The 72089-nt window shown below is 36.7% G+C and overlaps 3 protein-coding genes and 1 long non-coding RNA gene across 5 annotated transcripts; 2 read left to right on the forward strand and 2 right to left on the reverse strand.

Annotated features, from left to right (window-relative positions):
* The first annotated feature begins 203 nt into the window (after nucleotides 1–203).
* ppk9 (pickpocket 9) lies at nucleotides 204–37963 on the forward strand. Its single transcript, XM_070107900.1, has 10 exons — nucleotides 204–997; nucleotides 24985–25182; nucleotides 25256–25540; nucleotides 26113–26349; nucleotides 28522–28601; nucleotides 30354–30428; nucleotides 31672–31737; nucleotides 34586–34677; nucleotides 36152–36257; nucleotides 37694–37963. The coding sequence occupies exons 1-10, from the start codon at nucleotides 204–206 to the stop codon at nucleotides 37801–37803; spliced, it is 2043 nt and encodes a 680-aa protein (XP_069964001.1). The 3' UTR covers nucleotides 37804–37963.
* Nucleotides 37964–50507: 12544 nt separating this feature from the next.
* Nucleotides 50508–54725, forward strand: LOC106614528 (integral membrane protein GPR180). The gene is made up of 6 exons (XM_014230318.3): nucleotides 50508–51391; nucleotides 52148–52556; nucleotides 52621–52764; nucleotides 52836–52906; nucleotides 53872–54161; nucleotides 54227–54725. The coding sequence occupies exons 1-6, from the start codon at nucleotides 50877–50879 to the stop codon at nucleotides 54499–54501; spliced, it is 1704 nt and encodes a 567-aa protein (XP_014085793.2). The 5' UTR covers nucleotides 50508–50876; the 3' UTR covers nucleotides 54502–54725.
* Nucleotides 54726–60646: 5921 nt separating this feature from the next.
* Nucleotides 60647–63887, reverse strand: LOC118682139 (uncharacterized). Of its 2 annotated transcripts, XR_011396023.1 has the most exons (3): nucleotides 61627–63887; nucleotides 61268–61407; nucleotides 60647–61205 (listed from the first exon to the last, which is right to left on the reverse strand). It is a non-coding gene; the product is annotated as an uncharacterized lncRNA (long non-coding RNA). The 2 variants fall into 2 exon arrangements; XR_004977814.2 differs by lacking the exon at nucleotides 61627–63887 and having other exon boundaries at nucleotides 61268–61605.
* A 1905-nt stretch (nucleotides 63888–65792) lies between these two features.
* LOC106614499 (putative gustatory receptor 58a) lies at nucleotides 65793–68146 on the reverse strand. The gene is made up of 2 exons (XM_014230282.3): nucleotides 67082–68146; nucleotides 65793–66219 (listed from the first exon to the last, which is right to left on the reverse strand). Exons 1-2 carry the CDS (start codon nucleotides 68144–68146, stop codon nucleotides 66049–66051), a joined length of 1236 nt encoding a protein of 411 aa, XP_014085757.2. The 3' UTR covers nucleotides 65793–66048.
* Nucleotides 68147–72089: the final 3943 nt, after the last annotated feature.

Below are 72089 nucleotides of genomic sequence, written 5' to 3' on the forward strand. Positions count from 1 at the left end.
AATTTTTACCAGTTTTCTACTTCAAAGCGCTATTATGAAACTATTAACGGAGTAACTGTAAACATCGGTAAATAGAAATTACAATTGATTAAACTTACTTACAATTCTTTTTTCAGACCTTTCGAATTTGGGAACTCTCCAATACCTCAACACGTTCACATTAGGTAAATCAGAGCAAGCACTTTATACCAGCAATTACAGCTATGATTCATTCACGGGGGAGTATACATGCCAGCATTAGTAGAAGGAACAGCAACAATACCAACAGCAACACGAATGATATTCCAAACTATTACGGTAATCTATATGGCAACAACCGCTATGCGAGTTACATGCAATCAGATGAAGATTCTTCCAGCCGGGGCACTAGCACAATCACTAGCTTGCTGACCAACCCAGCAGCTTCACTGCTGACCAATGAACAAGAGCATCTACCACAACAACAGCAATATGTACCAGTTGAACGCGACCCATTTGGATTGCTGAAACCAAAGGCAATGAAAGCGACAGCAGGGCAGGGTGATCGTCAGCCATGGCGGCAATCTATGGACATTGCAAGTGAACAAACGAAGCAGCCTGCATTTGTTACGCCCAACTCAGGTCAAAAGCTGCCACACTATACGAAATTGCAGTATCCTGATGATATACGGTCACAAAAAGCCGTTACGTCCACACAAGTGCCACAAGTGGAGCCAGGCACTTTCTATGCAAGTGATTTGGAAATGGACGTGGAGACACTCCAACAAAAGCAAAAACAACAGCAGCAATTAATACCAACAGCTAAGTCACACTCAACGGCTTTTAGTATACGACGCATACGCCGACCACGTCAATGGGTGGCGCCATTAAAGCGGCTTTCGCGGGCGGAAGAGAAGGCGCAGGCAGCGAAGTTGGGTATTTTTCTTAAAGGACGTGAATTCATTTTTGAATTTCTGCAGGGCTCTTCTATACATGGCTTTATCTATTTGGCTAAAATCGGGCTGAGTATAGTGGAGCGGTAAGTGAACGGGGGGAGGATGGGTAAGTTGTATTGTTTGATTATATGTTTGCAGGATGTCATGCTAGAACTAAACGCATGCTAAATGGGATGGCACTCTTTTGAGTGTTATCGTAATTGATTCAGGTTGTGCTCGTGCCTCATCAAAGTGTTTCGGACATGCACCCTTCCCATGCGCATATGCTACTGAAAGCATATGAAACAGTTAAAAATATTTAAATTATACAAAAAAAAAGGAGTAAAAAAAGTATATAATCTATGTTATTATTATGATAAAATAATATAAAAAAAATTTCGCGGTATATAAAAACAAGAAACACTTCAGTTGCACCGAACCTGAACTTGGACCTGAACTTGAACCGAAAAACTGAGGGACTAGCACGCATGGCTAAATCGATTCAGCTCGTCACGCTGAACATATATATACATATACAGTACCCCACCAATATATATATATTTTATATATATTTACCATGTTTCTAATTAGTTGGCGGGCTACTGTATATGGTTCATACTTTATAGGGTCTCTGACGTTTGCTTTTGGGTGTTACAAACATTGTGGCAAACTTAATATACCCTGTTCAGGGTATAAATATGCACAGAAATCGTAATACACCCAGAAAAAAGGCCTTTTGTATTTTCGGTAGAATCTTGAAAAATATTACAATATATTGCAAATTTATTTATAATACATACAATAACCTTTAAACGCCAAATAATTATATCCGCTGTGGACCAAACCTATACTGCCACACAATAGTTTTCGTGCCTCTCGCTTAGACTTGCCACTTTGCTTTCTGTAAGTTATCCTACTTATGTACATATGTGGATGTATCTAAAGTATCTAATTTCCACAAGCGCTGGACATACATGGGTCTACACAGATATGTGCAATAGGTATACATCTGCTTTGCTAGGTAGGCGGCGTGTTTAATCTCATGCGCTCGCTGTAATCCTGTTTGTCATGTCTTGTCAGTTTTAAGGATTTATTGCCAAACTCGGCACGCACGCAGAAAAAAGGATCAAAGCGAAAAAAAAATCAAAATACTTTTATATACTGACTCTCACATGCGATGTTTGCTTACATTTCGTGTGTATGCAATTTTATGCACGAAATATAGTAGAAATGTTAACTCCACTCAAGGATTGACTGAAGAAGCATACATTTAGGGGGTTAAGCTTTTCTGGCTTGCAATTTACTTACGAAAAATATCGCTGAAGGATAAACATACAGAATGCTATTTAGTATCATCTTACCACTAATAAGATAACTGGTATTTATTTGAGTACACTTAACCAGCTTGGAAGCATAATATACGAGTATGTTGTCACAATTTTGGCCCTTACACATAGAGTTGAGCAAAAGAAGATAGCACTGCTTAAAATTTAAAGTAATGCAAGAGTGCTTTCTTGACGGTGTATGATGATATATACTTTCATACACCGGCAAAATCTTCGGAGAATATTCTTTGTTTATGTTGTTATCATTAAGACATTTTTTCTTAGATCGACTCTAAAACCATCAGATCTTATAGTGTACTGAGGATTTCTGGTTTTTGTTCTCTTCAATATCCTCAACCGAAACATTCTTCCTCACATGGTAGTTAAAAGTCATTCACCGCAAAATATTCTTACTGAAATTTCATTGAACAGAATTGAGATAAACACTGCTATTTTTACGCACGAAACTGTCCATTGCAAAGAATTACTGTAACTTTGTGTGTCCGTAATTTGAGAAATAGTTTAAGTGACGCATTCACCTGTATTTAATAGTTCTATTCGACATTTTGTAATTTAGCTTTTACAAGCATTATCATTAAGGGCCATGCAGTTGCTCGTGGCATATTGTTGATTAATCAAAAAGGGTTAAGTATGTAAATGAAATATTTATTTATACATTTAAAACGTTAAGCTGTTAGGCCAAGCATTCTCTTTAGCACAAAACTTCCAGGTAGGCTTGAGCCATTTACTAAGTACACACGTCATAGAATTTAGAGCTCCACATAAGCTCCTATTATTAAACATACAATCTAAATGTGCCACACTGTCATATATTACATTGCATATGTTTTTACAATAGCACCCGCATATAAATTATTTCCTTGCCACATTGTTTTTCTGCCTCGCTACCCTTTTTCGAATATTTGGCTTATGTTTTAAGGAATTTGTAACCAAAAATTTATAGCATGTAGTATGAGGAATAATCTGACAGAAAATGCGTGTGTAGCACGCGTTGCAAAAAAACGCCTAGCATTTGAGCAAGTAAATATGTAAACAACTCTTCGCTTCGAAATCCTACAAGCTTTATGTGGTAACTACTACTAAAGCCCTTACCACAACGATCACCCATAACTTACCCCTTTATTGCTTCATTGCTACCCATTTGCTGGGATCTGAAGTAAACATATTGTTCTGTACTACATGCATATAATATAATATAACACATGCTAGGAATTTCTCTCATGTAATTAACTAACCTGAAATGGTTGAGTTGTTGGTTTACTCTGTATTGCTCTGAATTAATATGGCTTAATTTTGTAACATGCCAAACTGTTGTTTTTAATTACGTGTCTATAAACTTATTTACAAATATTTAGTTAAAAATATATCTTATTTCATAAATAGTATTCACTTTCCAACTACAAATGCTGCTTGATATCGCTCTCTCCCACACTCTTTTTGAAATAATGTTTTACAACATTGTCATCCTTTTGTTAATTTTATACTCAAAATTTTAATAAAGTCCCTTAACGATCTCAAAATGCTTTAATTCTTTCAAAACTAATTTAATTTACCGAAAAGCTGCAATTGCGGCAATATTCTCTAGCTGAGAGTATTATTCTTAATATCAAGCATATATTTTCTCCAAATCGACATCTCTTCTTTTTGATCGCTCCTAGACTGTCTGCTTTTTCTCCAAATACCATCCTTCCAAAACCGAAACAACCCAGATTTATATCCAACCAATTAATACTCTCATCTCAACAAACCAAACGTAATTATACAACAGAACATCGTGAGATAATTGGAGGTTATATACTTGTACTTGGTTATATCCTTGTATAAACGAAACCAAAAGTGGCTAGTTATAATTTTCTTCATAATTTTAGGTGATTTTTATTAAATTTCTGTTGGTGCTTACTCTAGGGCTTTAGGACTGTGTAGCAAATAGAGCCGATAATAAAAGATTTCTGTACCTTCTGGAGTTTTCGACTTCGTATGGGACCTTCGAGAACATTAATTGAATCTAACAAAGCTTAGGTTTAAAAATTTTAGACGAAATCTTTAATTTATAAGGTCAGTAAATTTAAATTTTTATGTAGGATATATTTGTTAAAGGCAACAAGAATCTCAGCGAAACTTTTATCGGTAAGATTTGGTCAGCTCTTGGAGTGATACGGATTTAAAAGCTCCCTATAATAATTGTCCAAGAACGTTTTTTGCATAAAAAGTAATGTAAAAACGAGTGTTGTATTGATCGTTAAAGTCGAAGCTACTTCGCTAACTGAAACAACCAAAAGCTTTGTTTAGTCATTAGAAAAATTTAAGCTTACTGAAAGCTTGCTATTTCTTAATTACTACAAGATGCATATTACTGTTAGCCAAAAGCTCAAAAAAAACTGCCTCAAAGCTTTCTACTACTTAGTGTTGCAATTCTACAAAAAATTCTGAATATAATGTACGTCTCAGTTTATAAATGTATGTAAATATGTATGTACAAATAATACATTCCATATACATATGTACGAGTATGTTTGAAACTCGGACAATGAAATGCTTAACGCTTTAAGCGTGAATAAAACTTTTCGCAAACTATTTTATTTGTTTGTAATTTCAATTTGCCAACCAAAATGCCAGCGAATTGAGAAAAAATTTTGAGTAGATGACTTTTGAGAGAAACTTTGCTACAACAATTTAGTGCGACTCGAAGAAGAACACAAGCAATCATGTCAAGCAGCAGTAAAATTAAAGTGTCAAGACATTAAAGAGACATTCAGTGTGAGAAAGTGACAGTGACCATGGAAGTTGTCCTACAACTTGAAGCTTTCGGCTGTCGTGCCACAAAACTCCAGCACACTTACACTTATACATATGTATATTATACCATACATTATTTTACAGATCCACCGAGATATATTAACTTGGAAAAAAATATGCAATAAGTAAGAAATAAATAAGAAAGTCTAGAGGACAAGCGAAACAGCAAAATTGTTGCAGAAAATTGTTTTGTTGACAAGGCGTATATTGTATTCAAACTTACCATGTGTACTGTAGAAGTTGCAAAAAGCATCCGTTCACTGCTAGGTATACAGTATGCACATGGTTGTGTGTTAAACAGTCATAGAAATACGTATGGTTATTGACAAATTTTTCTCCTAATAAAATGTTCTTATTTGTTCTTTCTTTGGATTTTCGAAGCACTCGATCTTCTGAGCAAATATCCTTACTATCTGCCTATAGTAAGGATATATGTATGGATAGCAAATGTGATTGTTGGTGTGCCGAGTCATTAGTAAATACATATAAGAATATTACATTAGATTGCATTGTTGTGTTGGTTTGTATGTTTGCACATTGTGAGTTGTTTGCTGAAGGATGTGGTTCCCACAATGCTATAATACCTGATGAACTATTATGAAGTGCAAATTTCATATCAGAAGTGATGTATTTACATTTGTCATATTCTATAGAAAGAAGAGGATTCCGACAAGGCAGAAATGAGAATTTTAAGTTTTTAAGAAAACTTTGTTTCTTTGTTGTTGCTTTAGATAAAATCATTATATTTTATTTAAAAATATTAAACAAAATAAAAAGCGTAAACATTAAAAATTGCTATTGAAAATACCTCAGATGCGATACTCAATTTGTTAAATTTTCGACTTTCCCAACAAGTTGTAAATTTTCAGTTCGTTTTTTTTTATACCCTGGGTATATTAAGTTTGCCACGAAGTTTGTAACACCCAAAAGGAAACGTCGGGGACCCTATAAAATATATACATAAATGATCAGCATGATGAGCTGAGTTGATATAGACTGTCTGTCTGTCCGTCTGTCTGTATATATACAAACTAGGCCCTCAGTTTTTAAGCTATCGATCTAAAATTTTGCACACATCCTTTTCTCACCAGGAAGCTTTTTACATGTCGGAACCGTTGATATCGAACAACTATTGCTGCCATACAAACTGAACGATCGGAATTAAGTACTTACCATATATGGAAAACTTTTTCATTTTTATCTTCATGAAATTTGCCATAAATTATTAACCAAGACATCGCTACAATCTTCTAACCAATTGTTCAGAGCGGACTACTATAGCATATAGCTGCCATATAACTGACCGAACAGGTTAGGAATGGCTACGTTGGGGTGTATCCGAACATTTCGTACTTTTGCAACTTAACAGGATCAAAGCTTGGAAAATACCTTATGCCCAACGATACATTTTTAATAGAAAAACACTTTATAATAATTTCGTATGTATAACTCACATATTGACCGATGCATGCGGTATAAAGTCAGCCGGAAGTTTGAAAGTCTTTCTATTAGGTATAAGAGGGCTAAGGGCATTGATCGCATCTCGAATTTAAAACCCTTTCCATACTTCGATAATCAGTAAATTTACATTTTAGTCTCTTAATTTTCGTCGTAGTTATAGCACTTCAAAGATTTCGATTAACGGCCTTTTGTGGGCGTATCATCTGCATCTTCAATACTAACCTTCTCAAAGGGCGAATGGAGTCTAGCAAGTTTTATTATAATATTTTTACTGAAGATAACGTTTGCACGGACAGACGGATGAGCAGATAGTCATCCAGAACTCAACTCGTCTCGTCATCCTGATCATTTATATACATAGGTATGTTTATAACTCAATATCTTCTTGATAAGTTTTAAGTGTTGCAAGACTATTAATATTTAAAGCAAAAACGGAAATTTTGCTTTCGATTTGCAAAAATGTGCTGTAAAGTTTTGGAAAGTAAATAATGCTCATTTTAAAACCCTAAAGGATTACAAACAAAGAATTTTTAGGGAAAGACTTCCTTGGCACATGGGGTAAATGTAAAAGAATAGAAAAATGAAAAGGGAATTAAGGGAACTTTACTTTGTTTATCAGGATTCATGACAAGTGTAACTAAATCCACTAATTGGGCACAAAAAGAATTACGTTTATAAAATCATACTTTAAAGAAAATAATAAAGTTTAGGCTTATAAAATTTTCAAAGAAATGCCTTTCGAAAATATGTGATATGGTGATTCAGAATTCATTACTAGTAGAGCGTAAATTCTATTCGTTAGTAGTTAGTTAAAGATATTTATATTTGTAAAATTAGTAATTGAAAGTTTTGGGTTAAGGTAAAGGTAGTAAAGGTAATGAACAGATTAACGAAACTGAAAAATTTATCAGTCTCAGTTCTTATTAATAACTGGAGCGGAATTATATTTTATTATTACCCTTATTACTTTAAATTTCAAAATTTCTACCTTTAATTTAAAGCACATATTTTGAAGCTGCTTACACATTAAAGTTAATTATTTCAGTAAGCAGAACTTTCCAACTCTTTAAACAAATTTCATGTGTGTTTTTAAAATCAGCCAGATTTTAAACATATGAATATATGTATGTATGCACCAAGTGGTTACATACTTATATTTGTACATATACACTTTTTTTAATAAATATGTGTGCATGACTTATTTCCATTCGTATTTATTGACCCATTTGTTTATTTATTTACTTAGGCCTACTGGCACAACACTTAATGCATGCACATTCATATTGACAGGCAAATAAATAAATAAATCGTCAAGAGTGACAAAAGCAATGAAATGTGTTGCGGAAAAACAAATAGATATCAATAAATATTGTATGAAACAAATTCAAGTTAGTTTTTATATGAAAACAGATACTAGAAAAATATATCATAAATTATTGAAAAACCCGAATTTTCTCAGTGTTATTCACTTTGCAATAAACAAACTTTCTACCTAAACCAAATGAGTCGAACAACCAGGTATGTTTGTAAATATTTATAATATTCGTCGAAATTTGAATATGTATATAAAGTGTAATAATGTAAAGAAAACACAGAACAATCGTATTGATGTGTGGCTCCATAGTAACCTTTTTTGATCATCACCACCTCACAGTATATATTATTATTATTATTTATTAGGAATAATATACATTATTACATATTAGACCTAATTACATAGAGGAGCACAAGCAACGGTGGCCATCGGCTCCGAATGTTAATATATAAAGAAAAAGCTAAAGTAAAACTTATATTCTATTTTGCAAATTACATTCTACTAGAAAATTATAAATATTTGTAATATTATCATGAGATGGTGTAGTTAATAATTTATGATACTGATCAGTGATAAAGTGATTATTCCTAATACTCTCTAAAGCCAAACAATTGTTGAAAATGTGATCGATGGACAAGTTGTTCCCGCAGAAAGGGCAATTTGGTGGCTGCCTGCCGATGAGAATGTGTTGATGTGTTAACTGAGTATGACCTCACCTTAGGCGTGTGAAGATGGTTGATTGTAGGCGACTGATGCTGATGGGGTAAATGACTTTGTTCCGAGCAGGATTAAAATTTGTGTATCGGTGTTCAAAGCGTCTCCACTCCATAAGACTTTTATTGCGACTATGTTCTTGAAGCATTTTCTTAACATCATTTTGGTCCTGGGGCTCATATTGAAAGGTTGGCGCTGATTCGAAATATTTCGCTGCATTATCGGCTTGCTCATTGCCGGGAATTCCGACGTGGCCAGGTACCCAGAGCAAAGCAACTTTTTGCTTATGTTTAATGCATAGATGTCGGATTTTTCCAATAACGTTTAAGCTGTTACGTATGTTTGTTACTGCGTTCAAGCAGTAGAGGCTATCTGAGCAAATGACGAATTTACCTTTTTGGTGAATTGCGTACTCTAATGCTCTGTAGATAGCAAAAGTTTCGGCCGTAAATACAGACGAGTGAGGCGTAAGAATACCCCCTGTTATAATAGTTTCATTGGATGAGGTGGCTGCAAAGGCAGTATTTGTTGCTTTGGAGCCGTCTGTGTAAATTGGGGTAAAGTTTCTTTGTTTGTAAGTGTCAACTAGTTCCAGAAATCGTTGTGTTACTTGTGTTTGATTTTTTTAAGGTGTGAAGTGATGTATCTATCATGGATTGGCTAATAAGCCAATCAGGTTGCGTATTGGTTTTATTAAAATTCGGTGGTATATTGATTTTCAAAAGTTGACAATATCTGACGCATCGACGAAGAGTCGACTTTAGCCGGAAATTTCTTTTGTGTCTAGAGGCAGCTATTAAAGTCTATGAAGTTAATAGTTAGGAGAATGTAAAACTTTTGGAATGAGTTGAATCGTGGTATCGTATACTCTTTGTCGCAATGCCGGAAACCCAGCCTCTCCTAGGATGCATTTTATAGGAGATGTAGGGAAAGCGTTAATACTGCGGCGAATTGAGGCGTGATAGATGGGTTCAAGTTGCTTGATGTTTCTGTTGGCGCACCAGCCAAAGATAGGTAAGCCATAGTCGATCTTGGAGAGTATTATGGCTTTTGTAATACTGATGAGAGTATTGGAGTGTATGAATGATTTTTTGCTTGATATATACTTAAAAGTTGATGCTTAAAAGTAAACTTATTATCAAACCATATACCTAAAATTTTTAAATTGGATACCGACTGAATAATAGTATTGTCAAAGACTAGTTGTGGAAAATTACATTTAACTTTTTTGCAAATATGAAGAAGTTTGCATTTGGGTATAGAGATGGATGCTCCTGATTTAAGGCCCCATTTTTTAAATTCTGATATTACATTATGGAAGGTCTCATTAACCGCTTGTGGATCTTTTAAGTTAGTATAAACAATGGCATCATCGGCCATTGTGAGTTTGACGCTCTTGATATTTAAACAAATATCAGTGAGTTTGTCAAAAGCAATAATAAAAAGTACTACTGATAAGGGCGAGCCTTGAGATATACCGTTTTTGAGTTGGTGTGTATCTGAAAAGACGTTATTGACGCGTACCCTAAATTGTCGGTGAGCCATGAAAGCTTTTAGACCAATTTTCCAGGACGCGAGTTGGCTTAAAACTGCATGAACACCCACGCGGTCGAAAGCTTTCTCGAAGTCGGTAGCTAAAATTGAGGCATGTTTTTTTGTAGAAAGAGAGTCAGAAATAAAGTGCTGGAGTTGAATAAGTGAGTCCATTGTGCTGTGCTTGTTTTTAAAGGCACCCGCCTGGTTATGTTTGATAAGATTCTTTTTAGTAACAAACCACATCAACCTTTTAGCCAACATTTTTTCAAACGTTTTGGTGAGACAAGACAGTAAAGAAATGGGACAGAATGACGAGGGTAAATTGACAGGCTTACTTGGTTTGGCTATTGGAATCACTGTGGCTGTGCGCCAAATATGCGGATACGTGCTCTTGGAGAAAATAGAGTTATAGAGAGAAAGTATCCTATGTTTGGCTAGTAACGGTAGATTAGAAAGCATAGGATAAGATATCCGATCGATACCAAGAGTTTTGCCTTTTGCATGCTTGAGTGCGGCTTCTAATTCGCAAAAAGTTATTTTGTCTTCTACATATTGCGCAGATCGTGAAAGATTCGTCGGATTATATGGTGTTGAGAGCCAGTGCTGCTTTTCGTAGATGTACTCCGCGGAAAAACTTTTGTCATCTGAAAGGTTAAGCCAAAAATTGGCGAATGTGGCTTCAATGTCTTCGGGGCTCGTCAGTAACGTATTGTTACATTGCATGGCAGTTATAGGTGTTGGAGGGACTCCAGTTAGCCGTTTAACATCCGACCATATTTTTTTGGGAGTGGAAGATGGTGAAATTTTGGAGGTGAAGATTTCGAGGCTTTTCCTTTTGGCTGTTTTAGCCGCTTTTTTGAAAATGGAGTTGGCCCTTTTATAGGCCATAAGATTTTCGTTTGATATATCACGTCGGAAAATTTTCAACCTCTCATTTTTGTGAGTGCGAAGTCTTAGAAGATCTTTGTTCCACCAAATAGGTGAGTAATTGGAAAACTTTGGCTTGCTTTGGGGAATCGACTTATTTGCCGCCGAACGTATTGTTTTCGTAAGAACTGCTGTTTCTTGATGGATATTATTTGCTGATGAATTAGGTAGATTGTTTCTAATTTCTCTTTGGAACAGCTCCCAGTTAGCCAGATCTGTTTTGAACTTAGGAAAATGGTTATATTTTATTGAGTATAGGTTGACTTGAATAGTGATTAAAATAGGGAAGTGGTCACTACCGTGAAGGTCAGAGCTGACTTCCCACTTCATTCTGGGAGAGATTTGTGGAGGCGAAGGAGTTATGTCAACATTTGTTAAAGATGAGTGTGTTCAAATGTGGGTTGGGGAATCATTATTTAATATGGTTAGGTTATGGTTTGAGACAAAGTTTTCAAATAAAAGTCCTCTTCTGTTGGAGTTGCGTGAGCCCCAAAGTCGGCTCCAGGCATTAAAGTCGCCGGTCCACAACAGAGGCTCAGGTAGTTGCAGGAATAAATTAATAAGTTCAGCATCATTAAAATCTTGTGAGGGAGGGATGTATGTATTTGCAACACAGAGTGTAGAATTAAGTTTTACTTTTAAAGCTATTGTAGACAAGGTAGAGTTTATGTGTATCAATTTGTGTGGAATTACCCATTTTATGATTATTCCAACACCTTGTTTGTTTGTTTGTATATTTTGCAAATTAGCAAAATACCCAAGGTATTGTTTGGGATAAACAAAATTGTTGTTGGATGATACAGCTATATAAGTCTCTTGAATGCAGATAACATCTGGATTTTTCTCTTTAATGAGCAATTCAAGCTCATGGTAATTATTAATATAGCCGTTCATGTTCCATTGAACAACTTTAAACGTCATTAAAAAAAAATATAGTGGGAAGCAGATGTAAATATAGTATGTATGTATAAAGGTGTATTTAATTTTAATTTATAGATGAGTTTGGGCAATTTACACAAAGTGGAGAACGGTTACAATGTTTTGTTGTATGCCCTAGAAGCTGACATGATTTGCAGCGCATGGGGAGGGGTATATATTGTCGAACTAAAACTGTACACCAGGCAATATCAATTTTACTGGGTAGGTTATAAAGATTAAAAGTTAGCAACAACACTCCCGTAGGACGTTCTTTTCCTTCTATTTTTTTTGGAATTTATAGGCTGCTACGACACCTTGAAAGCTCAATTCTTTAATAATTTCCTCTTCAGGAACATTATTAAGGAACGGCGCATAAATTGTGCCTTTCACGTGGTTTAGGGATTGATGGAATGTGACAGACACATCACATATGTCTCCAAGAGTTTTAACTCTGAGGAATTTGTATGCGATTTCACTGCTTTTTACTAGAAGAAGTAATTTTCCATCACGTAGGAAGGTTATTGAGTGCACTTGGCTGCTGATCTGCTGGATGGCACAGTGTATAGCGAAACAGGAGTAGGATGAAAGGGGTTTTATTGGGTCGGTTGTACTAATTACTATGAATTTTGGGTCAACGATTTGGTTTCAGGGAGCAAAGGGAATGCAGATAAGGGTGCACTTATTTCGAGATCACTTTTTTTTCTTTTTATTTGACCGGTATCGAGTATTGCGAAACGATTAGCTTCGCGAATTCGTGGCCTACGGCCCATTTTGCACGTTTACTTTAACAACAACTATGCGTATGTGGTAGGCGAGAAAGAAAAATAACTAAAGAAAATATTCAACACACTTAGAAGTGGGGTAAGAAGAAACTAACTAGTCAAGAGAACGCCGATACAAAACAGACATCTTATCGGCACGAGAGTTAGTCGAAGACTGTCACAGTATATAAAAACACCACCAATGAATACATTACCACACTTTACATAGACATTGCCTTCAAAGAATGTCATCTTTTAACCCAAAAATTACCGAATTTGGAATATGACTTTCAAGCCCCTTGATACCGAATATGTGGACTCCGTGCATATTGCTGACTTTATACCATTAATATCGGTAAACCAGTTATTTGATATTTACACTCTCGTAACATGTTGCTACAGAGTATAATAGTTTTGTTCCCCTAACGGTTGTTTGTATCACCTAAAACTAATCGAGTTAGATATAGGGTTATGTATATATAAATGATCAGGATGAAGAGACGAGATGAAATCCGAGTCCATCCGTCCGTCTGTCCGTCCGTCTGTGCAAGCTGTAACTTAAGTAAAAATTGAGAAATCTTTATGAAGTTTAAATTTTTTAATAAGTGGGCATGGTCCCGCCCCCTAATAGGTTTAATGTGCATATATCCTCAACCGTTAAAGCTATAATAACAAAATTCACTGAGAACAAATGTTTTTAGCAGCCCTATCGACAGTGTGAAAATAGGTGACACCGGGTGATAACCCTGCCCACTCCCCACATAACGGTACTGTTAAAAACTACTAAAAGCGCGATAAATCAAGCACTAAACACGTCAGAGACATTGAATTTTATCTCTGGATTAGTATGAGATGACGTTATAGGAAGCGAGTTCATAATTAGACAGTATGCGTGGCACTGCCCACATTTAGCTGAAAACCCAGCTTGGCATCTGCTTAACGGATTTCAACCAAATTCGGTATACAATTTCTTCTTATATTTCTATGTTATAGTGCGAAAATGAGCGAATTTCCACTATGCAAATCAAGCAACAAATATTGTATCGGAGTAAAACTTTGCGTGAGTAATGCGTTTAAAATAAGCCTTGTGACCAAAAATTGTCTAAAAAAGCCAATAGGTATTGAATATGTGGACCACAGTGCCTAGTTGACTTTTTGCCGAAAATATCAGTCAGTGTGAAGGATATATATTTCATATAATAAAATAAATAAATGAAACTCTCGATAATAGTGTGTTTTTGTGTCAAAAATGGGTTGAATCAGATTAATACTTCCTTTAATATAAAATTTTGCCAACACCTGGAATAATTTCCCGGCCTTTGATCCTTGCAAGTTGCGAGAGTATAAAATGGTCGGTTACATCCACTTACTTAGAACCTCCTTACTTATTTATTATTATATTATTGAAATTCAGAGAGAATATATTTCTTATAATAATGTGCTTTTGTTATACAATAAAGATGTTCGAACATCCGGTTGACTTTATGTCGTACATATCAATCAATAGGTGAGTTATCTAAATAAAGATTAGAACTCATCCTTTTCTCTTTAGCATAAGTCGTGACGTCAAAAACTAATGAAATCGAGTCAATACTAACTAGCCCCGCATACCTTATATAAGATTTTCAAAATTCCGATTGACTTAAATTCCCCATATATACCACTCGCTTAATCTTTGAGATATTTTATGAAACCCAAAGGGCATATTTTTTTGTTTATAGAAGTATTGTAATACCCTTATAAGAAATATAGCTAATACCGAATATTTCGGTCAATGTCAAGTGTGGGTAAATGAGCTAAGCCTCCCCCTCAAACACAACATGTGCACTCGGAAAAAATATTTGTACACCCTATCACAATACACCACATCTGAAAACTCTCACAGGATCTTTCCACACAAGATGACATCTCACACCACCACCTAATATAAAGAATGGTGTCCATAGCAGATTTTCTTTTTCACTAAAGTGGTGCGCCCTCCCCAATAAATTGGGTATACATTTAAATATAGTGATTTCCGACTTCTTACCGTGTATGTTGGTCAATATGATTTTAATATAAATATCTCGAACAAGAACCAAAATGTAGTATTAAAGCTTAGTGAGTCCATAACCTAAGTAACATTGAAATAAATCTATATATCGGAGACTCTTAGTTTTGAAAACTTTTAGACATTTCAGAATAGTATTATTTGCTGCCGTCAATTTTCCTTATGACTCATCATCTTTGCGCCATAGCTGAGCATAAGCGACATTTTCAGCTTTGGTGCGAGAAAGTTTTGCGTGACTACAATTGTTTAAATATGCCTCGCAAAATCGTTATTTATTTGCATACATGTTTTCGAAGCTATTAAATTGAATGATTGACACAGTCAAAGATAATCGTTTTTCGCCCCTTATCTCTTCAAACTAATTAAAAGTTTACTGAAAATTGTGCGTAAACCGGCAGCGCATTCATCATTTGGATTTTTTTGTTGCAGCAGTTTTCAAAATAAATTTGTACGTAGCGCCACTTAATCTGCGCCAGAGATAATTTCGCGCGGCAATGCTACTCGAGGCAGTTAGGTAGGATAAAAACGAGGTGTGCTGCCCAACCCACCACACGCCGTTTTTTGTTGTTGGCAGACGATGCGGGACACATGTGCTGGTAATTTCGAGAGAATATAAAAGTATTTTTTTCGGTGGCACACATACATACGTTCATATGCATAACATCGTATGTGGTTAAACAGTAAACAAAAAACTGCTCGACGGGCATTAGAGTGTCATGGTGAAAAAGTGGATTGCAACTTTGAGCCGCAACCAAATGAAAAACGGAATTACAAGCACATTGCGAATAAACAACGAAAAACAAAAAAAGGAAAAGAAAATAAGGAAACCCGAAAGAGGTGTTGTGAAAAAATAAAGCGCCAACGGACAGCAGCTGTACTTAGTGCATAGGCATACACACAAACACACAACATTTCTACCACTATGCTATGTGCGAGTTTTATAACTGTTATAAAAAATCGCACAAATATACTTCTGCGAAAATCTCTGCGGTGCATGTGATAACCCTGGCAGCTAACAACAGGCCAGTTGATATGGCAACAAATACGCTCGCAGAGTATAGCCTCATGCATATGCATCCATATAGAAATATGTGTATGTGTGCGTGCGCTTGAATTTCACATGTGTGACCTATCACAAAGCTTAATTTGTATGTGGGTGTGCATATGTAAGTGTTCGCATTGCTGCAGATGCCGCCATGGTAACAGAACGCCACAGGATAATGCACCCCGTTACATGCAACGGCGCTGATGAAAGAATATTTCTCCAAAATTATAGCACTTTTTGAGGTTAGAGTTGAATTTTTGAATTAAACGTTATGTTTCATGACGTAAATTTTTTTTTTATTGCAAAAGTTCTAGCTTCTGTTTCGAAAAAAAAATACGCAGACGCGGGTATTAACGAGTAAATGAGCGCAATTTGCGGAAGTCGAAATGAGCTGAAAGCCACTGATGATGAAGTTGTGATGAAGGCACACTACTCTTCTTGTGCATATTTTTGAGCTTATAAAGAGTTCTTAACTTCTCTCATATTCGTATGATGCTGTTTAAAGCAAATTGTGTGTTCAAATATTGATATGTTTGATAAAAAAAATGTATTAAGAACATTTTTTTCTTTTTATATTGCCTTGTTCTTTCTAACCATTAAAAATATAAGAAAAGCACCGAAAATAATTCAAAAGGCAATACAAGCATTACTTTACATATTTTATTTTCACACGTTTCTGTCGGAATAAATATGAGATATATGCAACATGTTACATATTTATGTGTATTTATACACATTTAGGGGCCGTTCATAAATTACTTAAGGCACTTTGAAAGATGATTCAACCCTCTCCCCCCTACTGTAAGACATCATAAGATGACAACTACTCCCCCCTGCACCTCAATAAGAATTTTTCGTAAGAAAAGGTCCTACTCATAAAATTATACAAGTATAAATATCCTTAACTTACTTCAATAACATAAATGGCCAGAATTAGTTCAGTAAAACCTAAGATGTTGAATAAAATAAAAAACAAGTAAGGAAGGGCGAAGTTCGTATGCTCGTTTTAGATTACTTTGTGGTTAGGTTAGGAGGTCGATCCCAGAAGGGATTCCACTTGGACAGCTTAAGACGCCAGTCCGTTGTGATACCTACGACTCCTATAGTCCGGATCAAAAGACCCTTACAAGTCGACAAGACGTCTTGTGCTGACTACAAACTTGTTAAGACGGCCAATATCCATTACGGATAGGTATTCAGGACCGCCAAACGTGTGATTGCCGAGATATTTCAATCGCAGCCTAGCGAATGCCGGACATTGGAGGAAAAAGTGCTGGGATGATTCCACCTCGCCCTCCTCCATACAACTTTGGCAACTGGCATCGGGTAGTACACCAAGCCGTACCACATGAGTGCCCATTGGACAGTGTCCAGTGAGAACTCCTACAATAGCGGCTAGATGCACTTTGCTCAGGGCGAGAAGTTCCCCCGACCTCCCGCGATCCACTCTTGGCCAGAAGGATCTCGCGGTCGCACAGGACCTAGTCGTCGACCAACGTCTGCTGAGTGCACGCGAGGTCCATTGATCCAAGAGAGCGCAGGACGCTAACGGAGATCCAACCCGATCCCATTCCGATGTGAGCGGGGCAAAGGTGCCCCCCCTGGCTAGCTCATCGGCTTTGCAGTTTCCAGCGATTCCGCTGTGACCAGGCACCCAAACGAGCCTGATGTTGAAATAGCCAGACGCTACCTCTAAAGAGGACAGACACTCCTTGACTAGCTTTGATTGCACGGTACACGCGCTCAAAGCTAGTATTGCTGCCCTACTATCAGAGTGAATGCTCACTTCTACAAACGAGGCTGCACTACGCAGCAATACTTCTAACGCCGCCTTAATAGCAGCCACTGCCGCCTGAAAAACACTACAGTGATCCGGTAGCCTGAAGCTAAGACTGACGGAGAGTTCCTTACAGAAAACCCCCCCTCCAACCTTCCCTCCTAGCCTCAATCCATCCGTGAAAAAGCTCACCGCGCCTCTTCTCCAACGGCTTCTTCCCACCCACATGTCCCTCGTTGGGATATGAGCGGAGAAGGAACCGCCTCGAGTGGCTACAGTGACGCAGTGATCTATATTTTCCGGGATGCCGCTGAAGGAGGAAAGAATTTCGGAGTGCCCTTGTTCGGACCTCTTCAAAAGCCCAGCTTCCCTGAGCCTTAGAGCACACTTCGCGGCAATGCACCTACCGGCAATGTCCACAGGTGCTTTGTTTAAAATAGCATTAAGAGCTAGTGTCGGTGTGGTCCACAGTGCACCGGAGATTCCGATGAGCGCCGATCTTTGGACCCTTTCAAGCTTTTTAGCCAGTGTGGTCCTCTCGAGCGCCCTCCACCAGACGAACACACCATAGAATATTATTGGCTTAACTACGGTTTCGTAGAGCCAGAACACCACCTTAGGTGAGAGTCCCCACCTTTTCCCAATAGCCCCTTTGCAGCAGTATAAGGCGACCGAAGCCTTCTTAACTCTTTCCTCTATATTTGGCCTACAGGAAAGTTTGCTATCGAGGATGAGCCCTAGGTATTTCACTTTCTCAGCAGGCTGAAGAAGTGAACCCCCAAAGGAAGGGAGAGGCACATTTGGTATCTTATACCTCCTGGTAAATAAAACCAATTCGGTTTTACTTGGATTGACGGCTAGGCCGCTTCTATTCGCCCACCTAGACACCACGTTCAGGTACCCTTCGGTGAGCTCGTAAACGGTATTCAGGAACTTTCCCTTAACCATAAGAACCACATCGTCAGCGTATGCTGTCACCCGACAGCCTTGCGTCTCGAGTTCTATAATTAGGTCGTTAACCACCATTATCCAGAGCAGTGGGGAGAGTTCTCCCACCTGCGGAGTTCCCCTAATCACTTTTCTGGTGGCCTTGACACCACCCCACTCCGCTGCGACAGTTCTGTCACAAAGAAGACTAAAAATAAGGTGCTTGAGGTTAGATTCCACCTCAAACTTTTCGAGGGCTTTAACCACTACCTCTGGTCGCACATTGTTGAAGGCCCCCTCGATGTCGAGGAAGGTGCCCACAACAAATTCCTTGTGCTTGAGAGCTATCTCCAGGAATGACACTACATCATGCAAAGCAGTGTCGACTGACTTGCCTTTGATATATGCATGCTGCGCCCGTAACAGTGTACCCCTCGGTATTCTGCTCCTAATGTACAGATCCATAAGCCTCTCCAGTGTTTTCAACAAAAACAAGGATAGGCTGATGGGTCTGAAATCTTTCGCGCAGACGTGAGAGCTTTTGCCGGCCTTCGGAATGAAAGCAACCTTAACCTGTCTCCAGACCTTTGGGACATGGCCTAATCTGACGCAGTTCGCGTAGATAGGGGCCAGCCAGCTCAATGACATCTTGATCGTGCGCTGCAATTGCGCAGGAATAATGCCATCGGGCCCCGGGGACTTAAAGGGTTTGAAGGATTTCAGCGCCCAAGTAAGGTGACGATCGTCCAGAAGGTCCAAGAAGGCTGTACAGCCCTCCTGCAGCTCCCCCAGTGATACTTCTTCAGCAGAGTGATTTAGTGGAAAATAAGCATCCAGGAGTAGTTTCAACGACTCCTCGCTACTCGTTGTCTAACTACTATCTGCATTTTTTAGATACCCCACTGGAGTAGGGTTTTTTGCAAGAATGCGCCTAAATCGTGAGGACTCATGACAGCCCTCTACACTACCGCAGAAGGCTCTCCAAGAAACTCTCTTGGCTTTCTTCAACTCGGACTTGTAGATGGCCAGTCCGGCCTTGTACAACGCCCAGTCGTCGCCAGAGCCGCTTCTACGGGCTTTGTTGAACAGTCTTCTGCTCGAAGATCTGATCTCCGTTAGCTCCGAAGTCCACCAAGGGGGTTTCCCTTTGATTTTTTGAGTTCTCAGAGGACAGGAGCTGTCAAGAGTAGTTCTACTAACAGAGCTGAAAATCTCGACGAGCTCATCAACCGCATCCGCCGATAGGATCGAATCCCTGTCGGGTGCGGGTGGCAGAGCTGGTCGAAGCTTCCTGCAGTACCGGACCCAGTTGGTATTCCTAAAATTTCTATAGGTTTTGAGTTCCGGGCATGAGGCTTTCAAGCTGAAACCAATATATCTATGATCCGAGAATGGATGGTCGTCTAGAACCCTCCATTCCGAAATCAAGGGAGCGATTTCCCTAGAGGCTAGCGTAATGTCAAGGACTTCCGCCCTGCTAGCAGTAACAAAAGTAGGGCTGTTCCCCCTATTACAAATAGAAAGATCTACTCTACAAATAAAATCAAAGAGTGACTCACCTCTTGTGTTAATGTCCGAGCTCCCCCAGACGGTGTGCCTTGAATTTGCATCCGAGCCTATTAAGACACCGGCTCCTTTGCGCCTGGCCTCTGCCAGGGCTCTTCACAGCAGGTTCGGAGGTGGCTCCACCTCGTCGTCGTGCGGCATGTAGGCTGAGAACAGCCAGAGTTCGCCAGCGCTGTCCTCCAGTCTAGCAGCGACGACGTCCTCGTTGCTGAAATTATGTAAAAGAAAAACGTTAAGTTCGTTTCTGATCAACAAGCAGGCTCTGGTTCTACCTGTACTGTTTGCGGCCAGGAGCTTGTGGCTCTTTGTCCTTAGACCAGAGATACCGTTGCTGCTCAGCCACGGTTCCTGGATAAGGACAACGTCGGCTTCGTCCCGTCCTAGAGATCTGATTTGGCCACCGCCTCGAGCCTTGCTCCCTTGCATACTTCCCCCACCCTGGCTACCGCCTCCTTATAAAGGAATGCCGACCGTTCGTGGGCACACCTTACAAGTTTGTGTAAGCCGAGATTCCACCCGGCACTTTCACATCTAGGGGGTGGTCCAGGGCTTCCCCTGACCACCTTCATGAAGGAGATGGCTCCATCTCCCCTGCTGCTGTCGTATACCCCGAGCTCAATTGAGCTGGCGAGTTTAGCGATTTCGCTAAACATCGGTGCCGCTCCGACTCGAGGCTTCTTACCGAGGGAGGACATTGACGTCGCTTAGCACCCTTTTGGCCCACTCAAGTGTGCTAGCATGCTGATCAGTATCCTGGTCAGCCTGCTTGCCACCGGAGCGCTCCAAAATCTTGGTAGCCAGCCGACGGTCCAACTTCAGCTTTTTAGCTGTAGTCTGGCGTTTACTCCCGGAGCCCTTAGCTTTCACTGAGGACCCCGCGCCCCCCATTTACTTAACAGAGGTTCCTCTGCTAGTGCTGGCGATTCCGCCGCGCACTTCTGCCCTGCCTAAGGTGTCCGTCGGCAGATTCCTGCCCACTCCCCCCACGTTACCGCCCCTAGCGATGGTGTAAGCCGGTCACCCTCGGAATTATTCTTCTCACCCTTCGGCGGAGACGGTTTCGTCCCCATCGGTGAGGATGCCCCCCCCAGGGAACTGGCCACTTTTGAAGAGGTCGATTTCGACCTTCCTCCCTCGTCCTTGTTTAAGTTTTGTTGTTGTTTTGTGTTCATTGTAATTGGGTCCCCACTCAGAGCCGCTATCCGTCTCCTGGAAAGGTAGTCGCCTTTAAATGGTCCCAAGGTTGTCTCGGTTACGAGGCCAAGGCGAGGGTTGACGCACGCCCTTATGAGGCAGTGCGTTCAGAGCCGACCAGCGCAAAGTAGGAGTCATCTCAACAAACACCTACCACACCAACTTAATGATGACAGGAGGGGAACGTACTCTGAGGCCTGCCATGGTTTTAACGGGACGGAGGCGGCCTTGGTATTAGCCCATCAGCCATTTCTGCAGGGTGTCACCCCTACATACTCAGGTGACAGAATACCACGACCACCAGCCCAGGGTTCAAACCGATCCATCTAATAGTCCAAGCTAAGTCCGTGTCGAGCAAAGGTCAAATCCGTAGGAGTTATAAAGGCCGTGAAGGCCGCAGGCCATTTAGCGTTACCCAGGATGCACCGCGTGGAGGCGAACCTGCTCTACATCCCCTGATTGAAGTGATTACTTTGTGGATCTTGCCGTCTTGTTGCTGACCGATATTTTCGGTAAAACGTCAACTATAGGCGCTGGGGTCCACATATTCAGTACCTAGGGGCTTGAACAGTTTTGGTTCAATTTATAAAATTTTTGGTCACAAGGTGGCATACTTTAAACGTATTATTCACGCAAAGTTTTACGCCGATATAATCATTGTTGCTTGATTCGCATACTGGAAAGAGAAAAAATCAGATGGAATTTAAAATGATGGGAAATAAGCGTGGTTGTAATCCGATTTCGCCCATTTTCGTACTATAACATAGAAATATGAGAAGAATATTATGTACCGAATTTGGTTGAAATCGGTTAAGCAGATCCCAAGATATGGGTTTTCACCTAAAAGTGGGCGGTGCCACACCCACTATCTAATTTTGAACATGGTTCCTATTAAATCATCTTATACCATCCTAGAGGTAAAATTTAATGTCTCTGGCTTGTTTAGTACTTCATTTATCGCGCTTTTAGTAGTTTTTAACAGTACCGTTATATGGGGAGTGAGCGGGGTTGTCACCCGATTTCACCCATTTTCACACTGTCGACAGAAGTGCTAAAAACATTTGTTTTCGGTGAATTTTGTTGTTATAGCTTCAGTTGTATAGGAGATGTGCACATTAAACCTATTAGGGGGCGGAACCACGCCCACTTTAAAAAAAATTTAAACTGCAGATGCCCCTCCCAAATGTGATCCTGTATACCAAATAAGAGTCTTGTGTCTTATTGTGGAGCTTGGTTATGGCAATTTATTTGTTTTTGATTAATGGCGTTTTGTGGGCGTGGCAGTGGTCCGATTACGTCCATCTGCAATACCAACCGTCTTACGGTACCAAGAAACATGTGTACCAAGTTTTATAAAGATATCTCAATTTTTACTCAAGTTACAACTTGCACAGACGGACGGACGGACGGACAGACGGACAATCACGCGGATTTCAACTCGTCTCTTCATCCTGATCATTTATATATACATAACCCTATATCTAACTCGATTAGTTTTAGGTGATACAAATAACCGTTAGGTGATCAAAACTATTATACTCTGCAGAAACAAGTTGCAAGAGTATAACAGTTTAAAAATTTAACTGTTATTTACCCACGGGCTAACTAATTAGTCGGATATTGATTCGATTACCAGAATGACAGATACTTTTTGTTCTTCTATAGACTCTTCTAACTTTTCGATATTAATATCTTCATTGTCATACCATTATACATCATGAGTATTATTGTTGTACGATGTGAGACACAGGCTACGTTTGATGCAAAGTTTAATCCACACGTCGGACATGTACGTGCGATCAACTGTGTTTGAATTATAGGACACTAAAAATCGTATGGTGTTAGAATCAAGTCTGAACGGCCTGAATCTGAATTTTTAGAGATAATTGCACAAATAAAGGACAAAAATTAGTATTAGCTTGGTCTTTAGGAAAGGGAATATCTAAAGTTTGCCCTTGTCAAAGAGGATGAGGTGGTGGAATAAGTCCATCAAATAAAATCATTCGCAAATTACTCCTTAATTTTCCACATCAGTTTAATTTGGTGCATTTGCTAATTTGCAGTCCTCTAAGACCAGAATCACGAGGTAAAAGACTGGTATTCAACTCACTCTCTGTCAATGAAATTTTATTTTTCAATGGCATCTTGTGCTGGCGTAGAATGAAATGTTGATTGTGATTTATTAGGAATTGTCTCTTTTGGAATCAGTTTTGTATACTTCTCTATTGCATAATGCCACAGAGAAATCTGTAGAGTTTTTATCCATCAAAGCAAAAGGTCCACTAGACAAATTTTGCTGTAAAAAGTGATTTAGATTATAGTTTATCATACAAACCAAAATATGCATAACTAACAAGTTTAATGAGTAGAATTTAAGTGATAATTGGAAATAATATTAAAACAGTAATATTATAATGGAATAAGTATGCAGAAATACAGTATTAACTAACCTGTTTAGGAAAAAAACGAGCATGTTGGTTTCTTTTAGCAGAAGCAAGTTGATTCAAATCTTTTATTTTCTGAGATATAAATTTTTCAAAAGCAGTGTTGTCATTTTTAAATATTTCTTTGTTGGTTGTCCAGAACAAGTTTCACTCTTGTTGACAAATCTTGGTGTTTTATTTGGGAAACCTTTTACTCATGCTTTAAATAACAGTCTAGAAGTTATAAGATTCACTCAACACCCCCCTGCAGCGCCACGAACTCGCTGTGCGTTCTCTCTTCATAGAGGTTAATTTCAAAAAATTATTGCAATATTTAACATTTTCTACCTCTCCTCATCTTCCTTCTTCTTCAATACCTTTCTCGTCTTCACCGTCTGTATCTTCTTCAAATCATTGCGGAAATGTCGTGAAACGCATCACAATGCTCTTATCACTACGATTCGTAACAAAAGCTTTATGAACCATTGTGGCGTCTACTCGAAAACGCACAGTGTCCCGTCGGCAATTTGTTTCTGCATTACGACGATGCGTATGTCATACGTCGCTCATTATCCGCCAATTCTAGGTTGGTGTCGCTCGTTTCGTTCGCACGAGCGACACTAGTCCAACACCTGAGCGGAAAATTTTCTCCATTTCCTTTCATATCTTATTCTCAAATTCTTGTACGCTTTATGTACGCGGTGCACAAAAATATTTTTTATTACCTCATTTTCATCCATATTCACCCTTTTCTATAACATTTCTATTATACAATCCATATTTGTACCCTAATATACGGGAAGTAGTTACTTTTCCAAGTTCTAACCACCCTATCGCATAAAAAAATCGCAATGAGTTCATTGACTTATGCAACAATTTTTTCCATAAAGTTATTTTTTAGACTCTTTCTAATAATATAATATATTTGCTCCAAGCGCTACATTGGATAAAACTTTGCAAATTATGCATTTCACATTTCATATTCGCCAAAATTTTTATGAGCACCACACATACTGTTGTGTAATAGTATGCAGACTGGGAGTTTGTTGACTTGACTTTTGCCTTTTGCGACTGCGATTTTTATGAACAGTAAAAACCAAAGAATCGTATTTACACGCAATAGATTTTTATGAATGCACGAAAATTCGCAGAGTTATGACGCCATTTTACGGCCGGTCATTCACACACTCATATGTAGCTTAGCAAGCACGAAAGCAGAAACAAGCACACTCACTCTCTTTCATACACCAGAAAATTTTGCTCTTGCTGAACGCTCTAACAATTACATCCGTTTCATATTTCCGTATGTTCATGTTTGCTCTATCCCGTCCTTAGAATGATTTGGCTCGCCTTCATCTGTGTGGCGCTCTTTGCCATCATTTCGTTGAGTAAACGTACTTGGGAACGTTTTCAAACTTCACCCATGGTCATATCTATGGATCGCAATAAATTGGTGTGGAATACGAGCTTTCCCTCGCTCACTGTTTGTCCACATAAACGCATCGATGAAGTTAAAGTTGAAGAGTACATGAAGTGAGTAGAGCTTCACATTTCCTACTTAGCACTTAAATCGACTCTTAAATTTGATATTTTTTCTTTAAATAAGCAAACATCCCGAAACCTTCGAATCGGACCAGGATCGTGTCGACTTCCATATTTTCATCGAGAAGTTGGCGCGCCTCACCTATGAGAATATTGAGACATTACCGCGTAATAAAAGTTTCGGCATATCGAGCAACAAGTATCTGGATTTGCTGTATGAACTCAAGTGGAACTTCGAGCCGGAAATGAGTAGTGGCGCCGCCGTGCAAATGTTCATCTATGAAACACTCACGGAATTCGGTATTTGTCATTCGATTAATTCGCTTGTTGCCCGTTATAATTCTTATGAGTAAGTATTGCAAGTTTGCTCCAAAAATTTTTTAATCATAATTATTTTTGAGTTCATTATATTATTATGGGTTTTAGCTAGCTTCTATGGTCTGTAGGAAGTTATCGTTCAATGTGCTTTATATGAAATGGGTTTAGTGGGTAGCTTAAAGAGTCTTATTTGTGATCAACATGACTCATTGGAGAACTTTCTCTCCGTCACTCTGTAAATGGCTACATGAACGGAGTTATTCAAATATGAGGGAAAAGTTTCGACTGGTCCATATACTCTTAATTTTTTGCCCTTGAGGCAAGGCCTGTTAATTAAGTGGATATTATTCTCGGTTTTATCTAAGACTGACAAATTACGTGATTCTTTCCGTCTTGTCACCGCTTATGGTAAATATACGGCCCATTCTTTCAAAATCGTTAGCATAGCAATAAACTGGAGATACTCTGGATCTTATGAAATTTTAGATAAGGATACTCTCGTCTCGTATTCTATTTAATTCTTTAAATTAGGGACAGATTTTACATTATACATTCTCTACCATTGAGCTGTCTCCCCTTTTCACATTTTCTCTTCATTTTTAGGTATTGGAAACGCAACGACTGGAGCATATTGGATCATGGAGATCGTGTCACCGTCCACCCGCTGGATGGTGAAATTTATGCACAAATTATAAACCTCTCCACCGCGTATGACGTTTATTTTCATGGCTCAGGTGATATACCAAACATATCCAAGCAACGTTATACATTTCCAGAAACTGATTATACAACCGTGGAATTGATCGCGGTCGAGATCTACACAGCGGAGGAGGCGAGGGCGTAAGTATTGGATATATTATTTTCCAAAAAGTTTCGAATAAATACTAATTATACTGAATTTAATTTTAAATAGTACAATAATATAATCAAGACAGTGGATATTGTAAATATTTACCTTCCGGGAACTAAATAAATTTGAACCTTTTCATCGTACAAATTCTGGCCGACCAATAAAATCCCAAGTTTTACAAGATACCTATAATAAATTCATTTAGTTCTTATTTTCTTTAGGATCATACAGCTATCATTCCGTCAAGTTAAATAACACCAGTCTACAGCTCTTTTGCGCACGGGTTGTGCGTACCTTATTTTTGTTGCTTTTATACCTCAATATAAGAATAAATAAAAAGAATAATAAAAAATAGTTCTGAATTTATTTTTATGCATAAAAATTGAAAAAATTCAACTCAATAAAAATATACAAAACTTTTACATATTAGTGATTAATCAAAAGATACCGATCATGAATTTTTCATTCGTTCTTACAACAGATATTTTAAAATACACTGCAAAGGTTTAAAAATCAGCAGTTTTACTTTTGCTGTCACGTCCCGTAGAAGTTTCTCTTATTAACCCCCCTCATCATGCTTTCAGTGTACTGGTCTTGGTAACGACTCTCAAATTCCATTATATCTTGATGGAAGCGTTCTCCTTGTTCTTCCGAATAAGCTCATATACAATTTTTAAATTTATCTAAGTTAGAATTTAACAAGTGCATCTTTAAAGACATTTTACATCGGATGATGGAGAAATTCGTAATCATGTCAGTGATCAGTTCGTTATAATTGTCTGTCCTATGGTTTCCAAGGAAACTATGTACTACTACCTTAAAACCTTTTTACTCCTCCATTCCGGCACTAATATAATATAATTTTAGGATCGAAAATTGCATTCCCATTTAACATAATATTGTATTTTCCCACTTCGTAATCGGTAAGTACCGGCCAATGTTTTTGGAAATGTCACAGGAATGAATCAGAATTCAGTAAATTTCATTATTTTAACCGCGATGTTAACTCTGCTTTATTTTTTAACAGATTTAAGTCTTCCATTAAATCATTAAAATCTTCAGAGTTGATGAGATGAAAAATATAGCAAAACGAGTCAGTGTCTCGTTTACATATTCTCGAAGCACGTTTCTTACAGAAAACAAAATTATGAAACATGTTATTCCTCTGCAATGTACAAACACATAATGTCATACACAACAAGCGATGCAAGCAACACTATCTCTCGTGCTCTTACTTCTCTTTCGACGGTAAAATCACGCAAAGACCGACATTATATAGGCGGGAAAATCAAAAATTGTCAAATCCCTATAATTGCTTAAAAAGCAAATATTTTCGATTTTTAACTTTCGTTTCCCATATATATTTGTTTATACATATAACCAGAATATATTAAAAAACCCCATGCACAAAAACAGAAATTATTTTTCGTTGACCCGGATAATTAATTTATCTTAATTGCCTAAGACAATTATTTTTTTTTTTAGATAAAACTCACCGTCAAATTCTAATTTGGGGGATTCCACTAAAGTTCGCCAAAATAATGCGCCTTTTTTTGCGACTGCTCGAAATATTAACTAACCTTTAAGTTGGAAATTTAACCGGAGTTTTGGAAGTCAAAGAAAATACATCGGGAATTTTTTTGGGATGGCGAAAGTAGGCAGTACCAAATGTGACTTAAGCACAGTGAAAACCCAAAAAGAGCCCATTCTAAACCAAAGAAAAGTTATCTCCCGATATGGCACAGTACCCAGAATATAGCAAGTCAGTTGAGGTGTTTCTTACCAGCAAAAGGACTAGTATGGAAATTCTTAGAATACTAGCATAGCGTATACACATGAAACTGTGCCTCTCTATCTATTCTTGATTACATAGTCTATAGTTTTAAGAATAAGTTATTTTTCAACTTAAAAAGTTGTTAAATTGCAAATATAAAGACTTGAAAAAAAGCGCCAAATACTGATCTAAGTGAAGTTAGTAACAATTTTTTTCTGTTTATGTTGTAAGATTTCAAACCATGTGAGACGAGATTCAATAGGTATTTGCGAATGTGAAGCGAAGGGAAAGTGATAACCCGAACTAAGATTAAGTCCGTCTTTACCACGAACCCTCTGTCTACCAAATTAAATTAGTGTAATTTCATGTAAACAAATTACCTCCACAGCTTCACCACCAAACAACGCAAATGCCGCTATCAATACGAAGCCGAGGAAATGCTAACTTCGCCCATTTACAGTTTTGGCAGAGAACTTAAAACAATGAGAAGGTGCAAATTGAATTTTGTATGATGCTCGATTGGTTGGCTGAAAATTTGAGATCAAGGAGTTCACCACTTTCTGTATAGTTTTGCTGTTATTTAACAGAAATGAGAATTTTTAACAACGTTCTCTGACAAAATACGTATCTACCAATATAAAGAGAAAAATGAAATGAAATGAATGAGAAAACAAGAAATACAAATGCCATTTCACATATGCATGATTATTTTTTGCCATATAAACGATTTTTATGATGAAAATTTGATAAATTATTATTTTTTTGCACAAATGCTACATTGAAAAAATGTGAAAGATTATGCAAAAAATGATATTTTACTATTTTCATAATTTTCTAATTTCAATTTTTACAGAATTAATAATTTATGTATGTACATCAATATGTTATATTATATAATATAATAATATATTATCAATTATCAATAAATACATGTGAGCGCACTGCTCTATACGTAAGTTATATGTACAAATATGCATATGACCGCCCAAAATAAGTAATGCATACACAAATCTACATACATTTAAGCGTACAAATGTAAGTACGTCAGCCAATAGGCAAAATACAAACATTGTTGTACAAAAACAACAATTGTCTCAAATAGCATCAGCACCAGAAATCAATATGGCACACCAACAACATTTTCATTCATGAACGCTGGCGCACAAGCAATAAGCTAAGTCGTTTCATTCATAAAAGCAAACGCCTTACACATCTCCCCGAGCATGCGTTTGCCTACAAGCGTCTTTTCGCGACGATGGCAAAAGCTAAAAATCATAAATTGAACAAATTTCTGATATTCCCTCTAGAAGAGAAAAGTGACAACCCTGCAAACACAGAAATCAATGACAAAAGTGGCAACAAAGCTTTTGTCGATTTAAAATATTTCACAATTCTAAAATATTTTTCCGTGGCTCGCAAAAATCTTCGTCAATATGTATGCATGCTCATATAAATACATACATACCTACAATGATTTGTTGGCAAAGCTGTTAGAGCGGCAAGGGAAGCGATGACAATCGGCGAGCGTTCGGTTAGTTTTCGGCACTTCTCGGATTTTCTACCAACAACACAATGTTGTGACGCTTTGTCGTCGCGTCAGTCCTTCGACAGATAGACTCTTTGACATAAAAGCAAAAAATGTGTCAACGGAGATTTCACATGAAGAATTGAGTGTACATATATATATACAAATACATACAAATGTGCAAACGACATAAGATATGTATGTCATAATATATGAAAGTACATATTTACGTACATAATTACTTTTACACATGCATTTGAAAAGAAAAATTGAAGCATGAATGTGAAATGCCGACGGCAAAACACAATTCTGTACTTTTGTGACTTCATAATTGTGTCAAGTAAATGAATGATTTTAAGAAATATATTATATCAAAATATTTTTAAATTATTATTAATAACTCACAATAAAGTAAAAATGAATTAACATAAAATAATTTAAAAAATAATAAATAATAGTTCAATAAAAGGAATATGTTTCAAATAGCATATCAATATTCCCAGTTTGGCATACATATTATATTCTCTTCATTATTCGCCGTTTGGTTATGTTAAGAGAGCGTATGTTTACAGATTCACCGCTGTTATAAAAGCGAAAAATGTTATTTGTTTCTCGTGCATCTGTGGTGAACTCCTTGATAAATTCCTACAAATTGTTCGCTGTCGAACCTGCACCTTCTCATTGTTTTAAGTTCTCTGGTTTGGCCGAGTGCCGCATGTTTTTCGCACTTAACGTGTGCGGTTGTGTGCCGCATTTCTATCGCAATCGCTGTGAGTATTTAACGTAAAGCCCACAACAGCAAGCAACACCAAAAACATCACCACACTTCGCACAAACGAGAACAATTCTGACACAATTAAGCTTAATGAGAGCCAAGCCCATTATATTAATTAGAAACAGAGAAATTAAAATAATTAAAAAATTTAAATGCTTACCGTTATAATTAAAAAGCGTTATGATGTGCTGAATTCAAATAACAATACCCCATAATAATACCGTTATGAAAATATCCGTTTTATTTTGCGCGCCCAGCGCTATGTGATTGTGTCTACATATGTATGTATGTTTGGGTCACTGTGTTTGGCGTTGAAAATGACAAGGCATTTATTTGCTAAAAACCATTGACGCCATTTTGAATATTAAACAAATGTTAATATTTACTCTTTGCCTCAACGCATTGGCTATTTAATTTTATTTGCGCTCTTGTGTGCGTTTTTATTTAAATATTATGTTGCAATTTCACAGTTATCTGCGCTGTATTATTTTACGACAACGCAAAAAACTCAGAAATTCAGCCAATTATTTTGCCATTGAATCATTTAGGCGCCAAAACAGTAGGGTTGCATCACCGCCATTTTGTTAATGAAACGATAAAGTCATATTTGGCAATTTGGTCAGCTTTGATGAGTAAATTATTGTTTTTCGAACACAAAATTCAAACCAGACATTTAAACACAGAAACACAGATGTATACATGTAGCTAAAGGTATATGCCCAGTAATTCCACTATGCTTAAATCACTGTTGGTTTCGAGTACAAAATGGATAACCGGAATTAACGCTTTTACAACTTAAGTCTTTCTCATTTTATTCTGATGGATGATTTTCGAAATGCAAAATTTATTAAAGGGTGCTTTTTTAGAAGTCTAGAATTTTTATTTCCGATAAAACACATAAAACTAATGAAATTACTAGTATCATAACTTTTACGATGGATCAATCTTCAATTAAATAAATTTTACTTCGGTATGTAAACCACGCCCAATAAAAACCTTTTCTGCATACCAGAAGATCGGTGAAATATTTTTAATTTTGCTGCCAATAAAAAAATATGACAGTTTTGCTGATATTACGAATCAATCCAGAGATGTATCCCACCACTGATGATGAATTTCTATCTGGAAAATACTATACACCTAAGTAAAACACCCTTTACCATACAAATTTACATATATACATATATGCAACTAAATATAGCTAGATCCGAAAATTGATTGGTTCTTCTTCATTAAAGTGAAAAATGGACGAATTTTACGTATTTGCGACTTCAATGGACTAGCCTGTCTGGAGGATATAAAAAGTGAGTAAAAATATTTTGATTCTTAGCCACTAGAAATCAGTTCAAAATCAAATAAAAACCATGTATGATATTTGCTAAGTCTCTTAACAGTATTGAGTTCAATATTTTCCCAATAAATTGCGAAAATCGGTTTTTTTAATATTTTTAAGTTTAAATTCTGTTATGGCACAAATAAATGTGATTTGGCATTATTTGCACCTTTGTTAAGCTGTTTGTTATGTTATGAATCTACCATTTTGTTTTCCTATTTGGATCCATCTAACACTTCGAACTCACGTGCCTTGAAAAGATATGAATTGAACCCGGAATACGGTTCTAAGCTAACCTACGAAAACTGAAATCGGAGGTAAATTAGGCGCAAATAAGTCTTTATTGAATACTAGGAAAGTTATTTCTTCTTGAATTATTTCATATTGAATAATTGGGTGCCCAATTTAGTGGAAACACCCAGAACTGAGTTTAAGTTGTTGACAATTCACTTACCACATGGTACACTCGCATATTAAATATTATATGTGAGTGAAAATGCGATTGATCTCGGATACAAATTAAAATGATACTTTAGTCTTATAACAAAGTTTTTAAACATAAAATGATTGTAGCTAAACCAGTTCGATGGTGAGCGAAATTATGTGTTAATTGAATTCCACCAGTGTGTAATCGGATAGAGTAGTGTGCTGGATCACTTTCGTGTCGAATAAAGATATATGGTGGAAGAACCATCCTTTTTGTTGCTTGATGATGGGAGGTGTCGTCGTGTGGTGACATTTTGCTAAGTGTAGTGGTGTTCTCAGGTGTGGTGTGTTGAAATATGGTGCGCCAGTTTTCCCCGAGTAGAGTGGTTTGTATATGTAGGGGGAGGCTTAGCTCATTTAAACACATATCAACTCAAAACACGATTACTAATTGTTGGGGTCAGTGTCCCGGCCAACATAATATCAAAGCTCATAAGAAATTATTGGCTAATAAAACTCGTCCGATCAGATACTCTATAAAATGTCTCCTAAAAGCCGGAGAATCTTTTGGAAGTGGTTTAAAACATTTACTGCTGCTAGGCGAAAATGTTCGTCCTACTTAACAACAAAAGTGCAACAACTTAAGCGCACAGCATAAATGGTTCTCTTCAACATTCCACATCCTGATATTTTAAGGAAATTAAAATTCATGGTCAAATTATACAATTTACTCATTTTGCCAGCAATGCTCAAGCTTGCGTGAGTACTAACGATTCACTACCTTCGAACACTTTTCACTTGTCTATTTCCACATTTGAACTGTATGGAACACCGCTTCACACATCTCTGCCTTCCATGTGCACACGAACTTCAATGCACGAACACGGGGAGAGAAAACCAATTATGTTAGAGAAAAAACACGCTACAGAAGACGGGCAGACACACTCCAGCATGTGAGCAAAACAAAAAACACAAAATAGTAAAAGGAACAGTAGCGTGAAACAATTGGCAGAGAGGGTAGCAACTAAACGAAATTATAACGACACTAAAGGTTGGGGAGGCAAACAGACCGACACGCTGGAATGTCCATGTTGTTGTATGCATTACTGAATGGCAGCAATAAATGCTGGACACGCAGTGCAGATGCACACCAATATCAACACCATATATGTATATGTTATTATAGCAAACCTGAAAATGATATTTTTCCTGTGAACACCTGCTGCATGCAACCATGAAAACATGACCTCCACACACCGGGACGTGCATACTCACACAGACATAAGGGACATAACTAAATTTTGGCATTCATTGCTGCATATCGCAGCAGTCTTGTTGAGTATTTAATACCATGCACATACGCGCTTTTACACTATGCACATGTCGGTTGAATATTATGAAATGTGGCATTTAGTTCTGATGATACACATATGGAGTTTAGCTCGGGAATGAGGATAATAGAAAATAGACGAACGGTAAAAGTTTTAATTTCACTTTCGTCACCTGGGTACCCCACTGCCAACTACCTTGACGTCATGAATGTAGGTGCTTTGAAGGTTTTGTGTGGACTTCGGTTCCGAAAATTATAAGGAAGTTTAGTTGGTGAAATAAAAGGACAACGAGGACACGACTTATTCAAAAATGTTCGTAGATTTTTGTTAGAATCAAATTTGAAAAGATTTCCATCTAGTCTTTATAATGCAAACAGGAGAAGTTATTTCAAATATAGCCTCGACACCTTACTTGGAACCAGGCGATCTTTTCAATGCCAATCTCTCCTCTCCTCTGATAGCACCAAAATATATTATATTTATCAAGCTCAAAAATATATCAAAATCTTTATAAACTTATAGAAGTTACTATTCAATCGTATACAGTACAGATATGTCAAATTATTATGCCCTCTTTAGTCACTACTTCTATCCAAAGGACTAGTTTGGTGCAGCACTGACGGATGATGATATTTCCTTAATCTAGACATATCTACAAAAGAGGCCTCAGTATGTGCAGTAATAATTGTGGAAAACTCTACATTGATCTTATTTTTGCGTGAATTAATTAAACAAAATGTCATGTTTTGCGAAAATACCAGTAAATTATCATTTTCAGTGAAATAAAGACCTTTTCGATGAACAAAAATAAATTCCCTAGAAAGAAGATATTTCCTCCGTTAAAAAACGAAGATATCTGCAGAAACGATGAAATTATAAAACCGTTGCTTTAACGTAGCACCACCGAACATTGATCTCATTGGTGGAAATAAAATAAATCTCAATTGAAGAAATTGTAATTCGTCCAACTCACTTTTTCTATCCAAATTTCATAACTCCTTAAAATCAAACTTTAAATATGTATTTTATTTTCAATATCTCTTGTCAACCATCCATTTCCAGGAGATATCATCTCGCTCAAGTCCAGCCGGTATAAAATCGATTGTCATTGCCTGTCAAATTGCGATGACTCCAATTTCTTTGTGCAATCCCATGTAAGTGCTGTAAACGGATTCGTATTTCCTCTCTGATAAATTTACACACACACACGTTCATATAATTTGCGCACATACACAACCCAGCAAGCCATATCATAAAAACACACATATAACTATACGATATTTGGTAACGTCAACGCCAAGTGGATAAACGCCAATATGGCACCGTTATATCAGTATCATCATACGAATACAATCAGTTGCTTATGAAGTGATGAAACAAACTAGCGAAAACGAAAAATAAAGGGTGAAGTTGGCCGAAATTTTTCAAAAAATTTCGAATATCCGGAAAACCTGATTCATATACCATCCCTCCCCCTCTGTAGCTTTTCTCAAATGCATTTGTTTTATAACATGTTCTGCTAATATTACGGTGCTTTGAAAGAAAGTCTATAAAATACCATAAGCTGGTTATATTTGGAATGGCAATAGAATATTTAAGGCCATTTAAAGCGATATTTTAGAATTCAATTGTATAAGGCTATACCTAATCTCAAACACTTATTTATGGTTTCTAAGTCACAATGAAAAAATTAATTCTTGTTAGTATCTTTAACTCCATCTGCGTTACAAAGAAGGTCTCCTAAAAAAACTAAAATAGGTTTCAAAACATAATTCCCGCTGCCAATTGGACCTCAGATTAAAATAACGAGAATAATCCTTAGATTTACTTAATACAGACTTTGCTACCGGAAAGCATATTAATATTGCCGCTTTTACTGGGGCACCTATGACACCCGCTTGTTCCATAAATGACTCGTATAACTATCTGCTGGTGCTGTTTGACTTCCGCAAATGCACATTCTCCCTCGCAACAATGTGTGCGTTGCCACAAATTTCTCAGCGTTGTTAGCATGCAATAGTTCGGCAACCAGCATATCCGGCTCCTGCTGTTAGTGCCACAATTTGTATGCCGATAAAAATATGTTTGGTCCTCCACACTTTTTGTCCAATGCATTGCTTCATTCATGTATTTTTACTCACCTCCGTCTCTCTCTCACTTTCATTGCATTGCCAACTTTTATACAAAGTGAGAATGTGTTGTATCGGATTTTTATAAGCATAATGCTCTATGTATTTGCAATGCGACAATTGTTTACGACTCGTTTTATTTTTTTTTTTTGCGCATGACAATGTTCGTCGGGGAATGAGCGTGCAAAACGCAGTGAAAGGAAAATATTTTCCTTCGAAATTGATAGTCTTATTTGAGTAACATACAGTCACTATACGCTGCTTCAATGTATTATTGTTACGAAGAATTGCAATGTGTCAATGAAAAGCGCTGCAATCGAGAAATACTACAACTTCTGACAACAACATAATAACATAAAGATTGCTTGATTTATAGGGTTAAAGGCGTTCATTATTTCGAATAGGTTATGGTTGCAGACGCTGCAAAATCTAAAAAAATCTTCAATTTCCTACATTCATATGTATTTCATTCTTACTCTCCTAATAATAATAATTACAGCGATCCAGAGTATGGTTTTTGGGCGCAAACCTTCAGTGGGGCATTATAGACTATCCAAAAATGCAGCTTAGACGTGATGTGCTCTTTTCATTTGCTGATGTGTTGGGTAAGTGCTAGCTGTATGTGCTTTAACGAATGTTTCACTCGTTTTGCAAACGTTGTGTAATTCTCGACCAGTTTAAGCAAAGTAAAAAAAAATTTTAAAATTAATGATCAAAGTAGTCATGTGAGTGGTTATGTAAATGCAATTCCGATCATAACTCTGAAGTAGATATGTTATATTTTCTCATCACTCTCGTTTAAGTTCTGATTTTTGAATACAGGGAGCTCTTAGCGTTCAATTACATAATAAATAGAAAAGAAAATCTTTAATTTACAGTCCATTAATTGATCAACAGAGCTTTAAGATAATAGATATGTTATGAGCTTTACTTCTTCAAGCCGATTTAGATGTACCATATATAACCCACACATTTACCTCACTATATATTAGAAAATATGTTTAATCTTGCAATAAATTCTGTTACAAAGTTTCCAATCCATACAGCGAGGACAAATTCGCAGTCAAAAGTGACGGCGCAAGTGAAATTTATGACCATTTCAAAAAACTTAATATTTCGAGTTGATGACACAAAACTGTTCGCGAACGCATTCGAAGGCATCCTCTTATAAAACCGAAAATGATATCAAGGAGAATAGATATATAACCAGATTGGAGATGATCTCCACATGAAAGCCTAATGTCGAACAACTGGTCGTCTTCTGACAAGGCGCTTCAAGCAAATTAGGCTCAAAAGATGCAAGCTTCTTCAGTGGCGCGGTTCAGACGCGGTTAACGGCCATGAAAGTATCATTTTGACAAATGAAAAAATGTTCACTGTTGAAGACGTTTTTTAATAAGCGAAACGACAAAAACTGTAGTTTGGTAGGCGTTGGAGCCTCCCAAAAGATGTTAGAACTGAAGCAAAAGTGTACCAGCAGGATAATTTACAAGGCTTGGTGAAACTGTAAGGCGGTACTGCCTTCGATGGAAAGTATTTTGGATCTTCCAGCAAAACGCTGCAAAAACACAAGGAAAAAACCACCCAGCGGTGTCTTAAAAACATTATTTCTGGGGACATAGCTGCAGAAGTTTGGCCGTCTGGTGGTCCAGATTTGAATCCATTGGACTATAGTTTGTGATCAAAATTGGTGAACATTACCTGTCGAATAATACTCAGAAATTTGCTGAGTTTTAAAAAATATTTGATTCGAGCAGCGTCGTCAATACCAATAGAAACTGTTCGTGCTGCTCTTGATCTTTGGCCGAATCATTTGAGGGCTTGTGTGAAAAAGCAAAAGATCATTGAATATAAGCATAATTAAATAAAATCAACTTTATTAAAATTTTTATTATAGTTTAATTTTTATAACGGCCGGAACTTGTAACAGAAGTTATGGCAAGACTAAGTACAATATAAAGGAATTAATTTTCTGATGATAATCTTTATTATACATATGTATGTATGTATTGTATATCCATATTATAATATCTCTTTACAGTTTATATTGGCGGTCTAATTGGCTTTTTCCTGGGTTGCAGTGCTTTAAGCTTCACGGAAGTCATCTACTATTTCACCGCCCGTCTCGTGAAGAGATTATTTTGGACATAAAAGTACTACACTATAGTATTATAACATAAAAAGGAACGAGCGTATTTATAAAAAATTGAAGTATTCAACATAATGAAAATTGAAGTCTACAAAAAGCTCAAAAAGGCTCTGCAGCCCAGAGACGCACAAAAGAAATGTTTACGCACAAAACAAATGAAAGCACGAGTTGTTTTAAAATTACAATAAATAAATATCGAGAATATCCTATATAAATATACATATGTATATACACACATACCATTACTTATTAGACGCTGACATGTAAAAATTAATGTACCGCTGCTCTTATTTCTCATGCCATTAGAGGACCACGGTTAATGTCGATTATTTATGCCGGAAACGTCGCCAGTGTATTTGGCCTAACGCTACAAAAACAAAAAGAACACATACATACATATAGTATAATATTAATACGGACATTTGTTTATTGCCTATAAGGCCAGAAGTTGTTAAACAAACCAACATTCAAGAACAATTGTGGCACCACAATCAACTTCCCGTCATATTGACACAAAATTATTTAGTGTGTGAGGTTAGAAGACCGTTCAATACCCCCGTAGTACTACCACAAACCCCATTCCAATGGCAATGTGACTTTGGCAAAAAAAAAAAGAAAAACTAAATGACCATGCGTGGCATCACGATGGCGTCATCAAAATTAAACTTTATTTGGCAGTAGTAAGAACAAGCTAATAGGTAGCACAATGGTATTGCCTTTCGAATGTACATCCATATGATATTTACGACAAATTGCCAGATGCAAGCCATAAACGACAAAGGGTAAAATTCTGCAAAGATTGTATAATTTCCGACCAATGGAATTTCACTTTGTACATCAACAAGCCAACAGGCCGAAGAACTTTTATTATTTTGAAGTGGAGCCCGTCGAAACAGTCAGTTAGTTTGCCAATAGTGGCAGCGGCAGTGGTGAAGCTAGAAAAACATATTGATGACAAAGGGGTGTTTTACAAGTTCAAGTTCAGTACATCAAAACTGTTAAGAATAGTTTTAAATATATATTATATAAAATACATATATTTCCAATGAAAGTAGCGTTAGGAAGAGAAGATATGTCTTCCGAACTTGAACTGAGTGACATTTTTTTCACCGATGTCTTTGAACAGTTAATCGAACATCGGATTTTGGACTAGACCTTCCTAGAATGTCTAGTCAAAACTAGTTGTCTTTCGATTAAGATATAAATAATTTTAACTTGAACAGTTCAGAAATAGTTCGAATCCAACTAAATTTTATTTATCCGGCAGGCTTTACAGAAATATAAAAATAACGACAGAATGTTGATTACAAATCATGGTACATTACCAGAGAACGTATATCATAGAGAAGGTTCATGGTGTGCCGATTGTCAAAATGTTCCTCTTGACGGAGGGTTACTCGCCAACATTAGTGCATTTCACCACAAGCAAATTATAAGCTGATTTCACCAGAATTTTACCCCTGCGGAGCGCAAAATAGCAGAATTGAGCATTTTGAATGTTAAATGAGAAAAATAATGCTAAATTAATGTTAAGAAATGTACGCTTACAAATTCGTATATTTACAATGCGCAAACGACTTTGCATATAATTTTAAGATATTCTGCATATACAGGGCGGCTCACGAATCGTGCTACAAAAATTAACCGTATTAAGTTTCTTTTTTATCAATTTTTGTTGTATTGTATAGAAAATTTTAATTTTATTTTATACAATTAATTATTCCTCCATGCTTGGCCACGCATATGCGACACCTAATTAGCAAATTAATGCGGGCTGGAGGGTTCAAGTCGGGATTGCCTCAAATATCTATTTAATGGACTGCTTCAGTTCAGTCAGATTTCTGGGTTTGATTTTGTACTCCTCTTGCTTGACATAACCCCATAAGAAAAGACCAAGCGGTCGCAAATATTCTTATACATATATATGTAAGTATATGTATAATTATGTGTGCATGTAAACAAATATGAAAGTACCCATTATAATTGTTAATTTGTCTATATGCAACGTATGTGTGTAAATATGTACATTCATTGTTTCATGGGAAATCTCCGTTGCCACGGACATCCAATGGCCGAAGCTCACGTTTTTTGTTTTCTTGTCAAAGAGTCACTGTGTCGAAGGACTGACGCGACGACAAAGCGTCACAACATTGTGTTGTTGGTAGAAAATCCGAGCTGTGCCGAAAAAATATTAACGAACGGCCGCCGATTGTCACCGCTTCCCTTGCCGCTCTAACAGCTTTGCCCACAAATCATCGTAAATATGTATGTTTATATATGAGCATGCATACATATTGACACAGATTTTTACGAGACACGGAAAAATATTTTAAAATTGTAAAATTGTAAAATATTTTAAATCGACAAAAGCTTTGTTGCCAGTTTTGTCAATTTTTTCTGTGTTTTGTGGGCGTGCGTGGTTGCAACTTTTCCCTTCCAGAGGGAATATCAGAAATTTGTTCAATTTATGATTTTTAGCTTTTGCCATCGTCGTGAAAAGACGCTTGTAGACAAAAGCATGCTCGGGGAGATGTGAGGGTATCTGTTTTTATGAATGAAGCGAGGTTGCTTGTTAAAAGTACGCCTGCGTTCATGAATGAAAATGTTGTTGTTGAATATTTTACTATAAACTTGTGACGATTGTTGTTTTTGTAGAACAATGTTTGTAGTTTTTGCGGGTGACATATTAACATGTGTACGCATATACATATGTATGTATGTTGGTTTGTGTATGCATTATTTGTTCGGCAATTTTATGTATACATACATATATGCGTGTACATATAAATCAATGCGCGCACATATAGTGTATTGATAAGTGATAAAATCATGATTTGAATTTCTGAATGCGTACATTCAAATACATACGTACATACATATGACTATATAAGATTAATATGATAAAAGATGTATATACATACATATATTGTAATAAATTTAATCTCTATTATTATAATATAATATAAACTATTAAGTATGAATGTATATTAGGTAAAAACTAAATAAAATTATTAAATGCCCAAATTGACTATACATATTATTTCGAAATTCCATAATTTAACTATATCTTATCAGTTTTGCATGCATTCATAAAAATTCGCAAAATGATATTCATATCCATAAATATGATTGCATATAAACGTATAAGAATATAAGCCAAAAGGCTAACATGCAGCTGTAATATCAAAGCAAGTCTCTGAGAATAATTTTCATTGAATTCTCAGCTCTGTTGACTCTCTACTGTTAAAATTTCTCCTTCCGAGCCAGATTTGGTGAAATTCACTAATAAAATCTTGTTAGGTTTTGACAATTCACACGCTGGTCCGCAATTGAACCTTCTCTATGATATACGTTCTCTGACATTACTCTATTCAACATTTGACAATTAGCCCAGGTTATTGCGCAAAAGGTATGAAGATGGAAATTTCCAGCTTTATCTTCCTAACTTCAGCTGAGAAAACCCGGAACGGTTCTATAATTCTATAATTTCGACATTTTTAGAATGTTATTTACTTAGATAAGCGGAAGCCACCAGTCACTTGAAGAATATATAAGTTCTAAGTCACCTCCAAGCATTTGGCGAGGCAAACTGTCTGTTTTCATAATTTTTGATCTCATTTTCAAAGCCAGGACCCACAATTTTTAGCCACTTACTTGACTAATTGCGCTAAATCGTTTTTAGACATAAAACTCACCCTGTTTACTTTATATACACACAAGTATATAAACGAACCTTAAAGTTCCGCATCATAACATTATACCCCCTCCGTACTTGTGTGCAACCCAAGAAACTGAGCCCATCAAGAAAACAATAACCACCGTTAACTTGCGTAATATCTGCCTTGTCATCAATTATTGACGTAACGGATTGGCCGATTACGATTGGTACAGTGGAGAGCACATCTATCACAACACGAAGAAAACAAGCAATAATAACCAAAGGAAAATATGCGCAGCAGCAAAAAAGAAAATGAAAAACCATTACAACAAACAATTGTATAAACTACATCCATATCTATATATGAACCAGGAAAAGTATGCGTGCCGATTCACACATACACACTTTCAAATAAAATAACATTTAACCAGTCGACCAACGGCCATACAATCGTTTCCCCAACAGCCGACAATAAAGCAAGAATCCGTTCAACCAGGCGACGTTGTGCCACATTCCACTACGCCACGCCACTTTTGTTGGGTTATCGAGATACTTGATATATGGATGTATTTTACTTGGTATTTATGATTGAATGAAATGACAACATCAGCACTTATCATTTAGTGGCAATATCGAGAGGATTAGTGGCAGCCGCATAGCCGGTATGCTTAGTCATCCCCCAACGCAGCGCTTAGATGGTCAGCTGTGGAAGGATGGATGCTCTTCCTCGCTTGTGCTGGCAGTTTCCGTTGGCCGCTTAACGGTTATCGAGGGATCATATCCTAAATTATTCATAACATTGCTACTTACAACGGTAATTGTTGACCGATTGTCGCTTGTTTGATGACTTCGGTTGTTTGTAATAATTCTTTGACATTTTTTCTTTGATTTTGTTTTGGTGACATTTCTATCTGACCGTGTTGTTGCTGATGTTTCATAATTTTTATGAGGTTAATGTGCGATAAGCTATGCATATTACATATAAAAGTAGTTATGAAGTAAAATAGTAACTGTTTAGTAACTAGTAGTAAGCTTAAATTAAGTTATACGACTTTATTAGCGATAAGGGTTTACTCGAAGAAGTTGTAGAATATGTGCTATGGAGGCATTTTGAATTATTTATTTCATAAAATTTCGGGTTCTATAAATAACGATGTTTCCTTCGGCCGGATGACTTTTATCGTACTACCAGCTGTCTTTTAGGCTTACCAAAAGTGGTTTATTCACTCATGATATGAAGAAAATGTGAAATGTCATCACCCGATAAAAACGGCGGTCATTTGTGGTCTAGTGCTAGAACGGAAGATGCCAATGGAAATCCAACTCATATACCGATGTGAGCGGGACAAGGTTGCCTCCTCTGGCTACCTCATCGGCTTTGTAGTTACCAGCGATTATTTTATGACCGGACACCTAAACGAGTCTGATGTTGAAGTAGCTTGATGCTATTTCTAATGGGAACAGGCACTCCTTGAATAACTTTAAGCGCAGAGTTAGTGAGCTCATCGCTAGTAGTGTCGCTCTGCTGTCGGAGTGATTTTTCTCCTTCCTGAAGTGATCCATTGCAGTGATCCGGTAGTCTGAAAAAACTCCCTCTCCAACCTTCCCTCCCAGCTTCGAACCATTCGTGAAAAAACTCACTCCGCCTTTTCTTCTGCGACTCCTCGCCGTCCACTTCGGTATGTATAGAAGGCAGAACAAAAGGCGACACGAGTAGCCTCTGTGACGCAGTGATCCAAGTTTTCAGGAGTGCAGTTAAAGGAGCAGAAAATATCAGCGTATCTTTGTTCGAGCACCTTTATATACCCAGCTTCCCTCAGGCTTGGAGCGAACTTCGCAGCAATGCATGTAACAGCAATGTCCACGAGTGCTATGTGTAAAATGGCATTAAGTGCTATTGTTGGTTCGCAGTGCACCGAAGATGTCAATGAGAGCCGCTCTTTGGATACTTTCAAGCTTCTTAGCGAGTATACCCTTTTTAAGCGCCCCCTACCACATGAATACACTATACAACATTTATGTTATGTTTACGGTTTCATAGAGCTAAAACACTGCTATGGCCTCCATAAGGTATCCTCCTTCGTTTTTCCTTTTACCATAAGAGCAACGTCGTCAGCAGGGTATTCCCAACAGCCCCGTTTTTAGAGCTCTTTAGTAGTTTTAACACTGTCTCCGACCGAACATCGTTTAAGGTCTCCTCGATGTCGAGAAGGTGCCTTTCATAAATTTCTTATGCACAAGGGCTCCTCCAGCCTAACACTACAGCGTGCAGAGCAGCGTCGATTAATAATTTGTCTCTCGGTATTCTGCTCCTAATGTACATGTTCATAAGCCTCTCCAACGTTTTCAACAGATACGAGGATAACTAACAAGCCTGAAATACATTGTATAAACGCCACTCTAACTAGTCTCCAGCCAGCTGCAGGCCACCTTCACTGTCCGCTACAGTTGCGCCGGTATGGTACCATCAGCGACCGGGAACTTAAAAAGTTTGAAAGAGTTGTACGCAATTGTATTGTTGTATAGACTCGGTTTTACAAACCTTTATTACTAACGTGGAAGTCTTGGAACCTGCTGTTCGAGCGCAAAGGTGAATTTGTAGCCGGGTCACAGAGTGAGACTGCCGTAGCCGCTTAGATGCTGGATTACCTAAAATTGCAGCCTTTCTTACACTAATTTCAGAGAAAAGCAAATAAAAGCTTCTTAGTCTCAATAAATATAAAACCAGACAAACAACTTCCATTAAATATTATCCTCGGCAACATAATTTAAACAGTTAAAATTTTATTTCAAACGTCAGCTAAAGCTTAAATAAATTATATGAGCAAGACCTATTAACACACATGTATAGTATGTATTGTACATTATAAACTTATCACTTATATGTACGTAAATGGATATTTATTTGTTGTATGCACGTAAAATAAAAACTTTCCCCTGTTAATGTACGTCATATCCTTACAATTATAGCAAACTCAACTTTAATTTGCACACAGGCACGCCCGCTCCCAACGACCGCAGTGTGTCCAGCATCCGACTCATATCGGTTGCGAAAAATAATCCTATTCTAACAGAACTCCATTTCGAATGGCCAGTGGAGAAACTTTTAAAACTGTCGAAAAACTTTTCGGTCACAAGCCCCCACTCCCCACTTTTGGGTGGAAAACAAATAAAGAAAAAACAATGTGACAAACCGCACGCCTATTGCAGTGCCCTATATCGTAGGGTCCTAAGAGCGGCATTCACCCACACGTACACGTATAGACATCACTTTATTTCGATTCTGAGGCAAAGGCTGGGTTGCCATGTCGCATTTTGTTGCATGTTGCCTGCTATTTGAACGTATATGTGTGTTTTTGTGCTCACAAGCATTTGGCGAAGTTTTGAAATAATTAAAACAATCCTTTTGCTGTGTTGCATTCCACACGAATGGGTCACTTGGCAAATATTTATGATATGCTCCATCTCTCTTCTCTTTATTTTCCTCTTTCTCCAGCTTTCACATCTATGTTTAACGTTTAGCTCTCTGTACGCGTTTCACCAATTGTATATATGTAGGTGTAGACGATGTGTTTGTATGTGAACTTTGGTCACATTTTTGTGTTGTTGTACGAAAAGCGGGTTAACGGTTCAAACACAAAGTGTCACTAAATGCCAGAAGGTCGGTCATATCACTTAATTTTGCTCTGGTATTTTGGGTCCTTCAAGTGTTGCGAAGAAAATGGCAAGGAAGGTAAGTAAAACAAAAGAAAAATGTTGGAAATACTGAGTGACTGGCGTATATATGTACATATGTATATATATTTATAACTTTGTGTAGACAACCGTTATTAATGTTTAAACGCTTTAATTGCATAAGTAAACACCAGTAAACCGATTCATATACACAATGTGTATGTGTAAATGTACATATGTATATGTGTCACATCAAATTAATATTATATTAATAGTGTGTGAACAGCTATAAATTAACAATCACTTTTTGGCTTCAACTAACTGACGTTTGACCCAAAGTCACTAGCATACAAGGAAGGACAAGCATCGCATTAGGATGGTTCGAAAAATTTCGGGAAATTTTCTTCAAACAACGCGTTTTCCATACAAGAACTTGATTTTGATGGTTCAGTTTCTATGCCACCTATGTGATTCTGAAAAGTGATCTGCGAAAAGTAATGCATGTCAAATTTTGTGAAAATATCTTTATTAAGAACTTTCTTATTTCACACAAATACGAGCATAAGAATTATTCATTTTGTACCTTTTAACATAAAAAATTGGTTTCATTGAAGACAGTAACAAAAAGAATAAATAAGATTTTATTATTTCAGGTATAAAATGTGATATGTATAAAGTTGCCTCTTTTATACAATACAGTGCATCAGTAAATAGAAGTAGTAGCCCGTTGCCGCGGGCGAGGGCTGGGCCGTCCGTGTTTTCCGGGTTTGGATGAGTGAAGGACAGGCCTCAGGGAACTGGGCTAGAACCATTGTCTCCGAGGGTACACTCTTTTATTTTATCTCTTTCGGCCCGCCCTCGTACAGACGATGCCCTGGAAGAAACAAAAAATTATGGAGAATTAATTAAAAGAAAACTACAAATGCAGCAGTAATATACATAGGTATAAGACTGTATGATGATCAACGGCACTCAAAGTCATGGTAGTAGAATGGCAGAATCGGAAGCAACACAACCGAGCTATGACGTTATGTTTAAACGGGGAGTAGGGGAAACGACCAAGAGGCTAACCGAAGCAACGACCGATCAGTAACCAAAACCGGGACCTACTTAGCTCGGTGACGAAACTCTACCCACGCGCCTAAAATGGGATCAACAGAGGCAAAGAAAGCAGACGAAATGAGGGACTTAGGCTCACAATTGTAGTTTAAACTCTGAAGAGGCCCCGCGAGGATGAGCAGCTGACACGAAAGACTTCGCCTAAGAAAAATGCCCAGGGGAAGGGGAAGTACAAAAGATGATCACTGAGAATTCCTCTTGCCCTCAATGGAGGCAACATTCCTATAAAACAAAGGAAAGATGCGGAGAAGGAAAATAAATGGACTCAGGCCAAACGTAAAACACTAAAACCGAAGAAGAAGACAGCTTTGTACCACGGTAGAGATCGGACGCAATAATTATTGTACGCTCTGGAAACATGTCGTATAACGATATACTCAGCGCTGTCAAAAAGAAAGATTTCCTTAAAGGTCTTGGGGGGATGACGCCCGGAGAAGGCAGACTTGGCGATAGTTTGTGACGAAAATAAAGACATGAGCGCAGGTACCCGGATTTTGAACAAAGAAAACAAGGCTGCCTTATAAGCCTGTGCGGATAGAGCCTTCCAAGACAAGACGCTGGAACAATTTTACTCTACGCTGGCGAAAATAGGTGGAATCTAGTTCTACAGTTGCTACCTTTCCCCGAGCGAACCGCAAGGCGATTACGAAAGAATCCTCCTCAATGTTTGGGCAATTGAATGGGGTACTAGCTACACAAATAGGCGAGGTAATGGTCTGCTCAAAACATCCCCGTTAGATACAGTTCTGCTTAATACTGGGAGTAGAAATACCTTCGAGACGAATGGTCGCGGATCGACTATGAATATTACGTTCGACAGCAGCCCGCTGGATCGATCTGCAAGTTGGAAAGTGTGCGATCTCTATACATGTAGCGATCACTTTGCCATTATGCTGGAAGTCGGCAAGCAAATACGAAATCCACGGAAAAGGACCTTTTCGACCTCATGTTGGATGAAAACTTGGGTAGCTCGATGGACTTAGACCGCCAAGTTGAAATGCTGGTAAAGCATGTAAGCATTGCTTGCGACGCTGCTGTGTGTAAGAAAAGACATAACACATCCCGACCCCGTCCACATACTGGTGGAACGAAGAGATTAGCATACTAAAAAGTGAGTGCCTGAGAGTGAGAGTGAGTGAGAGACACCTCTCCCACAACAGCCAAGGTACACCAGTGCACACAAGACTACGTAAATGCTTGTGAGAAAGTGGATGAAAATTGTTGAGTATCGCGTATAAAATCGTCATGGCGATGATCAAGAGAAGTAGAAGCCAAGCAGCAACTTGTCATACTTTTTAGAAAAAGTGGTGAAAACGCTTTTCCCAACGCAAGTGTCGCAATCGAGCAAAAGGATACCAGCAGGGGTGGAACCTTTGACAATCAACGTGAAGGAAGTAATTAAATTGGCGGAGGGGTTCGGCAACGATTAGGCGCCTGGATTTGAGGCATCCCAAACAAGGCACTTAAAATCGCAATCAAACATAGCAAGAGAGTCTTCGCTGAATTTTAACTCGATGCCTAAATGAAGGAATCTTTCCAAAGGTATGGAAGAAACAATGCGTATCGGCCACTTTATAAGTTTGATACGATGGCCAAAATGGAAAGGCTGATTAGCACAGGCCTGGAACGACACCTAGAAGATGAGTCGCCTGGCTTTTCTAAAAACCAATTAGCTTCAGGTCATCGATCCACCATAAACGCAGTCGGAAAATTTTAAGGCCATGCGGCCAAGACCATAAAAGGCACGAGATGGATGCACGGCGGGAAAGAAGACGTGAAAAATGATTTCAATTCTGCATACTGGCCGCATATCATAAGAACATTAGAGTCCCGAAATACATCGGGGTATTTGATAAGGATAATTATTAGATATTTGTCTGATCCAAAAATCTAAATAGTGACAGGTAAATTACCACAGGGCCCAGTTCATTATTATGGATTCTGTTGCACGATGGGGTGTTGCGCCTACCACTGCCAAAATTAGCCCAGATAATTGGCTATACGGACGATATTGCTGTGACGATCGTTGCAAAAGAGCTTTTCCTTATTCAAAATATCTTCAATGAGTCCATAAAAAAATAAAAGATTGGCTCACGGCAACTAAGCTGCAGCTTGCCGGAGAAAAGACAGAAGCGGTGCTTATCACGAGCAGAAAAAAGCTAGAAGCTCAAGGTCACACTGAACATCAATGGCTACAACGTAGCAACGCCAAATTCGTTGATGTACCGATTTCAAGGCTCATTTTGAAAAAACCCTCGGGATGGCGGCTGCAGTGACAGCGGTCTCATCAAGAATAATGACCAAACTGGTGGCCATAGCCAAGTGGAAGAGCTCTACTAGCTAAAGTCAGCCAGTCAACACTGATGTATGCGGCTCCTATATGAGACTCATGAAGCAAGTGCCAATAAGGGAAAAGCAGTGGCCAGACTATGAGCTATTTGAGTTGCCTGCAATGGGATGTGTCAGAAAAGGGAAGATGGAGGCATAAGCTCATTCAGAGCATACCAGTCTGGATTGAGAGACAACACGGAGAAACAGACTTCTATCTAACGCAATTCTTGCCAGGCCTTGGCTGTTTTAGAAAGTACATCCACAATGCCGAAAAAAACACAGTGCATATCTTTTACTCATGCACGTGATACGCAGTGAAGAGAAGTACTATAAAGTGGATAAAGAACGAAAGGATTGTGAGTCACATGCTGCAATCGAAGTTAGTGTAGGGTAAAATGAAAAAGTGGCCAGCAATAGTGATCCTAAGGGAAGTGTGTGCAGAGGCATTCTTGCCCAGCATTGTCATTGATATATACATAACTCTATAATCATCTCTAGTTGTTTTAGATGTGAACAAAACGACATTCGTACAACGTGTTGAGAAGTATAAAATTAATTTGGAACACGTTGTTAAAAAGCTTATCTTATACTTACTTCCATGTTTCTCTATCCAGTATCCAGATCTAGTACATTCTTTGATTTTACATCTCCGCTTGTCTTTTGTATTTTTAAATTCGGTGAAGAGAGACATGAAAGTCCATTTTGTCTACGCCATCCATGTTTTTATTGTACATGGCAACGATATTTGGCTGTTGGATCTCAATTTTTTTTTTGTTCCCCACAAAATCTTGAAACTTTATTGTTGTGAAATAATTATCAAAATAAATTTTAAAGTTTTTGTTTCCCTGATAAATCTCCATATCATATAATATAGCTTTTGGGCTGCAAACTGGCAAAATATTTTTATACTCCATTTTATAGATTTCTTTGGCATATATTGTCAAAGCATAGTTTTGTTCTTAAAGTACACATACATTTTCATCTTTGGGAATCGCATATATTTTTTTATAAAATACATCTAAGAGGGGACGAATACTATACAATTTATCATCTGAAGGCTGATCAAGAGAAAATTTAAGGTTATGCCGCAATAAATGAAATCTAATTCTTAACACACTATTTCGAAAAGAGGTAGTTTCCGAAGTTTTTGACCAATACATCGCTAATCGGCGGTAACCAATTGTTCCAATCATAATTTCAAGGGCTAAAAATTTATATAACTGTTCTCTTTTTAAATTGGCTGATTTTCCATTGTGCAAAAGAGAAACCTGGTTTGTTGTTTCGACCACTTTTTCAACAAATTCATCAGTAAAATATTCCAATAAATATTGTACAGGTGTTTTAGGTTTTTTTTTTAGGAAATTCAGTAAAATTGGCTTCTGGAATATGCCATGCTCCTTTTTTCCAACGGAACACATAAATTTCCTTAAAAGCAGCATCAGGTCATCGACACTTGTCTAGGCAGCTAAAAGATTATCTACCTCAATATTTCCGACATTAATTTGGTAAGGGCTTTGGCGAAATAACTCTTCCCTTCAAAAGCATCATACAAATCTAATAATAAATCAGATTTCTTTGATTCTTTCAAATCAGAGATGTCCGACTCATCAAAATCATTTAAAGTTTTTTCAATTTCAGTATCTTAACACACTCTGTTGAGTAGCGGATTTTGTATTAGCTAAGTGCACAACCAAATGCAGGGTGCAAACGAGACCTTAGTAATTTTACTGTTAAACTTTAATAATTAATTTAATAATTAACCAAACCAAATTTATCTTGATATGCACAACAATAAATTTCGAATGGAAACGAAAATAATTAGAAGAAAGATATTTAAATCATCACAAACACAAACTCGACGTTATTTCTATCACAATAATATGGCATCACGATCATTTTATGACAGCTGAATGAAAGATTTTTGCTTTGTGGTGTTTTTAATCATTTCGAGTGTGTGTACGCTGGTGCAATTTTTTTAGATTTCTGCAATAATTTATTATATATTCTAATGCTGTACATTATGTGAGAAACGCCAAAAACTTTTCCAATGGTTGCACACAAGGTCTGATGATAATAATATGAATAAAGCTACGCAACATTTATAAAGGAAAACCAAATTGCAACACTCCACCCAGTACGAAATTCGCAACAACAGTTTGAGTGGAAGTGAATATTTGCAGTTGAAAACGTATAGAGGAACAGACAACTTAAATAGCGCCAATACAACATTAAAATTACGTGGAGATACACATACACAAACATAATAAACAAAAGCAAAATTCAAGTGGCAATATGAAGCGGCAGCGGCCGCCGTCATGGCTGCGTCTGTTATTTCGACCCCTTCTCTGGTTGTATGCATTTCAAGCACTATGGCATTTTAGTGATGCCATACACCTCTCAGGCACTTTTCACACTGACGACTTTTTCAAAGTGATCACCAAATTTGGTTTCCAAAAGGCCGAAGTCAGAGTACCGCATGGTGGTTCATTTGGCTACATATATGGCAATATAACAACAACAGCAGATACATTTGTGCAGCCTATTTCATTAGTGGTGCTAGACAAGGTGGCATTTGTTGATTTTTATAGCAATCGTAGTCATGTGGATCATCAGTTGGCGTGCCAACGCATGTTTGCGCATTTGCAACCGCTAATCTATGATGAGGCATGCAACAAGCAGGGTAAACGTGATTATATACGTCGTGTACCATGCAAAGTTGGTCAACTATGCGTTGATGAAGATACGCCCAGCAATGTAATTTCACAGCGACAATTTACATACACTATAAGTGAAGTGACTGAGCCGAGGTAAGATAGCAAAGGCGGAAAGTGCCAGTTGATAAGATATCTGTGTCATTCTAGAGTGTGTGGTGGGGAAAAGTTGAAAGTATTAATTTAAAGAGCACATTTAATATCTGGAAAAAATATGATTCTGGAAAAGTAATTATCTGTTTAGTGTATACATCATAAATACCTGCTAGACAACATTTTGTACGACTATGCCAATCTTAATACGTGTATTTGTTTATTATTATTTTAATTTATTGTATATACATTTATTTTGATTATTGGCATATTTTTTGCTTTCAAAAATACTTTTTGCTAGTTTTGCAAACTTTATTTTATAGAAAGGTTTGTTATTCTATAGCGAAACCATGAAAATGTAATATATGTTGTGTTTAAAAGCAGTATTTGCTTGAACTCCATTGACAGTTCAAGCATACAATTGCTTCGTCCACAGGTTAATGAATCAATTAGATGAGTATAAAAAAGTGATTGCCCGGTAAAGTGTGGTGGTCTATCAAAATGTTTACTATTATTTTTTTCCTGTTGTGTATTAATGCGTACATATGTACATTCCTTAGAGTTTGCGCTTTTCAGCAGTTGTTTTATACTACAGTTTCTAGGAAACCTTTAGTAACTATTCACCATCTTGTTTTGTTTGTTGACGTGGAACTTTTTTGTTGGTTTAAGTTTTGATAATTGTGTTCAATTTAAGTACGATATGATTCGCAATTAAAAATGTACAATTATAACACTCTAACATACTATTTTTCTTTATAGATTCTGGTATGTGGCACTCACTGCCTGTTATCGGAACCGTACCACATGTAAATGGCAAGCATACGATCATCTCAAAAGTCATAATGAACTTACCTATGATATATACGTTGTCAACACGCATCCCAACAACTCCGCCGCCCATCCACTCACATTTCAGTTTTCTTTCGATCAACAAAACTTATTAGAAATGTATATGATATTTTTGCTAGTCTATATGGTGCTGCTACCGGTACAAATATACGCGGTGCGCCTACAAAAACATCCCGTCACACGTCTATTCACGCTCAGCTTGGCCAGCGAGTTTATCAGTTTGGCTTTCATCACAGCACATCTAATCAAGTTCGCCATAAATGGCGTGGGCATGCCGAATATGCAGACAGCGGGCGATATATTGGATATATTTAGTCGAGTATGTTGCAATGTAATTATATTATATTAGCATATTAAATTAAATCAATTTAATTTACTTTTAGACCACATTTATGTTGATACTGCTGCTGCTTGCTAAAGGCTGGGCCGTTACACGTCAGCAAATTAATCGCACTGGTTGGATTATATTGATGAGTATATGGGTGCCCTATTGTGCATTTCAAATGTTCCTTTATGTTTGGGATAAGGTATGTGCAGCTCGCTGAAATTTGGTAAAACCCAGAAAAGCAAAAAATTAAACAAATGTATTTACTTCCAGACGGAGGTGGATATTATATCGGACATTGATGAATACCAGACATGGCCGGGTTGGATTGTCTTGATATTACGGTAAAAATTAATTTTATATGAATTAATTGTTATTGAAAACAACATGTTGATTTTTATACCCTCGCAACGTGTTGCTACAGAGTATAATAGTTTTGTTCACCCAACGGCTGTCATCTAAAACTAATCGAGTTAGATATAGAGTTATATATATATAATTGATCAGGATGAAGAGACGAGTTAAAATCCGCGTGACTGTCCGTCTGTCCGTCCGTCCGTCTGTGCAAGCTGTAACTTGAGTAAAAATTGAGATATCTTTATGAAACTGGGTACACATGTTTCTTGATAGCGTAAGACGCTTGGTATTGCAGATAGGCGTAATCGGACCACTGTCACGCCCACAAAACGCCAAACATCAAAAACAAATAAACTGCCATAATTAAGATCCACAATAATATACAAGAATGTTATTTGGTATACAGGATCACATTAGAGAGGGGCATCTGCAGTTTAAAATTTTTAGATTAATTGTCCATATCTCCTAAGCCGCTTAAGCTATAATAGCAAAATTCATCGAGAAAAAATGTTTTTAGCACCTCTGTCGACAGTGTGAAAATGAAATCGGGTGACAACGCGGCCTATTTCCCATATAACACCATTTTAAATTCCATTTGATTATTTCACTTTCTACTATGCAAATCAAGAAACAAAGATTGTAACGGAGTAAAACTTTGCGTGAGTAATGCGTTTAAAATATGCCACCTTGTGACCAAAAATTGTCTAAATCGAACCAAAACTGTTCAAGCCCCTAGGTACTGAATATGTGAACCCCAGTGCTTATAGCTGACTTTTTACCGAAAATATCGGTCAACATAGAACAAGGTGGCAAGATCCACAAAGAAATCTTAAACGAGTATACCATTTGACTTTGCGAGAGTATAAAATGTTCGGTTACATCCGAATTTAGCCCTTCCTTACTTGTTTGATAAAATTTTGTATAAGTAATAAATGTACACTACTCCCTGCAGCACATCATTCATGACTTGGTTCCTCTATGAACTGCGCAACACCATGAAATACGAGCATTCCACCAAAAAACTGGATTTCCTGCTGCACCTGGGCGCTTCTAGTCTTGTGTGGTTTATTTATTTACCCATTGTCGCTATTGTAGCGCTGCAAGTGAGCCCCATGTGGCGGTACAAGCTGCTGCTTGGCATCACAAATTCAGCGGACTGTCTGGCTTATTGCGTAATGACCGGCCTGCTGTGGCCCAATCGTTCGGGTCAGTATTTGCTGCTAGCCGGCAACAAGTACACGGGTGAGCACTTCATAATTATATATATTATGTGATACATCTCTTAAATACTGATTGACTCCTTCAAGGTATGGACGAGCTGGACGAATTCAACGAAGCGCCACATATTGTACGTGAACGTGAGCGCCGCAGAAATTCACCCGAGGCCATAGTGGTCGTCAATGGCGAGATAACGCAAGCACATGCAAATGGTGGCAGCGGCATTGGGATGTCAGTGGGCACTAACAATTTGCTTGCAACAAATGCTGTGAATAGTGAAGCATGCGTAGAGCTACTGGATGCAGAAGATCTGGATGCGGTACTTTTGACCGATTTGAATAAGAATAGTCATGTTGTGGCATAAGTGTTAACGAAAGTTGTAGTAGTAGCGCGCACAGAAAGATAAACGAAAACAAATACTGTACTGTAAACGCTTGTAATTTTGTGCGTTGTTTGTGTATGTTTTACTAGAATCCTGCGTTGAGCGGACACGGCTAGTGGGCGTTCATAAAATTTCGATGCGCGCTTTTCTGTTAAAATGCGGTAACGAAAGTCGTTGTACATCATATGTGATGATTTTTTTATAGATATGTATATGTAAACGTTATTTAATTATACGTTCACAAATTTTGCTTTAGTTTTGTATGTTAATTTTTACTGCTTACAAAATACGTTTACATTACATTAGCTTTTAGTTGACCATAGTTATAATATTTACAAAACTATATAATCGACATATTTCTATTGTGTGATGAAGTCAAGTACATTTGAATATATGTTTATAAAGTAAGACAAACTCATTATTATTATTATGCACCTAGTTAAAGCATAATATTATACGATTTATGTATATGCATACGTATATACATATAAGGTACACAATTCATATTTTATTCGATTATTACTACGATAATTTACATTACTTAGCATTGTAAGCACTGTTTGAATGCGCATATTATACATATTTGGGTAGTTATAACTTTAGCGGTAAAGAAAGCAAACAAGATTTAGAAGAGTAATAAAATTAATAACAAAAGAAGAAATATACTGCAAGTACACAACGATTTTTGCAGCCTTGTGTTATATGGACTTTGTAAAATGAACTTATGATTATTACTGTAAATAACAAAGTAAATTTGAAAAAAAAAATAATGATAATAAAAGTATAATAAACAACAAAGAATGCTTAACATACAGAGATAAACGCATATACCTAAACGAGTGTCAAATTATATTTGTAAATTGCACAATTTTTTGCATATGTATTATATATTTAGTGCGTTAAGCACCCCTACATACCGGCCCCCACCCAAAAATATTAAGAGAAATCAAGGAAGAAGTTAAATATGATATCAAATATGTCAATAAAAATAAATTGAGATAAAAGAAGAAGAAACTAAATAAATACTAAATAAGAAATACAAAAGGTAAATCGAGCGTTGGAAAAAAAATTAAATGAAAAGCAGTAATTAAAGAAAAAATAATACAAATTACACAACAGTCAAGAATCCTGAACTAAAACTAAGAGAAGTCATAAATTGTTGAAAAATAAATTATTCAATTAAAAAATAAAACAAAAATCTTAATTAATAAAACAATGCAAAAAATGCCACAAAATCAAAGATTACAATTTTATAAAAATCACGCATAAATCCACACAAAAACCTATATACAATCACGCCATGATTTTTCAAAAACTCACGGGTACTAAGTTTTTAAAACATAATGTCCTTTGAATGCGAAAATTCGTATTATTCGAGTTACAAAAACAACTATAACATATTCGTTTTACAAATTTAATTTTAAGCTGCAACAAAAACATACGTACATACACATCTACATATGTAAATTTAACAGCAGTGAATAGTAAAACGTTGATGAGTGTGACAAATCCAAAACCAAATCGGTTTAAGTTTTTAAGTGATGTTTTAAAAAGTGTTTTTATGCATAGCAAGTTGCAAATTTTTATGAAGTGAGTTGTAATACATGTATAGTCTTAAAAGTCAAGTCGGATTTATATTAAAAAATGAAAAAAATCCGAAAATATAGCAAGCAATTCTCAAACATTTGATTGGATGTTTTATTTTATTTCTCAAAATTCTTTAAAAAAACATTAAAAATTTTAAATAATATATACACTTTTACTTTTGAAAATAAAATAATTTCTCTTTCTCCTCCGAAATTATTTTGCTCTTAGATACAATAAGTATTTTATTGTTCGTTATACGCCTGAATTTTAAATTTATTTCTTACGAAATGTGTACTTTTGGACAGTTTTCACTTAATTGATTTTTACTTTTGACCATAGCAATTAATTTTTGCATCATATCTTTGCTATACGTACATATATGTATATGTGTATAACAAATAATTTTGCAGATCTGCATTTGATGTTTTTTACACATTTTAAATACAATAATAAACATTGCATTAAAAAAAAGAAAATATTGAAATGAATTTAATTTAAAGCAATTAACATCCCTTAAAAGTGACAAATTACACCACAATGGTGAAAATAAGCTGATAAGAGATAATCTTTTTAGACAAAAACGCTAAATTGATCCGAAACTATACCTAATGTGTTGGAGCATACGGTTAAAGCAACCCAAGTCTTTTTTGATATTGTGGACTACAATTAATTTCAGATTTTTTGACAGATAAGTAAGCATTTGAACAAAAAATATTAAAATGGACATTCGTTTTAATTTATATTACAATGAAAGAAATGTTAGGGTCAAAACTGAGTTCTGCGCATATTATATATTTGTTAAGGTGATATTTTTAGACAAGTGGTTTACAAGAAGAAAAAAAAGGATTATAATTTATTATAAAGATAGTTTTAAAAATAATTTTGGGCCGCGAGTGACCGCCGCAGCTGGCTCGCATAAATACCAGTTAAGCCTAATTTTCGGCAACTTTTTGCAGCAATTGGAATTGAAATCTTTCAAGGCGTCAACCGTCTCGTGTTTATCTGCGTAGACAAGCGGCTTCACAAAACCCCAAAAAAATCTTGGCTAATGCGCTCACCTAAAGTGTCATTCAATAAATTGATTTTTTCGTTGTCTGTACGACATGTACCCCATTGACTGTAACACTATGCAATGATTATTTATTTTTTATTTTGTTGGTAAATATACCACCGGAAATTGAATCGAAATTGTCAACCTTGACTTTGTACTCGACAACTTTTTCCGTCAACTTGACTACAATTCCGTACAGTTCTTTGTTGTGCTGTGCCGAGTGCCCGAGCGAAAGAGTAATTCCGGAAACTGCAGACATGTAATCTATAAATAAATTTGTTAATCCTGACAGTCCTAATAAGGATAATGGGAAACTGCTATCAAACTATTGCATTGTCATCGGTCGTTGACACGTGTGCAAAATTTCAAGCTGATCAGACTTCTAGAAACCGGTGAAAATTGTGCTCTAAGATTCCATTACATACATACATACATGCATACAACCCAAGCTAATAAAAACGTGTTAAAAAAATATAAAAAAGGGAAATGCGTGCAAATTTAGCAGGTATGTAATGTATATTTTTATACTCTCGCAACTTGTTGCTACAGGGTATAATAGTTTTGTTCACCTAACGGTTGTTCGAGTTAGATATAGGGTTATGTATATATAAATGATCAGGATGAAGAGACGAGTTGAAATCCGCGTGACTGTTCGTCTGTCCGTCCGTCCGTCCGTCTGTACAAGCTGTAACTTGAGTAAACATTGAGATATCTTTATGAAACTTGGTACACATGTTTCTCCATACCGTAAGACGGTTGGTATTACAGATGGGCGTAATCGGACCACTGTCACGCCCAAAAAACGCCATTAGTGCATATCTCCTAAAAAGCTAAAGCTATAATAACCAAATTCAGTGGGAGCAAATGTTTTTAGCACCTCTATTGACAGTGTGATCGGGGGACCAGCCCGCCCACTCCCCATATAACGGCACTGTTAAAAAATACTAAAAGCGCGATAAACCAAGCACTAAACACGCCAGAGACATTAAATTTTATCTCTGAGATGGTATAAGATGATTTTATAGGAACCGCGTTCAAAATTAGTCAGTGGGCATGGAACCGCCAACTTTTAGGTGAAAACCCATATCTTGGGATCTGCTTAACCGATTTCAACCAAATTTGGTGCATAACGTTCTTCTCATATTTTTATATTATAGTGCGAAAATGGGCGAAATCGGACTACAACCACGCCTATTTCCCATATAACACCATTTTCAATTAAATCTGATTCTTTCACTTTCCACTATGCATATCAAGCAACAATGATTATATCGGGGTAAAACTTTGCGTGAATAATACTTTTAAAATATGTCACCTTGTGACCAAAAATTGTCTAAGTCGAACCAAAAATGTTCAAGCCCCTAATTACTAAATATGTGGACCTCAGTGCCTATAGTTGACCTTCTACCGAAAATATCAATCAATCCACAAAGCAATCTCAAACGAGTATACCATTCGACTTTGCGAGAGTATAAAAGGTTCGGTTACATCCGAACTTAGCCCTTCCTTACCTGTTAAAAATACTTTTAGGATATATATATGGTACATATATAGACGTGAATGAACCATTGCGGTGTAGTACTTACTCTTAGTGAATGAAATAATTTTATGACAAATTAAACTCAGGAAAAAAATGTATAACCTTTACGGAAGAGCAAGGTTTCATTTTATCCAGGAAACTGTGTCTCATACACAGGTCAACAATGGTGGTCTCCCTAACGGAGCATAGTACAATTGGTATGTTTATATGTTGCAAAGGACAGTGCCGTTCCCGAACGGCGGTTTCAAGGGGCACGGGGACTTAGTTTGAAAACACCAATATTCCGCTGACTCAAATATTTTATTTAGTGTTTTCTTACGCCTCTCATTGCTTGCATTCGTGCGAAAGAACAGCGTTGTCATGGAACCAATCTATACCAGCGCAACCATCTGTGATGTGTTCAATTACTGTCGCGAAGCTGTGGTTACATATCAAATTGACCAGCAGGAAGTGCTAGGTAAAATTGGTGGCCCTAGCAAATTTGTTCAAATGTATGTCTATGTACACACATATGTGTATACTTTTTTCAAGCAGAAAAGTGGAAGGCCTGCCTCTAATTAAAAAGCACGTTGCGCCTGGTATATTTCAGCCTTCAGCGATGAAAATATGTACAATATTTCATTAACAACTCTTTACATAAAATAAATTACCAAAATATAATATACAAACTTGTAGTTCTGGGTCTCGTGTTTAAATATCGTCTATATACTTTTCGCTCTTCCGTACTTACCGCCCGTATTAAACAAAATTTGTCAAAAGTTATGCTTATAGTGGCGACATAGAAACCAGTTGCTCTCTTTTGTTTTTATTTCACCAACGTTGCTTTTTAGTTATAATTTTTCATAATGCAAAATGTCAATATGTAATGTAAATAGTCTACCTATTTATAAATAATTGTATACGCCTGTAATTTTAAGATAGTTTAAGAATATTACAAATTTAAGTTTATTTTTAATTAATACAAAATATCGAGACTGGCAACCCTGCATTGTAGAGGTGATCGTGAGAGCAATGAGCTAACTCGTTTAAATTTTCTCGGAAAATTTTCGCGGATATCCCATCCAAGGATGACTTATCCATGATCCCAACGTACGGCGGTAGAAGCGGTGGTGTGTGTTCACTTACATTGCGCTGTCATAAGATAGGTCGTATCAGCTGATTCGGTCTACGGTTTTGCGTCGGTAACTGTTTCCAGCATCAGTATTTCAGCATTTAGCGATAAAAATATTGTGACGAACTCGGATGATAGAACAAATCGAATCGACGATAAATTGATTGAGATTCAACTAGGCAGCGAAATTCGTAGTTGCCAGAATGTTCTAGGGGGGAAGCTTTGTTAAAGATCTACTATAAAAGGGCTGCCAGATTGTGCAGTTACAAGGTAGACGATTTCTCAAAAAATCCGTTACAATATGTACAATATTTTATTAACAACTCTTTAAATAAAAATTTAACATATTATTATATAGTTCTAGGTTGAGTATTTAAATATATAGTCCTCTTAAATAAGTTATTTGTTGAATATGCTATATTTCTTACCTAAAAAGTAGTTTAAAATTGCTTAAATATTTTTGAATGTTTGAATATTATTAATCTTATTTAGTTTTAACCCTTATGTTAGTAACCAACTTTACCGACGTCTTTTAGCAACCACGATCTGAGTATTATTATTATTTTGTTTATTTTATTAAAATATAAATAAATTTTCTTCAAATAGTAATAGTCAGTGACAATTTTAAGAAAAATAATAATAGCAACGTAGAATAAAAAAAAATTAAAAAAATTAACTCACAAATAGCTTTCTTTTAAGTTAAAAAACGACGAGTTGAGAGCTTAAAATGAAGTATTGAATTTTTTTAAGCTATTCATAACATAAGGGTTAAGGTATATGAGTACAAATAAGCGTCCGGGGGAACCGAAAATGTGGAAAATGATATAAAGCATATGTATATTGTTTGGTACAGAAAAATTCATGTTTTTATTTAGTTACAAGCTAATTTGGTTTGGGCATAACAAAGTACTTATATCAATATATTTAAATTATCAGTTTGCGAGCCAAGTGAGTGTATATTCCCGACCTTTGACTTCATAAATTTGCATACGAATGACCTCAGCTTGATGTTTAAATAGGAATTGGCATGCCCACGTTCGAGACTATATTTTTTAAATATATTCTCTTTCTTTTATCCCACAATGGTGGATGTTTTGCATATCTTCAAATTATCGCTGACATCTTGGTAGTTTGGAATAAATTTTTCTGGAATACCTTTCAACTCTTTCGAAGCCATTTAAATATTAATTTTCATCGTCATCCTGTGTTACCTTTAAGTCCATTTTAATAACTTCCATCTGTTTTTGTAAACGCATGTTGCATGCATTTTCATTATTTATTTCAGGAAGATGGTCCTTGCACAAATGATGAATAAATTTTTACAACGGAAGCAAATTCGAGCAAGATGATGTTCTCAGCTCATCACCGTCCTCACCATCACAGAAATTATCGTTTAACTGTGTATGACGAAATGTTTATTTGCTCTTTGCGATTATTTATTACAAAAATGCTTATGTACCTTGTTAAAATTTTCGTTGCGCTGATAAAATTCAATCTTTTTACCATTGTTCAATTTTGCAAATTTATAAAACTTGTCGCCAGTTTTCTTGAATAAGCTTTTTCTGGATTCCATTTTTTGACATGGTTGCTTATTTGCACCTTACCAATATACCACAGCTAAAAATACTCATAAATATAAATCTTAATTAGTCTGGAATTTGCCAATAAAGCCCGTTTCTTTAAGAATATATATTATATTAAAATAAACTGTTTATATTTTGAAGAAATGTTAAAGTTTTACATATAACCAATATTTTTAGAACAAATTTTTCATAAATTTTAAGAAAATAACAATATGTTACTGAATCCCGAACTCACCTTAACTTTTCTCCATGGCGACCTCTCAGCTGTCGCTTTGTCTACATCTCATCAGCTGATAGTTTCTCTACTCCCCTTTTACAATGTTCCGAAGTAACATTATGAAATTGCAATCTAAATGAGTATGAATTAAGAATGAAACCAAGATTACGCCAACTACCATCTTGTGACGTAATTCTTTTGAGATGAGAGAGAGATTCTATGCATGTAAATTGTAATCAAAAATATACACACTTTTGTTAACTGGTGAAATAACTTATTTAATTAGTTTTTGGTGAAAATGAATAGAATAATGTTGCATGAAAATATTCGGGTAGTTTTCAAGTAAATACATTTATCTATTGACAGCATAATTGCCCATTTAAGAAATGGGTAAAAGGGATTCCCTACAAGAAAAGTGACAGTCAGTTGACCGGTAATTTGAAAGTGAGAACAGAAAAAATTCTGCAGCGCGCAGAATAAAGTTTCTATCATTTCCTTAAGGGTTTTGTGCAAAAACCTATTTAAACAAAAGTATTTGTGTGAGTCTCGCATAGCTCCATATTTTGCTTGCGGGACCGCCGGTAGGCATTTTTTCGCAAGGAGAAGCTTTAACCAGTTGAATCTGCGTCTGAGAGTTTTCCTACTCCTCTTTTATCATCTCTCGCACTTTCTCTGCCACTCCTTTCCTCTAAGCTTTACTATGGCTGTCGCGCACCATTCTCTAACCCAGTTCTACATCTGTTGGGATCGGATCATGTGCGGTACTATATTTTCAGGGGTCAGCCGCTCTCCAAGAAGTTTCTCTACTTCCTCTCTTTCATCTTTATAACGTGAGCACAGAAAGAAAATGTGGCATGCGTTTTAACTCCAGTTTCCACAAAAAGTCATACCTTTCGTCATGCCTAGTGCTTTTTGTTTTGTCGAAAAATTTTTGAGCTCTATCGCCATTATGTCTGGTGGCATGATACCTGTAATAATTGCAACGGCTTCATGAGACATAGTCCTGAAAGCGCCATTGCGTTTAAACGAACTACTGATCTCGACTTTTCCGCATATGTTTTGTGCTGCAATACTGTTCCCCATATACCTAAGTAGGTGCGGCGTACATTAGTACTGACCGGCTCACTTTGCTCAGGAGAGTGCGTCTACTCTGACTAGGTCCACCTATGTTGGCCATTATTCTCGTTAATGAAGCTGTCACACCTTTCCTAGTTTTTCACATGCTTTCTCAATGTAGGTCCGATAGTTTAACATAGCCTCGTGTCTATCATCACACCTAAGTATTTCAACGAATGTTGCGTTGAAATATTGTATCCATCAATGTTGAGCGTAGTCGCCTCTAGCTTTTTCCTATTTTTTATTATTATTTTTATCGCCGCGTGGTACTTTAACTGGCTTATTTCCTTTGCTACAACTGTTAGTGTTATGTCATCAGCATACCCGATTATCTGTATCTCTTTGGGTAGTGAGAGACGTAACACTCCCTTATAATAAATTTTCCACAATTGCGGCCCTAAGACTGAGCCTTGTGGTACTCCGCCTGTCACAATACAGTTTTCCGGTCCTTCATTCGTTTCATATAGTAGTAACCTATCCGAGAGGTAGCTAGATATGATCCTCAGCAGGTAGAGTGGTGTTTTCTTTCGTTCGAGAGCTTGTATAATATGCGCCCAATAGGCCGAGTTAGTTCCTTCAATTGCCTTGCTTGCGACCTCCGTTAGCTTTTTGATGACGTGTATTGTTGACCTGTGTCTTCGAAATACATATTGATTTTCTGCCAGGCCCAGTGGTTTTCTTTCTGAGTGTTCTTCTAGCCGTACATAGATTATATGCTCCAATATTTGTCCCATTATGTGCAACATACATATAGATCGCTACGAGCCTGGCTCCCCTGCTGGTTTATTTGGTTTTTGTATAAGCACTAGTCGCTGTTTTTGTTTTTTTTTACAAATTTTAGGGAAAACTCCCTCTCGCAAGCACTGCGTATATAGTTCCGTAAACGGCGCTGATTTCAGTTTAATAGCGAGCCGGGATGCCATCGAGGCCTGATGCTTTAGAGTTCGAAAAAGCGAATATCTCGGCCGTTTAAATAACTTTTTCATCAGTGACTAGGAGTGCGTTCATTGCTCCAGATTCATCTATATGCCGCATTTGTAGAATTTGCGGAGGAAAAATGGTTTGGTCTACTGTTTTTAATAATCCAGCGCATGTTGGTGCTTGTACTTTATGACCTCTAACCTTTGTCATGTCGATCTTGTATGCTTGGCCTTGCTCTTCTCTATTATCTTTTTGAGGTAATTTCGCTTCTTCTTAAAGAGTTCGTAAAGCCTTGTGAATTCTGTTGATTGCCGTCCCCTTTGGCACTGGCGTCCACTGCTGTTTTTATGTTGTACGACGATTATTGCCACGCCAATTTTCTGTTCAAAGACTGTATGCGTAAGCACGTCGTGTGCTGCTTCGCAGTGATTGATGTTGAGCTGCAAAGCTCTCATATTTTGGCCTTTTACACGCTTCTTAGTAGAGAGGACATTTCTTGTCTCCTACCTGATGGTCTGATTTCTCTTTTCCTTCTTTTTTACATGCACCGCAGGACGGTTCCTTGTTGCATGTCGTCGCGAAGTGCCCTCTCTCCACATTTGAGGCACCACTGACTCCTATCGTCTGATTTTCTGCAGGTTGTCGCCAGGTGGTCACATTCCAAACATCTGAAGCATTTTTTGAGATTCGGCTTCTCCCTGATTCTACTTACCACCCATCCTATTTTAATTTTTCTTGCTTCAATAAGTCGCCTATCGAGGTCTCATAATTCTTTAATTTACGTACGAATAAAGTTAACAATGTCTTCTTCGCCGGTTAATTCATCGATATCTTGGAACTCATGCATTACTGCTTTAATTCTTGCTTGGTCACCAAGCACGAATTGGTCACCAAGCCTATTTCGATTATGTAGTCAGCAGTACTCTCCATTTGCGCGCTCTTAAGCTCCATCAGAATTTCACCTTTAGCCGTCTTTCTGATATGAGTTACACTTTCGCCCAGTTTTTGCAGGGCATCTTTTTTAATAACAGCTTTTAGGATATCGCCGTATGTTGTGCTCCTGGTTCGCGCAGTGATTATCCCATCGGGCATTTCTATGAACCTCTGGATTTCATTGCCAAGCTCCATCATGTGGTTTCCGCGCGGTTGTACCGCTTTCACCTGCGGCGTGTTCTCTTGTAACGTTTAAGGGGATCGCCCGCTTAAAGGAATCTATTTCCGTTATTGGCGTCTTTTGCGCCTAAATGTCACTGCTACTTTTATTATCACTTGTGTTGGTTGTAATTTATCTTATATAAAATTCCATTCCTTTCTCTTTTACTAGCGCATCGTGTGTAGGGGGCGGGCCGAAATAAACAAAAGCGGGTATACCATCGGCACCTACCCCAGTTACCTGAGGCTTGTTCTTCGCGTTACCGGTCACGGAAAACACGGACGCACCAGCGCTCGCCGGGGGCAACGCAGACTACTAATCTTGCGCCCAATGCTTATTCCCTGACCAAAGCCTGAAGGGACTGGTTGCTGATGCGGCTGACACCTCGGTAGAGTAGGCTCTCACCACCCTATCCATCTTGGCAGCAGATAAGTTGCTGTTATGATTTCAAGGGTGTTGTTGTGCGTGTCGTTTCGATACAGTCACAGGAACTTCAGCGGATTTGCTAGATTTTATACCTCATTCCAGTTTATACCTTCGTTCCAGTTTGCATTGCTGATTTTATGCTAACTGATGCCATTGATAGATTTTTTAATTACTGGCAGCTTTAAAGTCAAATGGATTATTCCAAAAGTGATAGTTTTAGTTCACTTGACGCAATTTCTTTCTCGCAACATATATCCTATAAAATTAAAAACAAAAACCACAAATATAGTAAAATAATAATATTAAAATTATACTTTACATAAATCACTTACAATGACATTTTAGCTAGCACAGTTGGTGTTGGGGTTAGGTTTTTGTGCAACAACTTTTTAAATGTTGCAAGTTGTTTATTTACTCGCTTTCCATTTTTCGAATTTGCTGCAATGATAACTCGAAGACAAATGATCCGATCATCATGCATTTTTTTGCCTGTTCTGTATATAATTCTACATATAATGACCTATCACCTTTTTGTTCTAATCAAAAATGAAATTTTGTCATGCCAAAAACGATTAAAATCTGGAATAGAATTCAAATTTTTTTAAAACACCGCTATTTTGTTAATTTTTAATTTTTTTTGATCGTAGTTCATTGTCATTGAGAATATCTTCTAGTTTAGGACTTTTCTTTAGCGCGGTTGGAGATCTCGTGTAACTCAACGTTTTTTAGGCTGTCACCTAGTGTCCCCTTAAGAATTTTATTTGATTAATATTAAAAAACTTGAAAATTTTCTAGCACCATTGTTTTAGTTTTTTTTATTTGTATTAATTTTTATTTATTCTTAACTTATTTTGCATGTCAAATTGCACTAACACGGTCGTCTTTACCAATACAAGCAAAAAGAATTGCAGCGAAGCTTCTTTATTGAACTCGAAGAGACCACATAGCATGTAGCGAAGTTTGTGACAACTTAGTTGTAAGGCAAATGTGTCCAACTAGATGAAAAAATAAAATAAATTACTAAAGACAAACATTTAGATTACAAAGCCAAAAATGGGCTGGGTTTCAGTAGAAACTAGACCGAAGATGAATTTCTTTGAGAGCACGAATCGTGAATAAAAAAGGGTCCAGAATAGTCGTGATACATGATCGCAGAATGTACTAGGAACTCGTAGAGGTCTTTGTTACAGAAGCTACTTCTGTAGCACATTACTACCAAGAACGTTACGACTGCATATATTCGCCCATGCCCTGACTTGATTTTTCTTCAGACGGAATATGCCCCATTATCATGAATCTTAGTGTTTCTATTAAGATAGGGCAAATTATTGCAATAATTTTATTGAATGAAGTTGTAAAGACATATAATAGATTAATATCTTTAATTCACTGATTTTAAAAAGCAGATACAAAAAAAAATCAACTAGTTTTGCGGTTTATAATATTCCTATCACGCAAACGGTGTTTAGTTTGTATTGACCGTTAAAACTTCAAACATGTATTTATAACAGCCGAACCCGGATTTTCATATATCCAATCCAGAGGTACAATTACAACTGCATTCCCTAATTTTTTTCTTTCCAACTGTTACAACAGTAACTATATGTTAGTATATTGGATATTAACGTAATAAGGTTCGTAAGCTTTAAAATATTACGTCTAATAATGAGAAACATGTGATAAAAGTACTTAAAAAATAGGACTCTAAATTCTAGAAGTCGTTATGGAGCAATCTCACTAGTCGGATGACCGTTTTTTTATTAAGAATTGTCTAACTAAACTCAAACAGTTCTAAAGCCCAAGAAATTGTGGTTAATAGTCGTTTAATATAAATACATGTATAAAATACTATTTTACCGCTTTTCTCAAGCTAATGCTGTCACAGGTATCAAGGAGCGCGACGTGTTTTCTCAGTAACTGTCCGGTACGATTGTATTTTACCAGCACTGCATCCAGCATACCCATAGCCATTGCCGTATCTCCAAAGAAGACGGCAGTGAAGAACAGTTCGTTGGTCTGCAACCACAAGTTCCTTGTCTGATTCTGGCTGAGGAGGAGACAAGCACCATATACCGTACGCATATTGGCCGTGAACAGGCGCAGTAGCAGGGCAGCCAATGTCAGCTCGACGATTTTGAATATGCGTTGCGTCAGACGATAGCCAGTGAGGTGTAGCATAGCCAGATTGTTTATATGACTAGCAAACTCTTCATCTACAGATTTACAAGACATTGGACATTGCAGTTGCTCGAAGATTGCTTTTAGCTGTGAATTTATCTGAGAAAACTGTCTGTAGAGTTGACTGAATATATAGAAGAAATTTCCCGAGACGGTTAGCATAAAAGTGTTCAACGCAAATGAGATAAATGTGATCGAAATGTACCGGGCATCAGTGCCCGGGTGCTGAGTCAAGAAATTATAAGCATTCATTATAACAAGAACATAAGCGAGGCAGAATTTTAAAATAATGAGATTTGCTACGCGGTGCTCGATGGTTGTCCTATCAAGCTCACTCTTTTTCTCGACATTCCCGTCAATTGGTCCACTTGCAGCTTCAGTGAATGCCTTAAGCCGAGTTTCCAGCGCACAATAATCTATATACGCCGACTTTATGAGTTCTCTTTTGCACCATATCTCTTTGACGAGCACTACCATGAAGAGATTCTTCGTCAGATGTGTAACGCTGTAGGTCCACTGCAATATTGGATCGTTTGTCAAGAAGCCTCTGCTGAAGTAGTAGTAGCCCGCGTAAGTTGTGGCAATTACACAGAAAATATGCGCAAAAGCGCTGTACACGAGATAACAAGGTGTGACCCGAAACTCAAGAGTTCTTCCATATAGTGGAGCTGGCAGTAAACCCACAATGAGCGAGTTGTAATAAGAATTATTCAGCACGAAGCGAAATAAACGTGCGCGTAACATTTTTTGTATTCTACTGAGGTGTGAATAAAAGCTTAAGCTAGTTGCTTTTAAATGTTATTATTGCGTGTTTGTTATTATAATCAATTATAGACAATTTATTTGCTGATACTATCTACTGGGAGGGCTTGAATGGGTGTAGAAAAGAAAGGGGTTTAGCCACCACTGCACTACAGAAGTAAAAACAACTACAAAAACAACTCATTTAATTCGAAATATTCTTAATATATCTACTGAGCACCCTGAAACTTAGTCGGAGTATAGTAGAGTTTCCATAAGTATGTTCCCGACCATTACAAGAAGCAAAGTCTACTGTCTTTTTTGTCTCAAACACTCTTTTGAATTGCTAAACTTACTGGGTTTCGATGGGGTATGTTGAAGAGGTGTTCAACAATTTACTTAGTTTCTGCGCTTGAAAAATACTCGATCAAAGTTTATCAAGATATCTGTGACTATGGTATGGAGCTCACCTTGAATAGTGTTTTTAGTGCTAGAATCAAAATTCAAGTAGAACGCCCAATCATATCTGTAAGTGGAGTTTGTTAGGTCGAGAGCTTTATAGAGGCAATAAATCAAATCACATTCTTCTTTGTTAACACACAAAGATTTCGTATATATCTAGCTAATTATCTCTTCTTCTTCGAGTATAACTCAGCCTTTAGTCGTGCGTACTTGCTAATATTTTTTGAACATACCAATGTGTCATCTCCCCCTTGAGTTAAAATTTTATGGCCACTGGTCAAGATGTGTGGTTGATGTTTAAAGTTAACTAATCTACTTAATAGCATCGCGATGGTGTGCTAGTTGCATAATTTATAAGAGTGTCAATATTTGGCCAAGTCTTTGCTACTATCGTTGACTAGTAAAGAGAAAGTATATTAGCAAGAAAGCAGAAAAAATATTTAATAACTGAGGTCAGAAAGGTTGAACTATTGCTGTAATATAAATGAGTAACTATAATTTGAAGGTGTTTTTACTATAAAATTTTATAAGTAGAAAAATTTTAAAGCTTTTAAGAAAGTTGAGAGAGGGAAGAGCTTTCATAAGCATTTAAATTTACACAACATTATAGGGCAACCCAACAAACTGCACAACTCTAAAAAGAAACCAAGCTGATTTTTACCACTTTATTAGCAAAATTGGAAACAGAAAAACTATACGCAGATCAGAGAACGTGAAAGCAGAGAGAGAGAGAGAGGAGAAGGTGCAGGCTCGATAGCGAACAATTGAAAAATTTTAACTGGGAATTCTCCTCACGACGAAGGAGCTCGCCTCGTGAAATATTAACATTATTCGATTTTTAGCAAAAGGAAACTTAAAAAATTAGACAATTTCTGTTGGTAACATTTACGTTAACAAAGAACGTGAAGCAATTGTTGCAAGTTCTCTAGAATGAATGTTTGCGTAAACGTTTGGTATTTTAAGATGTTATAGAAACTTTTAAAGAACTATTCCCTTTTTGATATGTTTTGAGATATTTATAGAATTTGGATTTTATATAAATAGTAGATTCCTTTAAAACATATTTTATACATATATATATATGTATGGATAGTGAGAAAAGCAAGGCCGTTCAATCTGTTTACACTAGACGTATTCCACAAGTAAGTTTTCAGCTTGCGAAGGATTGAAAATGTTTTTTTACTGGCAGCAGCTGATGCCGGTAGAGTTTCAGTGATCTGCAGATATCGATGCATAACTTTTTGTTACAAATATTTAGAGTTTCAGTGAATGTTTTTTGTTCTTTCCCATTTAGTATCCTCGAGTATAATCTGAAATTCGAAATGTTTTCATTCTGCAATAACATTTATTAATTTAAGAATGTTTCGAATGGAACTTACCTACTTTTTTAAAATCAAAATTATGTTATTGTATACTGTAGAACTACAAAAAATAATTAACACGCATTTTTTATTTTCCCATTAGAACAAATTCTTTCATAAGTTATGTGAATTTAAATTTTGCATATTTAGATATGTATGTATGGTATACTGTGAATGCTTATAAGGTGAATAACAGTTGAAATACGCCATTTATAACTTCTGTACAAACGCTCTATTATCAATTACTGAGAAATGGTATAAAGATAATACGTGTCAACTTTTATTTTATTCAAAATCAAAATAAAAATTCCCGATTTAATTTAATGAGTTTAAGGGTGCAAGAATGGGATTTTTACAAGCCATAAAATAAACATCCTTAATTGAACTCCTCGTATCTGATTCGAAGCTTGTTTAAGTTTAATTTCCACATAGTAGTATCCGAATGGATTGGTACGGGCATTGCGTATAAATGTGGGTCATTCCCTTGGAGCCTAAAAGGTTCGATTGCGCATAAATAATTATATTGTACTATGCACTGAATCTACGGGCAATATGGTATGACCCAGAAGCAAAAAGAAAATTTGATATTGTTTTTTTATAAAGTTTGAAAATTTTAAAAACTACTTTCTACAATATGAAAATTATTATAGAGAGCCAAAGATATTTCATTGTATCCTCGTTTACGGTCCTCGTCTCTCCATAAAAAACATTTCTGGTACTATTCTCATATACGCTAAAATTATAGTATGAATATTTTCGAGAGTGAAAATATTTTTATTAAGAGGAGTATTTAAAACTTAACAGGTCACTGAATACTACAAATACTATAATTTAAGGAAGACGTCCTTACAGACAATTAATATATTATATTACATTAAATTTTATATATTTAGTGAAGTTGTTAACTTGACTTTTTTGCTGTGGGCCTCAGAAAAACTGCGCTGTTATCTTCATTAAAGAGAACATCTCATATGTTAATGAATGCAACACAAACATATTAATCTAGTTATTCTTATTTTGTTTTGTTTTTAATATTTCATCACAGTGATTGTAAAGGCATGTTACATACGCTAAAATGTAACTCTCCATATCTGTCTAACCAGAGAACGTAACAAGTTTTACGTAAAAAGATTTTTACATTCTCTGCTTTTATGTTCTCTAGAATATTATAATAATTTATCAGATGATGATTGGGTAACTTTAGAACAACCTTGCATCAAAAACATAATTTCATAAAAAATGTTATTTCGCAAGAAAGATATATTAAATATACTTTATAACTCATCAAATCTATATTTACTACATATGTACCTACAAGTATGTACTTTTTTCTATATTTCAAATGATTTTGTGCAATTATCTAGGAATAAAAATGATAATAAAATTTTTATTTTCAGTTTATTCATTCTTTTCAGTTTCAAAAATTATAGTGTACTGTTTACAAATTATTTCCAAGTGGCGTATTTACGTAAATAATTCATAACAAAATCTTAATCATTCATATATTCTTGTAAAATCCACATATTTTCTTGTAAAATATGAATACAGGTAGGAATCATATTTATATTTCTATGCTTTACAAGAGAATGTTAATGAATGGAGAAGGCGCAAGTGTCTGGCGTTACCTTCATATGCAAGATTTTCTGATTGCTATTTTTTGGCAAACAGGGTTTTTTACAGGTTTCTGCTCAATAGCAGCGAATATGTTAGAAAATGGTGAATTCCTAAGTCTGTTAACTATTCAATTGAACATTATACGAAATTCGATTTACATCTTTCCCTTCTTCCACGTTCTCTCGTCCTCTGGTATAGTTTTATTTTCGATGTTTTGTGTTTCAATGTTCCCTCTTGTAAATATTAAAATTTGGAATAAAAAAATAGCAGAGACTCTTAATAATTTATATATATTAACTTTCTGTCGAAAACTTTCCTAAGCTTTCGTTATAATTGTTGCGAAAGTGTGCTCACAAAAAGCGCTTCTTACTGTGAGCTTTTTGCTATAAGAAATAACGGTTTAAGCGAATATCCCATTAAACTGTTTTTCGAAAGCTTATGATAAGCGTTTACGGTGCTATCGAAACTGTACCATACGATTCTCTGGTGTATCTGCACTTTGGTCACAG

Source organism: Bactrocera oleae, chromosome 4 (genome assembly GCF_042242935.1).
Source record: "Bactrocera oleae isolate idBacOlea1 chromosome 4, idBacOlea1, whole genome shotgun sequence".
Taxonomy (NCBI): domain Eukaryota; kingdom Metazoa; phylum Arthropoda; class Insecta; order Diptera; family Tephritidae; genus Bactrocera; species Bactrocera oleae.

Coding starts and splice junctions, on each gene's coding strand:
- LOC106614528 (XM_014230318.3), top strand. CDS start 50,877: ATGAAGCGGCAGCGGCCGCCGTCATGGCTGCGTCTGTTATTTCGACCC. Junction 51,392..52,147: donor AGTGAAGTGACTGAGCCGAG/GTAAGATAGCAA, acceptor TTTTCTTTATAG/ATTCTGGTATGTGGCACTCA. Junction 54,162..54,226: donor AGCCGGCAACAAGTACACGG/GTGAGCACTTCA, acceptor GACTCCTTCAAG/GTATGGACGAGCTGGACGAA.
- LOC106614499 (XM_014230282.3), bottom strand. CDS start 68,146: ATGTTACGCGCACGTTTATTTCGCTTCGTGCTGAATAATTCTTATTAC. Junction 66,220..67,081: donor GCATTAGCTTGAGAAAAGCG/GTAAAATAGTAT, acceptor TTTTTCATCTAG/TTGGACACATTTGCCTTACA.
- ppk9 (XM_070107900.1), top strand. CDS start 204: ATGATTCATTCACGGGGGAGTATACATGCCAGCATTAGTAGAAGGAAC. Junction 26,350..28,521: donor ACAGCGGAGGAGGCGAGGGC/GTAAGTATTGGA, acceptor TTACCTCCACAG/CTTCACCACCAAACAACGCA. Junction 34,678..36,151: donor ATTTCTTTGTGCAATCCCAT/GTAAGTGCTGTA, acceptor TAATAATTACAG/CGATCCAGAGTATGGTTTTT.